General features: G+C 42.5%; 1 protein-coding gene across 13 annotated transcripts; it reads left to right on the plus strand.

Annotated features, from left to right (window-relative positions):
• Nucleotides 1-2,051: 2,051 nt before the first annotated feature.
• On the plus strand, nt 2,052-53,952 carry LOC113167725 (muscleblind-like protein 1). 13 transcript variants are annotated; one of them, XM_026368555.1, is made up of 12 exons: nt 2,054-2,563; nt 17,861-17,923; nt 19,184-20,203; nt 39,209-39,379; nt 44,012-44,227; nt 47,067-47,306; nt 48,662-48,715; nt 49,528-49,678; nt 50,956-50,991; nt 51,826-51,917; nt 52,308-52,381; nt 52,955-53,952. In XM_026368555.1, the coding sequence occupies exons 3-11, from the start codon at nt 20,030-20,032 to the stop codon at nt 52,362-52,364; spliced, it is 1,191 nt and encodes a 396-aa protein (XP_026224340.1). In that variant the 5' UTR covers nt 2,054-2,563; nt 17,861-17,923; nt 19,184-20,029; the 3' UTR covers nt 52,365-52,381; nt 52,955-53,952. The 13 variants fall into 13 exon arrangements, with proteins under 13 accessions (XP_026224421.1, XP_026224387.1, XP_026224340.1 ...); XM_026368579.1 differs by lacking the exon at nt 2,054-2,563 and adding an exon at nt 8,028-8,044; XM_026368570.1 differs by lacking the exon at nt 2,054-2,563 and adding an exon at nt 15,003-15,019.
• Nucleotides 53,953-72,089: the final 18,137 nt, after the last annotated feature.

Raw genomic sequence — 72,089 nt, forward strand, 5'->3', positions numbered from 1 at the left:
ACCTTCTCTTACAAAATAACTACTACTGACTACTGAATACAATAAGCACTTATCTTTCACAGATTAAACTGCACCTGATACTTCAGGGCCCGACTCATATATCTTAAACATCCTCAAACATATGACTTTCACATGATTTGGTTAAGATTCAACTTTGACCCCAAGGTGTCCCGACCTTTGCAAGCTCAGCCACTGACTGAAGGAGACGCTTAGTATAAAGAATAGCATGTTATTGTCACGTTTATCTTCTGCAATGCATCACACTGTAGGATTACTGTTGACAGCTCAAGAGTGCTGTAAAAAATACCCAGGTGAACAAAAGTGTGAGGGCAGTAATAATTACACCAGCAGTTCCACCACCATCATTATGCATAAGCCAAATCAATGGTCATTGCGCTTAAGGGGAGCTGCAATGTTGTTAATGAATAGTTCCAATGAGCAGCGAGCTGGGTGTGTGTGTGTGTATGTGCGCGAATGGTTAGTGTTAATGTCTCTAATAACTAGATGTGGCACACACAGTCTGTGGACACCTGCTGTTGCCATTAGTCCCAAAGAGCAGACTAATCACCCTGGCTTTCAAATCTGAGAAGGGGATTCAGTGTCCCTCAAACTCAAGGACCCTTCATTACACGGTGCACCTGAGTATTCAGTGATAATGCCAACTTGTTCAGATAAATATGTATGCTTCTTCCAGAAGAAGAAATAAGAACCTTTTTTTATGATTTAATGCAGTTTTCTCCACTGCAGAGCAACAAATACCCAGTGGACTCGCTTCAACTTAGCGACACAGTCAACACAGACTGGAAGAATAATGTGGAGCAGCAAGAATGAATTGGCAAAGTGCAAATGAGTGCATGTATCCTGGAATATCCACACTCACCTGTTGCCTCCCACTTTGTCTATGACTTACTCTGCTCCCTTTCCCTTCATTTGCCAAACCCACTTGTGAAATAATGGAGAATTTGAACAATTGATGCTCAGTGAATCCCAGTTTCTATCTGTTCCCATGGCTACTGGAAAGACAGAGAACCAGAATGTGGGAGATGTAGTTTTTTTACTTAACTGATCACCAACTCAGATTAATCTGAGGTCAAGTAGCATCACTCATGTTGATATAAATATGAACTTAATGTAAAATATGTTTCTCGGTGAGGTGTGAGCAGAATGGGCCAGTGCAAGATTATGACACAGAAGAAGAGAGAGAGAGAGTGATGACAGATGCAAGAGGAAATTAAAAAAAAAAGAAACAGGAGCCGCGTATATTGAAAGATCAGGTGTTAGGGGTTACTAGTGCAATGGTTGTGCTGCAAAACTCAGCTGTGAGCAGCTGATTTACAGGGCCTGAAGGACAGCCGTGGCCTTCCACCCACTCTGTCACCATGGGAGACGGCGTAGAGCAGGTCCCCTCTCTTTTGCTTTCTCATCCTCATTCTCTCTCCTCTCTAGCACTTATCCCGTTACTTCTCTTTCTCTCCCTCTGCTTCTGTGCTTTACCTGTCTCACAACCTTTTTTCTTCCTGATAACCCATTGAGCCCCTATTATCATTCTGAATCAGCCCATTAAAGAACAGTTAAAACCAACCTCCAGGAAGGTGAATAGTGACAAAACCTGAAATAATTACACCAGAGGGCACAGTCATTCTTTCTGTGTGGCTTTCTATCTGCATGCATGGATGTGTGCACATGACCCATTCATTTCATTGGTCAGTCCAGCTGTCCTTTCCCTTGTTGGTAATGTGACTGAAATGTGTGTTATCAAAGGGTTGCAGGCCTCTTTGCACTGGCAGTAGCAGTGGAGAAAAAGAAAGAAAACCACAAACAGGAACTATTGCCTGCTTCCAAGAACCACCACATCAACCCACACACACACACACACACACACACACACACTCACACACACACATCCAGTATCTGTGTCTGTCTCTAGTACCTCTTATTACGCACCACCCTCTCTTTATCTCTGAAGGCAGAAGCAACAGTTAGCAATCACATGGCCACAAGAGTCTCCTCACATTTCTGTGTTAGCCAGTGAGCTCAGGCTCAAAGTAAATGTTGAATTTAAGAAGAATGAATGCACTGTGAGAACCGTTTTCTTTTTGTTCCACTTTATTTCACTATTTAAACAGAATACTCTGATAGGTAGTCTGAAGAGCTACAGGAGCTAGAGCGGGGTGGAGGAAGAGAGGGAGGCTGTTGCCAGGGCAACGGGAGCCGCGGCGATCGTCATCATGAAGCTTCTGCATTGTGTATGTGTGTGTGTCTGTGTGGACACAGCGCTCGTGAGTTCACCCTCCTCTCTCCACACAGGAGGCGAGGACATCCCCCTCTAACACTGTGCCAACAGAGAGAGGAAGAAAAAGAGAGAGAGAGGGCGAGAGACCTACGGACGCACAGCAGAGAGAGAGAGGGAGAGAAAGACTGAAACCCCCATAATGCACTGCACGCTGCAGGGCTGAAGTCGTGCAGATTCATCAGTTCCTGTTTGGAGGGACTGTGTGTGAGAGCACACACACACACACACACACTCAGACGCCCAGTGCAAGAGAAACACACAGACAAACAGGTAAGGCAGCTTTTCTTTGACCGGGCGGACGACTAGCGGGTTTACCAGATGATCTGTTTATCTCTCGCTTCCAGCCGCTTGGCATGAGGAGAAGGGAGAGTTGCTCCATACAGACGACAGGGTGTCATTAATTTTTGACATGTTATGATTCCGACAACTTCCCTGCCTGTTGCTAATGATTCCTGCTGTATTTTTTCTGACTCAAAAAATATCAGAGTTTGGGATTTCTTTTTTTGTTCAGAGCAGGTCTGTCTCTCACATTTGAAAAAGCTGATTTGCATGTGGAACATAGGTGTCAGTTATTGTCTGTCACCGAGTTTTGCATATTTGTTGTCTTTCTTTCTAGCCTGCAGATACTGTTTAGCCGTAGCTGATTTGAATGTGCAGGGGACGTTGTGCACACACCTCTGTTATGGCAGTGCTGGTGAGCACAGTGGAACTTTTACGAAAGCAAAACTTGTGTCATTGCTATTGCACAGTATTCACATATAAGTTCATCGTTGAATGATTGATTGCATGAATTACAGTTAAAGCTGTGGGATTTTGTCTGATATGCTTCAATTAACATTATTAAGTGAGATTAATTATGCCTTTTAAAATGGAAAGCTCATGTTCCCAGTCCTAAACCAACTATTGTAAGTTATACTCTGATGACAGTAACTGATGAGCTTCACTGGAGAACTGATTAAGTTTCCGAAGCTCTGTGTAATAAAAAATAAAAAATACAGTAGCTGGTTTCACATTACCACAAACACGTCAACACTTCAATCAGTACTATTTCAGAGGACATGCATGTTGTGCCAAATGACAGTTAGTGCAAGATGATTGGGTAAAAGTGTGGCTCCTCCATTACTGGTCATTTTGTGGTTTAACGGTCATGGAAGCTTGTGACCATATCTGTCGAGCCAGAAACCCAGACAGGCTCGAAAGCACGTCTGCGGCAGCTTACAGGGCAGGGACTCTTCAACTTTATTACCCCAAGACTCAAATGGGAAATTTCAGTCCTCCACCCTGGGACCTTATTGTGAAATCCTGTTTCAACACCGTCATGTGGAGAAATAACAGACTGTCAAAATGAAGACTTGGAGGGAGAAATAAAGTGGATGTTTACTAAATTAAAACTCAATTGTAGACGGGCGTTGTTAAATGTCAGTTATATGTGCCGATATCTGGGGAAAACAGGAGTTATTTAAAGTGGTGTTATCTCAAAATCCAGCTTTTATAGAAAATACAGCTCAAGGTAATTTTATTTATATTACTCGTTATTAAATTAAAGTGTCTAAGGCTCTTTAACATGTTTTATTTGTATTGGTTTTATGCACATGTGGGAAGCTGCTTATGCTGAATGCTATAGCACGCTATGCAAAGAGCTTTTGGCGGTTTGGGAAATAAAATGCAAAAAAAGCCATAATGCAGATCAGACAAAAAAAATCTTTTGAATATTCAGTTTGTCTCCATTTAGCACTGACAGAGCAGCGCTTCTGTCTGTTCTTCCTCTGCAGAAATCCACCTGTCAAAACCCAAAATGGAGAGGCTCCTCTTTTTCATTACTGCTGCTTTCATTAAGAGCCCCCCCTTTTACTATCTGTGTCTGTCACCTGATAGAATTATCCACCAGACACCTATGTGACGGGGGCAACTATATCTCTGCCTCCGCTCCGCTGGTGCAGCGTTGGTGTTTGGGAGACACAAAGCTGCCTGATGAAATTGCCTGCACGTATGTGTATGTGATGATGATGATATATAGTGAGTAAGAAGAAAAAAGCTGTGTGGATATGTCTCTGTCTTTAGTTGCAGGCTCATGAAAGACAGAAAGGAAAAGTTTGTTGGTTTTTGATGTTGGCTCAAACATATCAGTAAAATCCAACAGGGCTCTGAATAACAGTGGCCGTGCCAGAGCTATTTGAGTGGTGAGTTTCAGAGTCAAGGAGGTTTCGGAACAATGGTGATTTATATATTGTACTCCACTGCTCGTCTGTTAGAGACGTGTTGACAGAGTCCCACATTTTCCACTGAGGTCACATCTTGGGTCCCCAGATTACGTCGGTACCAGAACACTGAGCTGTTCATATGGATGAGAAAGATGGAGAATGAGACAGAGAGAGTAGCACAGTGAAACAGCTCCTGTTGTATGAAGATGATCTGTTTGATGATTTGACCTTAGATCCTCAACAATAGAGCAGAGCTCTGCTATGGATGTCGAATTTCTTTCAGACGCACGCTGGGTCGCCCTGCTGGCTTTTCCATTTGGAAGGTGGAGGTTCTTCAGAAGATATTCTTTTGCTCTCAGTCCAGCTCTGGCTTTTCTTAGCAGCATAAATCAAATGTGAGAAAACTCCTCCTCTTTCCTTTGTTTTTTTTTTTCTTTTCTTCTCTCATTCCTGTCTTTAATGATCTGAAACACAAGTCACACATGTTCACAGATGTGTGGCTTTATTTTGAAGGGACACTGCCTCTTGTTAGAAAGCAGTGCATCGACAGCCCGTTTCGTACTCGCCTCTGTACACAGACATTGCTGGTGCAGCGAGTAAGAAACTTAGTGTGGATTAAATTATCTGCAATTGCAGCAATTATCTGCGAGTCTGAAACCTTTCACTATGCTCTGTTTCTTCATCACTGAGTTGCTGCTTTTAGACCACAAGCCTGCCAGCAGAAAGTACATTTACTTAAGTGGGGTATTCAGGTATGATTATGAAGTACATGTACTTGTTATTTACTTGAGTATTTCTATTTATACTGATTTGTCCTTCTCCCTCACTGTGTCTCAGGGGAACAAGTTCTTTGCAGATTCATATTTAATTTTTATTTTATGTTATTGTTTTATATAAATCATTCTTATATAGTAAATTAAACTTACTTACTTTCACCTCGGATTGTTCAGATATATATAAAGACTTTTTATGTCTTTTTGCTCAGAGCAAACACTAATGAAATAAATCTGTCTTTTGAGTGTACCTTCTCATTTCATTAAATAGTTCAAATAGTCAAATTGTGGCCCTAACGGCCGCCGTCAGGTGTCTGCTAATATTGGGATTTAGTGCCCCTATAGCAGCAGGCACCTCTTGAAGTTGCACCAAAGTTGTGGCTAGCATACCAAACCCTCCATCTCATGGAAGCATCCGATTATAACAGTCAAATCACAATAGTTACACTAAGGCACAAATCAACTTGGTTAGGTTTAGGCTCAAAGGATTCGCGGTTACAAAAATGAAGACAGATGGATCATGGATGTATTATAAAAGTTTTACACTGAACATTTAACTCCTGCATTTCGTTATCCATCCATCCACCCAGGCCCCTTTAAATTAGTTTCAGTAGTGCTAGAGGTGCCTAACAACAACATGTTACCGCTCGTCATAATACCCTGAGGGAAAACGAGATATAGACTCATATTTATGACAGGACAGTCTCAGCTTAATTAACATGATTCGAATTAAAAAATTAACAGTAATGTTGCTCAAAGTAAAATTGGCAACTGTTTGCTAACAATCTTATAAAGTGATAACTCTGCGGTATACTGCGGTTACTGCGGTATACAGTTAGGTCCTGCTTCCACCAAGTGGCCAGAATTTGTAAATGCAAATGAAAGTAATTTTTTAGCGGCGTGTTAGTACTACTTTAGTGTATGTTTTAGAGCAGCTGACCTACTGACGTTCCCATGAGCAACACACCAAATGTGTGGCTGATTTCTGTGTTCTAAATAGAGCAACTAAAAATAAATATTTCCTTACAGAGTATAACAGGCAAACTGTGGAGACGAAGCTTTTTCCAGAGTTCTATCATGTCGTATTTTTAGAGTTCGGTGTATACTAGTCAGTCACAATAGAACGTGTACACATCGCATCCAGTTCCCAGTTCAGTATAATCCTCGAAGACAACTGCAGGGCCTTTTTTGGGCAGGGGAGAGTGACTTGCCAGTCTAAAATGAAAATTACATATTACTGGTGTCTGTAGTGTGTTGCTGTGACTCTATGAACAAACTGATAAATATTTATAGGAGCTGGAGCTTAACATTAACAAGAGCCAAGATCCATCATAGGTGCTTTTGGGGCCAGGCTGCAGGCTTCTGTTCAATCAACACCTTTCTCTTAGGCTCTCACACACACACACACACACACACACACACACACAAACCAATACAGTGATAAATTCCAAACACCCTGATGCATTGCAGCCACAAGTCAGTGATGTGGCTCTGAGTCACTTGGTAACACCCACCTGACACATACGCACACACCTCTGCAAACACACACACTCACACACATACATATACAACATCATGCGCTCACACATGCTCACACAGACACACGTGCACCTGATGCAGTGTTTGATGGAGTTAGACACCATGGCAACAGAGCTGTGACTCTTGCTGTCCTGTGAGTGGACTGAAGCTGTGGAGGAGGGAGGAGAAAGCTACCAGCTAGCACTGCTGCTCAAGTGCACCTATTATTATTCCCAGTCTCTCAGTCTCTCGTTTTTGTTTGTATTGCAATATAAAGACTATAAGAGGAAGACACAGAGGAGAGGGCAGCTTGCATGTGTTTCTAAAGCTAAAGCCCGAGACGTTGTAACAGGAAATTGCGCTGATTCTCACAGCTGCTCCCAGAATGCCCTCTGGATGGCATTTGTTGACACACTTTTTTTTTTCCTCCTTTACCCTTCTCGCACCTTCACTAGCTGCATCTCAATGGCTCCACTCCACCTCTCTTTTACTATCACTGTTTTCATTTCATTCACCTGGCAGTTCTTTATTCTTCTCTCGCCGTTGCCGTCTGCCACGTACGTACTAGGATAAAGAGAGCAGAAGGAGGTATCGAGAAGGGGCTCGTGCAGGTGGACAGGTCTCATAAACAGCATCTGTATGAGATTTACTACCAGCAGATACAGATGGCAGAGAGGGAGGAGAGAGGCGAGGGAGTGGGAAGTGTTGGCACAGCACAGGTGAAATGCATTTTTTTGTCTCCGGTTGCATTTTCATGGTCTGATTGTCAGCGTTTGTTAACATACACACACGCACGGCGGCATGCACATGCTCTCACGCAGTGTGAAATTGTGGGAGAGCGGCTGTTGACAGTAGAAGTTTGTCTGAGTTAAGTTCCCCTGCTTTGCCCTCCCTCCCTGCACTCCTATTCCTCCCTCTTTTGCATAAGATCCAAGTGCGAGCTGTGAAAGGTGAACTCGCAGCCTGCTGTGGATAAATTATGTGTGACATGTTTAGCTGTGCTGCCTTATATGGGGACGGGTGGATCCGAATACAGTAGGGCTCTGCCAAGAAGGAAAAGAGAGAGAGAGAGAAGGAGCGAGGGAGGGAAAGGAGGAAGAGGAGGAGGAGAAGGAGGAGGAGGAAGGAAAAAGAGGCAGGGGAGGGAGAAAGCGAAGGAAAAAGGGAGGGAGGAGGGGGCAGTGCTGCGAAGCAAGCATGAGGTTTTCACTTTCCATTCTCCCTTCAGCAGCAGTCAGATGAGTCCTTGCAGAGATACAGTAAGTCTTTGCTGTTTACTCTGTGTGTGTGTGTGTGTGTGTGTGTGTGTGTTTTAGCTTGTGTTTGTATAGACCCAAGACTGAGTTGTCCCTGCTTGCATTTTCTGCTTTGTTCTGCCACATCGCTTTTTGGAATTTTTTTGTTGTAACCGCCATCTGGATGTTGGCTGTGATGTGTTGACGTGTGTTTGAGTGAGTTATGTGTCTGTTTGTAGGTGTGTGTGTGTGTGTGTGTGTACATGCAGATGGACGTCGTGCCTCACAGTTAATGTGTGGTAGTTTGAGGCGGGACAGTTTTAATGTGGAAAAAAAAATAAATAAAAAAGCAGAGCAGACAAAAGAATGGGTACTGTTAGTGTTTAATGTTCCGCAGAGTAGTTAGCGCACACACACACACACACACACACACACACACACACACACACACACACACACACACGCTGACACACATTCACCTCACTGACACACTACATTCTCTTTCTCTCTTTCGCTGTTAAACTTCACTAAAATCCCAGTTGTGTGACACCTGGTGTTAACACTAAAGCTACATATGCACACATGTTCATGGATGAATGAATGAAAATACAAACACACGCTTGCACACGAGCAGCCCTACACTCTACACTGTATAGCGACTGGACTACTGATGTTTACAGTACCACTGCCCCGAGGAAATGATTAAACCCTTCCTTTTAACCAGGCCGTCGGCACCAGTCTGATACATAAACACACAAACTCATCATGAATCACGACATCTGCGTGTTGCAGAAGTGCCAAGATATCTTTAAAGATTTGGTTTAATATATTTTAGTTATAAACTGGGGAAATGTTATAGCTTTGTACATAGATATGATATTTCTCTGAGTGTTTCCCCGAAAATGTCCTAAAGTGAGCGATATTGGCAGCTGATTGGATGGAGAGCAACTACTGTACCATGATGAGATCACAAGGGCTGTGATTAACACATGGAGAAAACACTGTTACAGACAATGCTTCTGCAAACATGGATTTTTGGTGTTAAATTGTGGATAAAATTAGAATTTCACACTGAAAGTGAAATTCATTCACTGTTGTAAATACGTGAGTTAGCACAGGTAACCTACAGTAAATGTAATGACGAGAACTGCATTATGTGAAGCTACATACTCCATAATAAAATCCTTCAGAATAGAGACTTTTACTTTGACAGGGAGTGAACTTTGTGCGCGGACCAATATGTACGATAGAAGTAAGTCTTTCTTTCTTGTAACAAATTGATGATGTGGTGGTTGTCACATGTGATGGTATTATTTGCCATTTATTACCACTGACATTGTAAACCCACTATGTCTCTATATCTATATTTTCCCTGTTGTTTTGAGTGCACACCCTCATCACACTGCCTAACTTCAACTCCTCCGCCTCCTCTGTCATAATTTCACTTCCTCACTCCTCTCTGTCTTCGTCTCTCTGCAGCTTTTTGTGGTATTCTCTGTCTTTCTGCTTTTTTTTATGGTTCACTCCGTGTCTCTAGCTCGCTGTCTGCCTCTCAGCTTCTCTGCAGATCAGAGCAGGCAAATCTACAAGGTCATTAGAGTATGGAACAGCAAGCAGAGAGGTGCTCAGACACATACTGAATTTCATAGCACACACAGGTCTGGCTAAACAATTGGGTGGGTGAGTAGAAAGAGAGAGATGATGCACCATTACCTGCTTTCGACTGTGTTCATTTTTAAAAATGAGGAATGAGGAATTCTTTGAATTTGTTCTCTTTTCTTTTCCTCCCCCATCTTCTTGTTTCATCGCTCAACTAATTTGTCCTTTAGAAGTGATGTCGTCTCCCCGCTGTCCTCAGCGGGCACAGGGCACCCTGTCGAATGCAGATGAGCGGCGTGTTTGTGTGAGAAAATTAGTGCGTATGTGCATAATGACATGAACACGCCCCCCATTCTGATATTCATTATTCAATTATCAAGTAGAAAGAAAAATAGGACGGATGCTCTGATCAAGGTGACAGCTGGAGAATGTGAGTGGAGACGACTTTGAGTCCTGAACCTCGGAAATTTTGTCACAGATCACTTAACTGTGTACTGTGCGTACAGACACAGTCAGTCGCTCAGACGAATGGTCGGGGAAGTCCTACGAGGCCATTTGGTGAGTGGCAAAATCACAGTGAGTCAGTCAATGGTGTATGATTGCTGTTTTCCCTGCAGTCTGCAAAGCTGTCACTGGACTAATGCACACTAGTGGAAGATGTAATCTATAGTAAATACAGTTGGTTCCACAGAGGAGCCCTCTGTGATTTCCACAGATTAAGGTGTCAAACTGAATCACTGGTCATAGACAGCTGAAGAGTACAGATTATCCCCTATTTGGCCCAATGCTGCTCTGATGACAAGTCAGGGCTTCTGCACTTTATGTGTGTGTGTGTGTGTGTGTGTGTGTGTGTGTGTGTGTGTGTGTGTGTGTGTGTGTGTGTGTGTGTGTGTTGTCATTTTTTCTTGTGGTGGGGGAGCATCCTCTCTTCTGGTATTTCCTCACTTGATCCAAAGTACCAGACAGCGGCATGTAAAAAATTCACAGAAGGTCAAATCATTAGTGTTAATCATCTTCATCTCTTGAGCTTCATAATCTTCACAATAATTGTGCTATTTAAGCTTTTTAGCCATTGAGCTTCTAATCAGTGGTCATCTCGCCGTTACTGAACCGGCTCCCGTGACGGATTTTCCACTGTTCGAGTTTATCTTGCTGTACTTGTTGTTTGAAATCTGTCTTTCACTCTGTTTCTGTCTTATTATATTCTATTTCTACCTTGTCATTCTCAGGCCGTGCCACCTGTACCTCCTCTCTGTCTACCTCTCTGTCCATCTGTCTCTCACTCTGCCTTGGTTGTCGTTTCTATCATCTCCTTGTTCACCTGTCTGCCTGCATTGTTTGTCCAGGCTGGCATGTGTCTCTACAGTGAAAGTAAAAAGGAAAGACTGTGCATACAGAACGTGTGTGCATGTGTGTTTAATTCTTTTTTCATGTCTGCTAAAGGTCCCTGTGCTTGAAATGCCACATGCGGAGGTGGTAAATTTACACAAGGGAGCTTTTTTTTTTCTTTTTTTCCAAAGTAGACAGACTTTTTCTCTCACATCTGTCTTCCTCCTTTCCATCCATTACATGTACATCTACATCCACTGGACATATCCTTGTTGTCAATCACTGTCTTTTACCATGTCTGTCCCTCTCCTTGTCACTTTCTTCCCTTTCACACTCAGCCTACCCTCCCTGTCACCCACACACACACACACACACAAACTTCCACACATAAACTCATACACGTACCTCAGCCATTGCTATTCCTGAGAGGAGCAGACTGGTCTGGCAGTGGGTTGGTTTATGTCCATGAACTCAGTGACACCCTCTCTGCCGCTGCATTACACCAAACTGGTAGAACCACAGCCAGGTAGACACACTGCGGTAAAAAGTGATTGTATACGTGCAATTTCCTTCCTCCCTACAACACAAAATGACGTAACTATGTATCTAAATGTATTTTATTTCGCATCCATATTCTTGTAGGTGTCTACCACAACTGCCTCACCCCCCACGTCAGGCTGTTTAAACAATTGCACTGATATCACAGTGCAGACAACAGCTTGCACATGTGCCACTTGACTGCCCTCATTGTCTCCCCTCCCCTCTGTTTGTCTTACATCTGAAGGAGGGGAGTCATAGATTGCGAGTGTGTGTGTGTGTGTGTGTGTGTGAGAGAGAGAGAGAAAGATAGTTGATGTTGCGCATATGCATACATATTACTCAAATGGCTGCGTCCTGAATATCAATACACTGAGTGACCTTCCATTCATCTCTGTAGTTGTGTATCTTGTGTAGAAGAAGCAGATCTGCTGTCTCACGGTTTATGGTCAATACTAATGTGTGTGTTTGTGAGTGTGTGTGTGTGTGTGTGTGTGTGTGTGTGTGTGTGTCACAAGCAATGGAATAAAGTCTAAAATTACCCTGATGGTACAATCTGTGGAAACATCATCATAATGGCCTATCATTTCAGAATGACCTCAGCCCGAGTTGGATCAAATCTCAAGCTTGCATGGGCGGGGAGTGAGCATTTGTTTGACAGGGTTCACATGCATGTGAGTCTTATTAATGCCGCTGTCCCCTCGGCAAGGTGTTTGAGCTCATTACTGTCACCAGGATGTCCGTCACTCAACGTTCCTCAAGCAGTTTGGACGGCAAAAAAAAAAAAAAAAAAAGCAAAGGTTGTATGGTGACTGAGATTTGTGGAGATACATGGAGACCGAATGCAACATTTTGGGCTAAAGCAAAAAGAGGAAATGTGTCCACCATTTTTCACTGTCATGTTTTCCTAATGAGCCGTGCCTCTGCCCTTAACGAGGATATTATGTAAATCTTGTATTTAAAGAAAAATCTCCAAATCTGCTGTGACGTCAGCTCGCTCCATACTATAAACCAAGACAGCACGAGAACAGGGCTGCTACAGCCAATATTTTAATATTTTTTATATTTTACTAGTAACCAAACAGCAGGACTCGTTAACAGGGTCTGTTAATGAGCATGTAGCACAGCACATTAGCTTGGCTGTATATTTGCTGACATTGCACAGCGGTACAATACTGTAGTGGCTCTTAACACGAAACCTCTGCAGCCATAAACTGCTGGTCAGAAACAAATACTGTGTTACTATACGTATTGTAAAGTACTAAAAAGTGGGCTGCTTTGTATTCTGATTGATAAATTAAAGACAAATGTGAAATGCTTTGTTAGCAAATAACATCTGAAGACTAAAGTAGACTGAAAAAAAGTGAATAAATGATGCAAGAAAATCAAAGCAAACTAACTGGTAACTACTGTGATTACGTAGTCGTATGTTAGCTACAGAACCCCTTCTCCTGCTGTTTTTACCTCATTTTCTTTCCATTTGCGGTAACGTGGGACATGATAATGGAAAATGATAATTATGATTTCTACCTGACAGTTTTGCCTGCTGTGACATTTCTGTGTCGTGTTTATTTGTCTGGCTTTTATGTAATCATAGTTCCTTTTTGGCAAAATATGGCTCAAATGTGAGGTGGTACAATATGGCTCAGCGATAGCGTGACAAGGTCGAGGTCTGTAGACAGAATAACGATAAAGGTAATTGTTGTGTCGCGTTCTCTCATCTTCTCATTAGTGCAGCTGGATACAGGATGCGTTGTCATCAAGAAGGCTCCCGGTCTGTCCGCTGCTTTCCAGTGTTATCAGTTTGACTGACTTAATGTATTTACATGTTAACACAAAGCTGCATTTCAACTATTCCTTTCTAATGCAACTTCTATTTGCTACAACATAAAGTAATTTTGGATTGATTAAACATCACTTTTAACCAATTTAGGTGTTAGTAACAAGCAAGTGAAATATTTCACGTGTGACACATGGACATTTCCTAGAAATGTCGTTTGTGTTTGTCTTCAATTGTATGGTGATATACTACTACTGCACCACCTCAGCTAACTGCTCTAGCCTCATTATTAGACAGTGGGCGATAGTTCAGATGTTATATAGGGCATTTGAAACCTTTCATATGACTTCGACCATACCACTGTGACACCAGGCTGGACCTGACACCGTTAACCACTCTACCCTTGCTTTAAGCATGGTTTCTCTATTTGCCGTGGTAGTGATGACCTTGCAGCACGTTGCATTGTGATACTGCAGCATAAGGTGTTGTGTGAACAAGGAACCAGAGGGGAGACAGCGAGAAGGAGAGACAGAGGGGGGCCGAGGAGGTGGGCGAATAAAATGAGGACAGCTACTATTAAAAGACGAGCCACATTCACAAAGTTGTTTATGTCACATGATCCTCGGAGTGCAACTGAGCAGGAGGCGAGCAGATTTCGAAGACGGAGAAAGATTTGGGGAGAGAAAAAGTGGAAAAACACGGGAGCATATGTGTGAATAGAGATAGAAAAGGAGAACAGGTGGGGATCAGAGGAAGATAAATGACGAGAGATGAGAAATGTCAAGATGGTATCACAGTGGAGTCCTGGTAGTGCTTTGAAATGGAACAAAATTCAGCTTTTTCCCCTTCCTACTCTTCCCTTTGATTCCTCCTCTGTCATACCTGCAAGTACTCACCTTGTTTTCCCCTCTCACTACCAGACACCAACCTCTGTCTCTCACCAACGTGTACTAATTGCTCCTGTGTGCCTCCCATCACTCTTCCTCTAGCCTCTCTCCTTCCCCGTCACCACCTCTGATCTTCTTTACTCTATTTATCTTTCACACCCTCCTCCCCTGCCTCCTCCCCTGATGCTCCTATCAGTATAAAGGGCAGCTCAGGGCGTATATAGATGATATCCTGGTGAGACGGTGATGCGGCGTAATACGAAACGTCCAGCATCTGCTTTTTGCTGCTGCAGTCAGCGCCCTTTAACCTCTCCAATTACTAGTTTTCCCTGCTGTCCTTCCATCTTTCCATCTTCCATTTTTTTGGACGGTGCACCACTTACAACCATGACTTCTTACCTGTTTAAAACTTGCTGCGTAATTGCATTTGAACTGAATCGTGATAATCTCTGTGTTCCTAATCAACTATATTTCCCAACAGCCTAAGGGAGAGCGTATAAAAATCGGATTGGAAACTCTACACTGAATTTGTAACGCTTATGGAATGTCTGAACTGTCAACTTTCCGCCTAAACAAACAAGACCTTTTGATGGCCAGACGGTAACTCTAAGGGCTACAGATCAGAGTTTACACTGTGACCCACTTGGGGAATTCTGTTTTGAAGCAAATTGTTTCCCTGCTTTCCAGCTAGTTTTGACCACTGGCCTCTCTGTTTCTCTGTCTACTCTGTTTCAAAGGTCAAAGGAAATCAAGCCTGTTTTTTTTTTCTCCTTCCCTCATTTTCACCTTCTCTGGAAGTCATTCAAGGTGAATAAGCGGCTGCCATATCTGGTCCACTTTCTCTTTCTCCTATTACTACTGAATGAGGTTTGTGATAACAGTGCAGTTCCATGTGGCTTTCGCTAAGCACTGCAGATTAATATCAAGATGCACAGCTACTGTACATCAAGCGAAACTGTTTTGCTTTATCTGCTATCCAAACTATTAATGTGTTCCCAGAAAATTGATTAGTCAGACTTTGTAAAGGCATTGACTTTTCCTGTAGCACCACTTGCAGGTTTCGAGTGAATTGTCTCAACAACTAGGCCTGTTAGATTGATTGCAATGAAAATTGGTACGGGCCATGAAGTCCCGCTCATTGACATAAGTTATAGTAACGTCGTGATCTCTTAACGTTTTATTCTAGCATCATTACAGTATGTGGTTCATTTTGCCCAAATCTTGGGTTTGTGACAAAGTAAGTTATGCATCATCCTGAACTGTAATTCATGATTATTGCTGATCAGCAAATGTTTACATAGTAAAAAACTCAACTAAGTCCCCAGTGAATATTTTATTTGCTTAATGTTATCACATCAGCAAGTTAGCATTTTGGCATTAACATTTAGCTCAAAGCATCGCTGTTCAGCCTCTTCTATCTGCTGGACTGATTAGACTGATTGTCTTGTTCATAACTTATTAATAATGAACAGAATTCTGCTTTTGTTAACAAGTAAATCAATGTAGACAGTGTGAATATTAAAAATGATGACAACCGTGTGTGTGTGTAATTGGGTTTTAACAGTGAGTAAGTCAACAGCAGTAGTCTGACCAGAGACTAAATGGTGTTTTGTTTTCTAGATGGTCGTCATACTGTTCGAGTTCATTCAAACGTCTGGCCCAATTTTAGCGGAGGCATTAACACTGCATCAGGTGGCTTCTCTTTAAATGAGGAGATGAACCCCAGCAACACCACATGTCAGCAGTCTAGATTGGACATAAGTGAGACAAAATGTTTAGCTTGGATTTTATATCCTCTATGTTTTTAATGAAGTGTATGTGTGTTTGTGTGGCTGTACCGTAATTGTGTGCTGGTGGGGTGAGGGGTGGGGGTTGGTTGAGGTGTGTAATATCCCCAGCCTTCTCCACACCCCCCTCTCCTCTCCAAATTATTACCTTGGCTAGTTGATCTGATGGTGTAATAATATCTCCTGCCTCTGGCTACAGGAAATGGCCACATGCATTATTCACACATGCTAAGATGCTTATTGATGACTCTTTTATTTATATATTTCCTCAACACCAGAGTCATTTCTCACAGTTTTCACGCCTTAGTTTCAATCCACTGTTTTGGTATGACTTTCACCAACTGGGCTTCTCTTCTTTTCGACTTTCCAATGTATTGTACTTCTTTGATATTTGCTTAGTTGGAGCTTTTGGCATGAGCTGTGCCGAAAGGGCTAATCATAGACGTAGGAGGAGCCAAATGTATTAAATCTGTCTTATTTGATATGAAAGCTCAGGTCTGCTAATTTAGACTCATCTGGTTCAACATCTGTATTATACTAATGCTGTATAAAAATCAGCAAACAGAACTCCTTTGAGAAAACTACCACTGCTTTGCCTTAGAAGTTAAGGGTTAAAGTTTGTTTAATCTGTGTTGTGTACATTCCCCAGCTATTTGCCTCCTTTTCATTCATGCAGTGAGGTTAAATGGAGCATATTCTGTTTTTTTATGTTGATGCATGTCAGAGTTCAGTGCTACTGGATATGTGATGGGTTTCTGAACTTCCATTTCATCTCTGCTTAGACCTGTAGCCTCTGACACAGCAATGACAGTTTAACCATATGCATGAGCGATATCTCTGTCCAGAAACTGATACTTTAGGTGTGCAACTGCGTGTGTGTGTTAGTGTTTTCTTTCTGATTGAGAACCATTTACTGGCTAGTTTTCTGACAGGTCATTTTTTCCCCCTTTGCCTCAGTTCACTTTCATCTCTCTCTACCTTAGACAAACACACATTCAGAATGCACAACTTGTCATGCTGTTTGGGGGTTATTAAGAAAGATCTAGGAGGTTTGTGCTGCTTTCCCAAAAATATGTAGTTTTGCTCGGGTAGTGTTTCCACACAGGTATGCAGTCTGTTAGTAAAGCAGTAACACCAGTTTGAGTCCTTACAGCTGAAAAACACACATTCTGTGTTCATGAGCCTTTAGCACAATCCACACAAATGGCAATAATTATGAAAAATAAGGGCCCTTTAAGTAGGTAATCTTCACTTTAGTCATTTCCATTTTATATGTAGATCTTTCTGCTTTTATTTGCATGCAGGGAAGGCAACCAACAGCTGACATCTGGGATTTAGCAGTGTAATAGAGAGAAAATGAGAAAGTTACAGGCGAGGTCAGGCAGTGAGTAAGAATAGGCGATGCAGAAGACTAATTTTGCCACTCCATATTTAATGCACGGGTAATAGTAGCCTTCTCTGTATTCTCTTCCTCACCACAGTTCTTCCTTCCAGATACAGTGGGCTGCCCTGGCCTACTGCTCCTATCCACACACACACATACACTCACACACACACAGACACTGCCCAAAAATACCAGCTTTGGGCTGAAGAAGTAGTTTGCCACAGTGACTGGCCTAAATAGGAGAAGAGAGCATGACACATAAGCAACGAGTGTTTGACCGAAGGAGTATTTTTATTTCGTCCTTCCCGTCTCTCACTTTCCTTTTTTCGGAGCTCATTTTGTCTTCAAGCCACCCACTTTTACTGCAGTATCAGTGATTGCAGATCAAGAAAAAAAATCAATAATTTAATGCTCACTGTTACAGTAAATCAGTCTGGGGTGCTCAGTGTGTTCCAGGGCCATTTTGTGATAAATAGCTTTAAATCACTTCTGCAGCATAGCTTACCTTCTTTCAATCTGACTCATCTTCTGTTTCAGTGATTGCATTCGGGGCTGCCAGAGAGAAAAACGCCTGAACTTGTTGCATCCACCACCGTGCATGTAGGTAACAAAACCTGGCTAGTAGACTAGAAATTGCAGGTTTTTCCAGTGGAATACAGGAATTTCTCTTTAGAGAAAAAATAATCAATTAAACAACACCAATGCCTTTGTTTTTGTATGTTTTAGACCACTTGATACACCTTGGAACGCCCTATATCCAAGGCTGGCAAAATGAACCACTTAAATGCAAGATCCTACCAACCAAATAGATTTCAGCCCAACAAACACAGAGCAGGGCATTCTGTTTTTGACTCACATCGAAGTCACGGCAGTGCACATCTGACCTCAGCCATGACGTCGATCAGTCAGCTCAGAAGTAAAGAGGTGTTACATATTCCCAAACCTGCATATTTAGAAACAAGACTACCTGAGTATTGGGGGTTTCTTCAAATAGTTGCCCGCAACCCTCTGTCTGGATCACTGCTTTTTAAAGATACAACATATTTCCGAAAAATCATTACATCTGTTGGAGTGCAGGGGGCCTAGAAGTGATGTAACCACGAGTGGGCTGTAAGTTTCAGGCCACTTACTGCAAGCATAGCAGCTGTAGGTGGTTCGGGGCGCAGTCTGTTCTTTCAACAGTCGGATATAAGCAGAGAGGTCAGAAGTGTTTGGATGACTAGATTTAAGGCGCATACAGGGACCGGGGGGTGGGAAATCACATTTTGCAAGGCTGCAAACTCACTTAGTAATACTTTGATAGTGCCCAATTCTATAATGGCTTTATTTGGTTATTTTTCTTTCCCTGTGTTTTCCTTTTACTAGGGTTTATTAAAGTTTTAAAAGTCTGGTTTTTGCAAATAATATGATATGAAAATGAATTGCTGCTGTATTATAGTACGATTCATATTGTTGCATAAAATATTACTTGTAGATTGGTATTAAAATTTCATCATCCACCACCCCCGTGGGTCTCACACACGCATACACACGCATAAATGCACTTCTTTTTTTTTTTTGTCTCTGTCTCTTGATCTCTCTCCCTCTACTTCACTGTCTTCCTTTGAAATAAATTGTCTGCGCCTGAATGCGTGAGCTTTACTGTTAGCGATATGGTGTTTGATTTGATTTTCCAGCTGAGAGCCTGGCAGTCTCTGTGAGGGCTAACGTGAGAGAGGATGAGCGAGGGAATGAATGGGAAACGTGCTCGGATGAAGCTGTGTGTATAAATCCAAATGTGTGTCCATGTTGTGTGTGTGTGTGTGTGTGTGTGTGTGTTAAGCCCCTACTCCACTGACACTATTCCCTCCTGCTCCACAGAGAGAAGTGCCTTCTTTCGTTGACCCCTGTGGCTGTTTGGCTCCAGTGAAGCCGCCTCTGCCCCCGTGCCTGCTCATGTCTGCTGGAGCTGCCAGCCGCACCAGGAGCCCTAGGACAGCCAGGACTGCCAACCCCATCCACTGAGCCAGTCTCCACACCACGGACACTGCTCTCATCCCCTCCATTTCTTGCTCTGTCTTTCAGCCAGACCTCTCTCCATCCATGCCATTCAGCCCTCCTGTGTGCAAGTCAACCAGTCCACCCTCCCCTGCAGACAGACTCTGATACTGAAGACAGACAGCTTTTATCGGCTCCTGTGAGCGGAAGGAGATTGTCTCTTTGTTGTCCCCACTGCCACATCCTTCTCCTCCTCCTCCTTCTCTTCTTCTTTCTCCTCCTTCCTCCTTTCCTCCAACCCTGCATCTTTTCATCATGGGCACAGTCGATCGATAATGTGTTTGGCCATTCGTCTCATCTGACAGTTCAGCCGAGGAGTGAGGCAATAGAGAGAACTGGTGTGTGTTTGAGAGCAGGAACGAGAGAGAGATTACAAAGCAAACCTCTGTGGCTGTTTCAAGCCCAGGCCCCGGGTGACAGGCGGTGAAGGATTCCTATTAAAGCCACAAACAGGTGGATGGACCGCAGGTGGTAGGCGAGTCCCAGGCCTCACAAGCTTCACTTTTGAATCAGAGCTTTGGGACAAAACCTCTTAGAACTGTCTTTTTCCCATGTCCTTTACCTATTCATTCTCATTTGTCCCAGTGTCATTAGAAACATACAGACACTCTCATAATTGCATTAGCTGGAAATCTATCCTCCTAATCGTCCCCTCCTGCCTGCTTCAAAATGGCGGTGAACGTGACACCAATCCGGGACACAAAGTGGCTGACGCTGGAGGTTTGTCGGGAATTCCAGAGAGGGACGTGTTCCCGACCGGACAGCGAATGCAAGTTCGCCCACCCTGCCAAGAGCTGTCAAGTGGAAAATGGCAGAGTCATTGCCTGTTTTGACTCACTCAAGGTGAGTGTGACAAACACCTGTGATGTTCATTCATCACTGCTCTTCTTCTCTTTTTTTTCTAGCTTGCAGAATTGGCAAGCATTATCTCATGATGCTGTGAGCTTTACATGTACTTGGGATTCAGCTCCTGATGCAGAAAGGTTTAGGAAAAGCTGCGTTATTTGGCTAGACTAATTTCCAAGAACATTTTCTTTAAAGTTGCTGAAAAACAGCAGCAGTTCTGCTGGCAAGTGAGATATACTGTTTCTTAAGAGCACTAAATAGTTAAGCTAAATACAAGCAAAAAACATGTCTGTAATAACACTTTTTAGTGTGTGTATGTGTCTTGGTAAGCTGAGATGTGGCCCTAATCACATAAACATCTGTGAATCATAGTCAGAGTTTCCTTCACTGGCACACCACTTCAGTGCAGGCCTGCTCATTGGCACATTGCAAAAGTTTCTGTGTGATCGTCACATCAACAGGCTGAATGGGAAATATCGAAGTAGGGCAGCATACTCTGTATTTCATGCTTGTATGTGAGTCCGCAAGTGTATGTCTGTGTGTGTTATTTTGAGGTCATGCAGCATAGTGGGGTGTTCTCAGATGGCTCTGTAATTTACTGTCTATTTTTGCCCTGGCACTGAGACAACACACTCCCACGATACAGCTCCTCTCTCTCTCTCAGAGATGGGGTAGAAGAAAAATCTAACAGGAGAGAGAGTAGAAAGAGGGAGGAAAATAGAATGGACTAGGCCAAGAATCTGAAAGGAAAATAACAATATGTATTTAAGGAGTCATTACAAAGTGTGTTTGCAATGTGGCAACATTCTTTACTTGATGCTCATAAGCACAGCTGATTTCAATGCTCATAGTGTCAACCAATTATAACCCAAGTGTCTGAGTTTAGGTCAGATCAAAGCTTTACCTACTAATGTTTCATTCTAAGGGGGCATAACTGTGTATTGCAAAATACATGGCAGTCAGTTGAATAGCTGTAAATAAAGAAATAAATACAGAAATAGAAATAACACTTTTCTTAATTCCGCAAATGTCAACCTGGAGATGCTAGACGCCAGAGGGATTTATTCTCTGAGGACATTGAATGTTTGAATGAAATTTGATAGCAGCCCGTTTGGTAGGTGAGGCGTTGAGCCAAAGTGGTGGACTGGGCACAAAGACATCACCATCCCTAAAACCATAATGTTCCCATGGATGAAAACCAAAATGGTTTCTTATGCTTAAAGTCAGCATCGACCTTTTCCGATATAAACTGTAACCAAGACCCTTTCTCTAACCTTAATCAAGTGTGTGTAATGACCTAAACATAAGCATGACGCCAGTAATGATTTGATATCATAGGTAAAACTAATGAAACATCTCTATTTAATATGATTCATTTCCCGACATGGCCTTATACCATAGAAACATAAGTCTGTCATGGGAATACATAAGACAACAAATAAAAAAATGTAAATACAATATATTGTATGTAATTCTTTATTACTGGATGAATTTATGGATAATGTTATTCAAACGTTATCCATAAATATAACGTCCACAGGACAGAGTTTCTAATAAACTGTGAGTGTACATTCAGTCATGCTAATAATGTACTAATAACAGCAAGAGATCATGTAATGGGTCAACTGTAGCAGCATGTGCCATGACTGAGAGCCAAGCATAAACACTGGCTTTCTGTAATCTAATACATTGTATAGAGTTTGATCCGTTCCGTTCCATTAGTATCTGCAACTTAATGCAATCCCTCATTTAGCATGTCTTTCATCAGTCTTTCATCAACTTGTTTCGTGGGCTCTTGAAATTTTTAGAAAGTTAATCAAGTACTTTGTTTTAGCATCTGAAAAACAACCGCTCACACGGCATGTACTGGTCATAGAATGATTTTGTCCATATCCAATCAATCTAACCAGCATGCTCTCCTAAGTTTGCAATTTTAATGTTCTAGCTGTAATATATATTATATATATAATAATATATAATGTCTAAGAAAGATGTTCAGTACTCTCTGGCCTCCTGGCTACTTCAAAGAAAGACACAGTGACCCATTAGCTCACTCTCTCTCTTTTTATTATATTATATATATATTATTTATGTTTATTTTGTAACAAACAATATTAGATCATATTTGAACTAGAGAGCTTATCTAACCACTCGCACCGCACACTGCTGCGTTCCATGCCTGGATTTTAACTTTTTCAGGATGCTAGAAATCTCACAGTGATTTGTGATCATGCGGCTCGTAGGTTCCATGTGGACACGTGTATGTACACCTGTGAGGGTTTCAGCCTGGTGTTCCATTATTATGCATGCTGTAAATGTGTTGCATTCAGAGATATTGGCTAAGTCAGTCTGGGTATTTTGGCTCAAGAGAGCACAATGATTCGGAATCCTACAGTTCGGTCTACTGTGTTGTGCACATGTCCAGCAATTTGTCTCTTATCTTATTGGCAAGCAGGGTGTTATTCAGTGTAACTGGAGACCAGAGCTGGAACTCAGTCAAGCCAGTCCAGACCACAGCTTACCTTGGTTTAGAACTGGGGGGATTTCATGTAAAGCAAGCCCCTGTTATTACAGTTCTAGGCTGCTGGGTTACCTCCCTGATGGCTTAGGTGGGTTTGGTTGGTACAGTTAAGACAAGAATGGATAAGCAAGGCTGTGGGGGCATTGCTATCAGGAAAACAGACAGGCAGACTGAGCCAGAGAGGGCGAGACCAGGCGCAGCAGGGAATGTGTGAGGAAGCGTAGCACTACGTTTGGAGCCCTTCCCTTCTCTCAGTGCCAGGGCATTCCACAGTCTACCTCCCTTCCCTGCCTCCATGACAGAATGATAGATCTGCTTTATCTGCAGATGAATTCATAACACATAGCTAGGTATGGAGAGAGGGGCAAGGGGATAGGGAAGGACAGCAGGATGTGGAGAGAAAAAAATGACTAAAGGGATGGATGGTGGTACACGTGGCTTCGCACTCCTTGGTAATTTGTCATGCCACACGCCCTTCATTCCTTTCGAATGTAGGCTGGCAAAGGAAAGATCTGTACAAGAAACTTGCTTTTCCTTTTCCATCGTTCTGTTTGTATTCAAATAATGTTTCTCAGATTTAAGGATCTTTCCTATCCTTATCTTTAACTAGCGACCCTGTAAGTTCAGATTTCTTTATTTCTCCCTTTTCTTATCAAATTCATTCAGTCATTCAGTGTTATCTAAAAATAAGTGTTGTTCTATATATTATTGTGGTAAGTCCTATTTGAAGGGCAGCATAACACAGGGTTGAGTAATAGAGATGCCTGATATTAAAGAAACTGACCTTCCCAGCACGGACCCACAATAAACAGCAGGAACAAACCAAAGCAACCTTACAAGGATGTGATGGCACAGTCCACGTGCACAGCCCAAGAATGTTTTCTCAAGACTGAAAGCAGATGTTCTGTTCTGTGCAGTCCGTGGTTATTTGCCGCAAAACAGCCAATTTAGCATCTGTCCTGGCGTTAGCTGTAGCTATGAACACAATGATGCGTGAGAGGGGTGCGCATGTGCCACGGCTAACCGGGAATCATTCCGCTGTGTTAGTCAGATTATAAAATGGGGATTTTTCTGCTGAAGCTGAACATTTTTGGATCTGTCTTTTATTTCGTTCGGTTAGAATTGAAGCTGATGTTTCTGTCACGGCATTGTGTGTAGTTGCGCGGCATCCAAATTCTCTTCACGGACTGACTGAATTCACCTTAAGAATGATGAACGATAATGAATATTTGTTCCCTTTCTCAGTGGCGTACAAGTCAAAAATTCTTTGGGAAGAAGATGAGGTGTATGGTTGGGTGCACAAAGAGCTTAACTGCAATACCAGAGACCACTGCTGTTTCCTTCAAATGCTCAGAACATGAAGAGAACATGTTAGTCTCTGTAATTTAAGCAAACCTTGACGCTGAAGCAGATGAGAAAACACTCCCATGAGTCATTCTGAACAAGGTAATGTGGAAAGCACAGACAAAAAATAAGTGCTTGTCCTTTTGGCTCCTGTTACATGATTCCAACAGGTTGTTGCCATTAGCAGCTGGAGACAAAGCTGGTTTCATTGTAAGTGAATTAAAGGCAAATCTGGGGTTATTTAGGCTGACGGAATACAATAAACTCACCATTTGGCTGTGATGGGAAACAAGTGAGAGTGGATCGAAACACAACATGAGCTCCACCGAGGACTGTGCTGGAATTGTTTGACAGAGGTTGACTGTGTCGAGATTTTAATCTTTTATAGATATTCTGATACTTTTTCATAAATCTTCATTACTGGATTCTGCTACAGCTGTGTGAAGCTACTGTTTGAAAAAAAGACGAGAAAAAGTATTTAGTATCGACAGCAGGAGATTTTATTTTAGTTTTGGGGAGTTTTTGTTCTAATCACAGTTTTCCTACCTAAAAAGCTTCTCCTTTAATTAAGCCAAAGATTGCTGCTCAGTGTTAACATGCAGGCTAACAAGCCTGCTGAGGATTTGCCAATTTACTTGTTTCAAATAAAATAATATGACATGAAAAACCTCAAAGTGGTCATGTGCATAAATTTCTACCAATTACTTGGTCCCCTGGGCAAAAAGCTCTGTGATGAGGATCCCATTTACAGCTACAGTGTATGCATTTTTAAATTTTTTGGTTAAAATTAGACGTTTTTAAAAAAAATTGTTGCGTGGACTTTGGTTTCTTTGGATATATTAAAGTACATGAACGATAAAAGTGGCAAATGTGGCAATATCAGTTTTACAGTTATTAAAAATCAGTGTCATTCATAATCAAGACTGTTTTCTGCAAAAGAAAAATATATAAAATTAGTATAATGTTTGAAAATGCAAATACAAAGTCATAAAGAAAAAAGTTCCCACTACTAAGAGAGCCAATGCTGCCATTATTAGGTACTGTAAAATAAATATAAGAAATACAAAGTGGCAGGTACGTGCTTTTTGTAAAATTAAGCATTTTAAGTTCCTCTAAGATTAAATTAGATAAACTTAACCGAGTTATATTTAACTTTTGTAACTCAGTTACATGCAGTCTTGTTGTATATCGTAATCACCTTAAACAGACTCTTCAGTTGTTTTATAGCTGTCATAAAGTGGCAGCAAATATTTTCTTAAAGTTGCACAAGTTCCTTAGATGCCAAAAAAAAAAAAAAGCTTAGAAACAAGTTTTATGTTTTCCGAAGGTAGTTATCAGTATGAATGAAGTATGACCTTGGAGTAAACCAAGGTCAGGTCTCCTTCAAGTCCCTGTTGTGGAATGTCTCATCACCCACACAATATTTTTTCCACTAGCACTGTGAGGTTTTTATGGTTGTTCTCAATAACAACACGAAATATCAGAATTATTTTTGGGTTATTATTTTAAGCACATCATATTTGTTAACACTTGTTAACACACAAATGAATGCAGAAAACCACGAAACTCCAACTGGTTCACATAGTTTTTCTTGCGACTGTACGCTTCATTGTCCTTGAAAAAATACACAAAAATGTGTGTACGTCAGGGTGAGAGAGAGAGAGAGAGAGAGAGGAAGGCAGAGAACACATCACAGCAGAATTGGCAAGGCAATATGTATTGAGATGAGAGCCTGGTAAAAAACTCTATGTATGTGTGTGTGTGTGTGAGTGAGTGTGTGTGAATGCGCAGTGCACAGAGGGATGCTGTTTATTGGATAAGAACTCTTTGAAAGGGAAACGTACTCCAACAGTGTTAATCTGCTCTGTATCTGTATTCCACTGTCATGCTCCTCGCTCTCATCCTCTCCTCTCATTACCTCTGTTAATCTGGCTCTACTCAACCCATCCTGCACTCCCCTATTCTTCTTCTTTTCTCTCTCTTTCTCTAAGACATCCCAGACACTTTCATTTTCATTTTGCACACTTTGATTTTATATCTTTTTCCTTGCTTTTACTCATATTTTGGGCAGGCAGTTGTTTGTCTTAGCTTTGGTCGGGAAGAAATGAATTCCACGATGAACTCTGCTCGCTTGTCTTCGTCGTCTGCTGTCAGACGTCAGCATGTGCGAGGGAGTCTGTGTTTAAACAATTCTTACACAAAACTGGCTAAATGTGGAAACACCGTTAGCAGTGCTAACTTTATTATTCTTCAAAAGCTCTGTTTCACAGTCAGGGCCGGTGTAGTAAAGATTTACTTACTTACTGATGTAAATGAACAAAGTCAGATTATTAGAGTTTGAATCTATTACTCAGTGTTAATATGTTGTTTTTTAAACTAGAATACACATTCCCTTCACTTTAGTGGATAACAGTTTAAACTACATAGAGCCATTGTGCAACTTGTAAGGATTAAGTTTTTTGAGTGGGAGTTTCCTCTAATGGCGCCACTTGACAAACGCCCAAGGGTCAGAGCTGTTTTGGAAATACCCTGACCTTCATGGTGAACTTCAGACCCATATCATGTAGTATCCCAAAGGTATTAATTGGTGTCAAATGTTCTCGCCTCTCATCCAAAAGACGTCTTTACAACTGAGAGCTTCAAACGAGCCTTTCAAATGAGACATCGAAGAACCCATTTGATTGCAAATGTAGCACAACCTTAATACAAGTCAGTTTGGGAGTGATAGCAGGTTCCTTATTTGTAGGTTACGTTTGCACAAACCTTTCTCCTGCGTTTTAAATCAGACCTTTAAATAAGTGCATGTGAATGAGTGTCCTCTGGGCTGTTTTTGTAAAGTGGTGTAAGAGATGCTCAAAAACATTAGTGTTAGCAAGTGGGTGTGCTCCTTCAAGCTGTACTCATGTAGCGCTCTGCCATTTATAGAATATGTTTTTGGGCCTAACTAAACAGGATATACCATATCTGATTTCTCACATAGCTCAGCCTACACAGGACATTATGAAAAGAAGCTTTTATCAGCACATCGCTATGAAGTTAGCAGTAAACACACAACCAGCAGCTATCAACTTTGTCCGACTCTATCCAGGAGCTGCTCCTCTCTTGAAACGTCTCCTCTAAATGCCTCTCTGTCCTCAGAGAGAGGCCACCGTTTCTACATCCATCTGTGGATACGCTGCCTCAGCACAGGGACACAGACGCACACACACACACACACACACACATCCATCTTTAAACATGCTGCATCAGCATGGAGACATGACACAACAACATCAGAGCCAAAATACATACAAGGGCATTCAGGAATAGCCTCCCACCACATGCAGTCATCTCTCTTTCACCTTTCGGTACCGTTCATTTATCCACTTCAAATGTTTACCTCAAACCAAACCTCACTGCATGTGATTTGCTTTTTGAAACAACCACTGAGACAGTTGTCTGGCGTTGCCTATGTGCACCTCCCCATGTGTTTTCACATGACACTGGAGGGCCCTGGATGTTTAGGCAGTCTGAAGGTAATATCAGCATCTCTCCATGCTGAGGCGTGATGTCCCATCGCTATTGCTGCTCCTGCTGCTCGTGCTGTTGTGAACAGAATGTCTAATCAGTTTTGGCCTGATCCATTCCTGTTAGTCTGTCTCGCCACCCTCCCTAACTCACCAAATTCACTCCACGCCTCCAGGTACACCTGTCAACTAGCCTGCTTCTCCTTTTCTTCCTCCACACGTCTTTTCAGATGTTCTAATTCTTGCTTTTTAAAGCACATGATTTGTAAGCCTTTGAGATTGATGCGGTAAAACTAACATTTAAATTAGACTGCGGACAAGTAAGGTGTGCAGAGCTGGGGGAAGGAGTAGTTGGAGAGTGTGAGCAACGGGACATTAATTCACTTCAGGACAGGGAGTCTGCAAGCTTGTTCTCCTGCTTTTGTGGTTTGCCAGCACCATAACTCTGTCTACACCTGTCTTTCTTTTCCTCCATCTCCTCGCCCCTGAATCTGTCACTGACCCTCCGCTCTTCATCTGATCTCATGGGTTCTGTGACGCTTTGCAGTCACACTTCTGAAGCACAATCCCTCACTTTCAATCCCAAACACATAAACACATTGACTCAAATAACAAACTCTTACTGTCTACTGCAGTCCACCCCAACACACACACACACACACACACACACACACACATACACATCTCAGTAGTCCTGTGAAATCATAAGCATTCACTTCAGGTAGGCGATCATGTCAGAGTGCCTTTGGTGCCTAGCATTGCAGGCTGCAACAGGCAGGATGTTGGAATCTAATAGTAGACTGACGATCTGAGGCACGTCCTCTCTTTAACAGCATGTCTAGGTGTTCAACTTTTCTCCTACAGCCCAAGGTCAGATTGAACTAAACTAAAAGTGCGTAGTAGATGTCGGTGTGTTTGCACGTGAATGATTGTGTCAGAATAATGAGAATGTCTTGTTTGTCTACGTAACTAATGCATCTGGAACATGTGAATACGTTCAGCAGATACATTTGGTATCTTATAACCACAATTTTATTTTAGATTTGTATTTGCTTAAGTGCTGCAGACATTTGTTTCTGCCAAACAACCCCTGCTCCTCAGGGAGTGCAGTAAATAGGGCTCGGCTGAGTAAGATTCCTGTCTCTGCGTCTGTCATTGGCGTCTTTGTTGTTTTATTTTTTCCACCCGCAGTTATAAACATGCATTCATGAATTTACTCATTGCCCTCATCACTCACTCCTTTAATTAGAAAATAATCAGAGTTGGATGAGAGGTTCATTAAATCTCATCCTTGAGAGCCATCAGCCACAAACACGGGAGTAGGATATTTATCACGCTTATGAAAAGAACTCAGATACCTCCTCTTGCTTTGTTTTCTTTGCTGAGAGACGCGACATTGGCTGGGAGGACAGAATCAACACGACTTAGAGGAATGAGCGAGTGATGAAACCAAAGAAAGAGAAGAGTTTTAATGGAAGGGAGCAGTGAAGAGCAAGAGTGGGAGGGAAGCATAGAAAGCAAGGCAGTAGGGAAGGGAGGCGGAGAAAAAGAGAGAGAGATCATTAGAGAAGTGCTAATTAACAGAAACCACACTGCTTAGCAGCACTTTGTCTCCATATAATATTGATCTGTCATGACCATTATGGAGTAGATTCTTTATTTTCTGCTTTCAGAGTCGGTTTTCTCTTTCCTACTTGCTTTCTACCAAAATTAATACATCAACTCGGAATCATGGCCTTAGAGCAACCTGCATAATCAGCCTGTTTTATTTATTTCCTTTTTTTTTCCATGTCATGCACGTCTGCAGAAAAATCAAAAATAGCTGTGAAATCACCCAAGAAGCCAATTAGGTGGCGGAAACGCCTGCATCACTAATTGTATCATCATGACATTTTATATGAGGCGAAGAATATGATGTCTGCAGAGGCCGACAGACAGACAGGAGGGTGGTGTCACCCGAGCAGATTATATCCAGATAGCAAAACAGACTGTGCAGCGGTGGAGTGAAAAGAGGGTGAAAGAGTGATGGATGGGTGCATCAACATCAAATGGTGTAACACGGACAGTGATGGACAGTTGGAGAGGAAGGAACAGCAGCTAGATGGTGTGTGGATAGAGAGAAAGTCATAACAGGAGGAGAGCGTAGAAGTGAACGGGAGTCGTCGGTTTGGCTCGCACAAGATTGAAGAATGTCTGTAATATCCCTTTATTGTTATAGTGCGTGTAGCAGGGCTTGCTGTTGGACATTGTGATTCTTCAGAAGGCTTTAACCGGATTACAGCGGTATCAGACTCAGCCATCAGAGAGTGATACAGCAGCTGTGTTGTTGTCTGTCACCGTGCCGTCTCTCACTGCAGCGTCCCTGCTGATATTTAAAGTCTAGACTGGTCCATGGATCATGAATATGTGATCCAAATGACAGCGAGATCACAGTCAGATCCTCCGTGTTTACGCAAAACAAACAATTCATACTTCACTGTGGCTGCAGTTTAATTCTTATTCCCGATTTCGTTTTTTCCATTTGCTTTTTTTTTTGTTTCCATGATAGATACGACGAGTGAGTGCACCGTGTGCAGGGGGGGTTTAGATAAGGTGATCACCCTGCCCGCTGCTCCCCCTGCTCTTTGCTGAAGTGGTACAAGCTGACTTTGATCAATGTGGATCGATGTGGATGAGTGTGCAGCCGGAAGGCGCTATGTGGAGAAGGAGGGGTTGATGGCCCTCTACTCACTGCACACACACACACACACTGTGTGACAGGACACTGCTATGTCACGCAGTGTCTGTGTGTGTGTGTGTGTGGGAGGGAATTAAGACACTGTGTCATGCTTTTCTACATGATGTCTCACGCTAACAAAATCTATCCTTAACCTAGAAATGACTCTGTCTCGGGCTTTGTTTCTATTCTTTCTGTCGTTCTCTTCTCTTTGCACTTCTGCTATCTTGTGGGTCTTTATGGGAACGGAGCACAGTGCCTGCTGAATAGTCATCTGCAGAGGTGAAGCCAAGGTCTTGAGGGGAAAAAATGTTATTTGAATGTTTTTTTTTTTTTTTTTCAACAAAGCTTGCTTTGTATTCTTGAATAGAAAATGTGAAACTTCAGCATGAAATCATCAATAAATTAAAGGGTCTTACATCAAATACTGAAATATAAATCTTTCTCATTGGGGTCTTTTCTATTGTTGTCATTTTCTTTTTATTTTCTTGTTTTCCAACATTTTTAAAAGAATACTGAAGGTTTCAGTTCACAGATTTTCTGCCCTTCTTAATGATACACAGGCTTACATGCTGTTGCTCTGTATTACTCTTATGCCCTTTTTGCTTGAATTATTACTGTAGTTATTCTTATATAGTGGCTATGGACGAAAAAGTCTGTCCCGTGTGTGTGTGTGTGTGTGTGTGTGTGTGTGTGTGTGTGTGTGTGTGCGGCTTGTGGATGTCTCTGCATCATCGTGTGTGCTTGTGCGCTCGAGGTGGGTATCATCACTTTATAGAGTAATGAATGCTAATCCGCTCTTATCTGCTTTAACCTCGAGGCAATGACACTAGCTGCTGATGCCAGTACAGTGGCACCCTTCATCGGAAGAGAATAGGAGTTTGTGTGTGTGTAGGTGTGTGTGGAGACACGTGCACGTAAGGAGAGATGTCTCCATTTACATCTGACAAGTTGCTCTCAGTTTTTCTCCCTGTACTTGGACGCTTCAGGGCGTGGTCTTGTGATTATCTGCCACGTCCCCCGTGACTCATCAGAAGTAAGATATGATAGAACATTCCAGCTCTCTGACTCTGCTGCATCTGATCCTGACTCGTTTCGTCTGGAGTTCAGAGGAGGAAAAAACAAAAACAAATTGTCACTTGATATTAATCCCTCCTCAGATCATTACACAAAGAGGGCACGTTTTCGTGCACTCATGCGGCTCTGCCTGTGTTTGCTGTGTCCACTCGTGCAGCTTTCCCTGTCTGAGGACAGGCACCGTGCCCGTTGCCAGCAGCGTCTTTTGTTTTCACTTTGGAGCCGCTTTGTGTAGCTGCTAAAGATCACAACACAAACTCAAGGCAGCTGCCAGTTTTGTCACTGAGCATCTTTTGTTCAACGACAGGGACAACTTAATCTTCTCTTTTTCCTTTTTTCACTCTTTGATTTGCTCCGTCTTCAAATAGAGATAGGAGCAAACATTACGATAAAAAAAAAAAGAAAAATACAGATTGTCTTTGTCAAACTCCCGAAGAACACTTAATGACAATAGCTGTGAAGCAATCTGAAGAGAGCATGAAAACAGGTGATGATCAAGATATGAAAAATGTCATTAAAGGAGGAGGTTTAAATGTAAAAAAGGTCTATTCCTAGCAGTGAGCGAAGCCAATATATCTGCAGAATGAGCGTTACAAAGATGGGCAGAAAATAATTAGGCCTAAAAGCTGTTGAATCCTGTGTGCCTGTTCACCAGTCTTCCATTAAGGCTGTTTTAATGGGTCTGCTCTCTGCCTGCCTCCTTGGCACAATGAATGGGAGATAAAACTGAATTAGACTAAAACTTCAGAGATTGTGAATAGAGAACGCTTGAGTGAAGGAGAGATGAAGGCAGAGAGAAAAAGATGAACAGATAGAGGATGGAAGAAGAGGGTTAATTGAAAGAGGAGTAGAGAAGAAGGGCCAGATCTCAGGGGCTGTGGGGTGGCCTCTCTCTCCTCTCTCTACATCACCATCTCTGTATGTGTGTGTGTGTGTGTGTCTGTCTGAGGGGAGATAGTGTTGTAGACCTAATGAGAGCAAAGCTAATTAGAGACTCTGCCTTGCGCAATTCTACAATGACGTTCCCGCAGGAGCCAGGACAACACTTGCCACCTATCCTGCACCCGGCAAAGCGAGAGAGACACCACAGAGACGTTTTCATCCACCGTTCCAAGCGGATTTTTACAAGCAGGCGGAAAATGAAAAAGGTCTCTGCTATATGTCTGAAGCTGGGTCAGTGAAAGGAGCATAGTGAGCAAAGATGAAAAGGAAGCTCTACTGGAGACTTGGTGACTTTGACATTATATTTAATCCCTTTTTTTTCCTTTACCACCAACTTCTTTTCCTCAAATGCCAGTGGTGGGGTTTTTGACCACGTGGATATTAATATCTTCATTCTCAAAGCGCTCAGCAACAGATACATATATAGTATCAAGCCCAAATCGGGTCTCGTGATCACATGATATACAGACCCACATTTTGCGGCCCAGTTGCAATGTCTGCCAAAGGCTCAGGGATGTCCTGCTGTGAAACTGGCAACCGTGTGACAGCTCCCCATTTGACTTTTGAGCCTTTCATGCACACTTTGTCAGTTCGCAATGCTGCATCAAAATGGAGCTAAAATTAAGCAGCGACTAAGTTGCTTTGGTTAATTATTAATAAGGTTTGCTACTTATGCTGTTTTATATATGTGGATATGTGGGTTTGTTAACAAGTGAAACCACAACCACTGAGTTAAGTGTATTTGTACTAATATTGTAGTTTATTTCATTGTAACTCCTTCTTTTACATATTATGTAGTATATCCACCTCAGACATGCAGGAGCAGGTCTTTTCCAATGTTTTTTTTCTACTCTGCCGCTCGTACATACTGTGATACAAACTGTAATATCACACAAACACCTTCTTACTCACTAACATCCATGCACTTGTACTTACAGGTCTAGAGTAAGAAATCACCTCAGGTTCTGCTAAACCACACGCGTTAGATTGGAGTTTGAATCTAGGCTACGAAAAACCAGTGTAATAAAACCAGATTAACATCCCAAGAATTTACCAATAATCATTGATTAGTTGGTTGGAAATTAATGTGGAGCAATTCACTTAAGTCATCTATCAGACAAGACGTATTTGACCTTTTAGGTTCTGCATTGTGGCGACTTGTTGTACTTGTTGTACTTGTTGTACTTGTTGTACTTGTTGCTTGTTGCTGATTAAGTAACGACACCATTGAGGCAAATTCTAAAAGCAACTTAAATGTATGTGCTTTATTTACAGTATGATACTATTATTAAAATATCACAAAAATGTACTACTGTCAGTCATGAAGAACACTGGAAATGATTTATATTTGACATGGAGTGCTTGAGCCAGACATTTGAGACAGGTATAATAGTATAACTGCAAACAAGGAAGAGCTCAGCCCGGCAGTGGCAGTCATTAGCCACGACAGCTAATGATTTTGCCCTATCATTAGCTTCCGGTGCTAACGATTTTGTTCCCGCACCCACCCTAAACATGCTAACGCGCTGCCAGACTAAGTGGTACTTCTGGGGGCTGTAATTGGTGTTTTTTGCTAATTGAGCTCTGCGGCTAAAAGCTTTCAGCGGACTCTGCGTCATGTGTGACGTGCAGGAGCTCCACTCTTTGGAGCAGCGTTTTATTCCGAGAACTCATCAGCAGTTATAGCTCCTACCAGCGACGTTGTGTCATCTCCATCGATCATTGCCAGCGATTCTTCTGTCCACATATCTGTCTTTGTCGTTGTCGCAAAGGCTTTTCCCTCTGCTGAGTTAAATGAGATTTTTAAGGTCATTAACTGATCAAGGCTCGTATGTTAATGCATCAGGGCTTTGCCACATTTGATAAATGATTGGGAAAAGATAATGAGACTTATATAGACATCTAGCATGAGAGAGGGTGAAGATTAGGAACACATGAGCTTTTTCTCCTTTGTTTCAAAGAGATGTCATGTTTGTCGTCTGGATTACTTTCTGCCATGCATCATAAGAAACCAGTGGTTTGCAGCTGGAGCGTATTGCTTAATAAATGTGTCCATTTTAATGAGTGCGTGCGTGTTATTGCCCAGTCTGGCAGTACTTTCAGTCTTCAGACAGGCTGTTCTTTGTGCTGTGTCTGATGTCATAATTTGTCTGACGTACGCTTGCCAACAGGAACCTTTGGTCAAGGAAATACATGTACGCCTGTGTGTGTGTGTGAGGACATGCTTGTGTATTCTCAACACGACCCTCATCCAGACGGCGCTTTTCTTGATTGATGGTTGTCTTTCAGCGCAGGAGGGAGAGGCGGCGCCATTCATAGAGAATTAATAATGCACATGGGTTCGGGACGGTGCCTCTCCAGACTTGAGCTCGACAGTTATCACACCGGTCATGGTTCTCAGTGTGCAGCAGCAGCAGCAGCAGCAGCAGCAGCAGCAGCCACCATCTAATGGGAGAGAGGGAATGCGGAAAAGATCAGAGGCTGTTGGATTATGTGTGGTTAAGTTGGAATGAGTCATTCTGGATGGGTAGATTAAAAGATCCTTTAAAATCAAGGGGTGATTACAGGAGTTGACATTGAGAAGGGCCCGATGGAACGTAGGCACTATTCAACCCTTTGGAGGATGTAGATATCTGGCAGCAAAGACACTCTCTGATGACTGTCTACCTCCCTCTTCTTCTGTTCTTGTTTTTGTCTCTGTTGCTAGTCCGTGAGAGGAATTCTGCCGTGGCTTTTATTCTCTGGGATTCCACACATCCTTCAGAGAGCTGCCAAAGTACCACAGACAACAAATGTGACTGACACTGTGAAGTTTTGATCATACTGTTCCACAGCAGACACACACACACAGAGAATAGTAGGTCATGCCCCCTGACCTCTTTTTTGGCAGATTATAACCATCTCATATTTGAATGGCTCTTACTAAGACGTCCGGTGGGATATCTTTGTGGTTAGTTCAATGAAGTAATGCTGGATAACATGCTAATATGTAACAGTTTGGAAAGTATTTCATAGCTTTCTTGTGAACATGGTGGACAGAAGAAACACAAAGAGGACGACTGAAAGGGTGAAAAGCTTGTTGTACTACAGGCACTGTGATTGATCTGCATATTAGCTTCTTTAGCAAGGAGCAAGTTAAGGTTTTTGTTATTAGAATTGTCAAAATTTTAGAAAACTTAAAAATCTAGTAGTCTCTTTGCAAAAAGACGGCTCTTTGTCTTGTAAGGCATTATTAATGTGCATTTGCAAATCCCTCTAATCCCTCTTATCCTTTTTACCACACACTGTTCAGTCTCTGATGCACTACCATTGTGCAGAACTTTCATGCCCTGAAGTGAAAGTATAGTGTACAGCAATTGGCGGGTAATTGAGTAATCAAGAGAAACCTGCATCTACTGTGGCAAGAAGAAGTATGTGAACCTCTGGAATAATGACCTCAGAAAAGATAACTGAAGTCAAGTGTTCACAGAAAAATGCACAAATCCAGTTCCCACTGTCTTAACTTACTGCTGTTTTTATGGATTGCATTATTAAATGTAACCTAACCTAACCATATGATGCTGATTGAAAACATGCTGTCGCTGAGGTCAGAACCAGCCACATGTATGACACCTGAAACTGCTGTAAAAATGCTGCAATGGTTAATTGAAGAAAGTCAGGTTTAGGACAAGAACCTAACAGTGACTCTTTGTGTGTACTTGTCTATACACGTATGATTGCAGGGGTGTATATCCCCTGAGTTAAAATGTGGCTGAAAGATACCTAGTGTAATGAGGCCAAGGTGAGTTATAAGAGCAGAACGCCCAACTCCCTTGCAAATGAACATGAACACACATATGCTTTATAGTGGGACTGTGACAGCTGCTGCACTTTCTTTAATTGCTTGCCAATTTTAAGTATGTGAAACTGTGGTTTGCTCAAGCCAAAACCTGGTTGAAGTTGCAGTACGAATATTTAGTAATGAGACAACTGTGTGAGGAGGATGAAAAAAAAAAACTTCACACTGAGATATTAAAAGGTGTTTTGTAGCTTTGAAAAATAAATAATCAAATTTCTTGGTTGCACAGGCTTGCTGGGAGAACAGACTAGTCCAGGCAACCATCTGACATTTAAGGAGGGAGACAAACAGGCAGAGAGGAGACAAGGAGGAAGACAGAGCGACCGAGAGTGCATGAGAGACAGATGCAGGTAGTCTGTTAGCATATTAGCATCTCAGTGGACGACAGGCAGACAGGTAAAGGCGGTCCAGAGTCGAGCTGACTGGAGTCTGGTAGTCACACACTCTAGCCAGAGGGAGCACTGCTTTAGATCAGATAGGTTCGCCATTAACCTGTACTGACACTTTTTAGACATTAGGGACAATAGCAGAGGAAAGAGGCAGTGGGGTGGGGTGTGCAAAGGTTGGTTGGAACACGGCAACAGATGATGGGCCCGCTGGTGAAAACACAGAGGTAGGAGTACGTCAAGGTGCTGACCTTTCTGAAAGCTGCTGATAGAACAGTAATGCATAGCTAACCTTTATGATATCGATATAATGTGTTTATAGTGGCGTCCGTCTCCAAGGAACAGAAGAATCCATACCGCTCATCTCAAAAACATTATATTGATGATGTACATGAGATTGCACTGTTTTATAAGTGATTCTGCAGCAACAATTCACAATGTTATTTCAGAGCAGCCCGATAATCACAATAAAGCTGCTGACCTTGGCCTTCAGTAAACGAGAGGAACGCAACCATCACAAGAAGACACACTCCACAACAGAGCTTTTCTGATCCCTCACACTGTTGTGCTTTCTTTTCTTCAAGTTACTTTTATTTCACTCCAGCTTGGCTGAAAGTAAACTGAGGATAAAAAAGGAACGTTTTTCTTTTTTTCAATCTGACGTTTTGTTCTTGGCTTTAATACTGACTGTGATTTCATAAGAGGTGGAGTAAGGTGTGCTAGAGGTGACATCTGTTATTTTCTGATTGCATGTGAACCTTTTCTTATCATTATGCAGAACATGCAAAGTTTTCTGTCTGGTACAATATATATAAAAGTGTTACAGGCCACCGTGTGCAGGTGAGTTGTTAAAATCCCTGCTTTAACCTGCAGAGGCAGAGCTAATCTTTACACCCAAAGGTCTCCCTTGACTAAAATAAATAAATAGAACTACGATTTAGGGCATGACCTCTAAGATGTGGCTCACTGATCTTTTGTTGGTAAGTTGGTTGAGTAAGGAAGGCAAGGTCCGCTGTTGGGCAGGTACACACACACACACACACACACACACACACACACACACACACACATGGCTGGAGCTGACGCTCGAGTCTAGTTGCCCAGAGGGAATGTGCCCTGAAAATCAAAAGACATTAACCAATTAGTGCTGATCAATAGTCAGAGCCACACAGGGATGAGCCAGACAGGAGCATTGTTAATGTGTGCCCCTAGGCCAATCAGCAGGCTGGGAATACTATTCCTCTCAGCTCTCAGCCAATGAAAACGCTAAAGGAACTCTTGACATTCTGCCGCTCTCCAATGCAAAGTACCTTTCCTTGCTGTAGCTAGGCAGAACAGGCTGCACAAGGGAATGAAAGGGAGAGATGGAGCGATAGAGCGAGACAAGGAGCTGAAAGGAAGAGAAAGAAGAGAGGTGGGAGGAATAGAGGAGTGGGAGAGTGTATGTGTTAGGCTGTGAAAGCAGGTGTTATAGTGGGCTGCAGGTAATCTCACCGAGATAAGTAGTAGCATGACAGTCAACCTTTAATTCCCCATGGGAGCTGGTGCTGTGGAGTTGTCGCAGGGCTGGGTTGCCGGTCCCCTGGAAATAGATTTCTATGAAGGAGGAATGGTGAAGTGGGACACGAAGGATGCGTTTTGATGGCAAAAGAGTAGAAGCAACAACATCGAAGAGGCAGAACCAGCTCTCTTGTGAACATTCTGCAAACATACATGTTCACATACCCAGATCGTCCGTTATGACGAGAGCAAATATGAGCAGAGGGCTCGGGATGTACGGGGGATTGAGACACAGGGAAGGGAATAAAGGAGAAAAGGGGGAGTGAAAGAGAGGAGGAGATAGCTAAGATATTACACTTATCCAGGGGAGTGTTCAGTGGAGCAGGCATTATGAGAGTGTAAATTACATTCCCTCCTTCTCCCCCCCGAGCTGCCAGATGAATATAATCACCCACAGCTCTGAGCGCCCAGACACACATCACACCGTCTATCGACACCAGCGGAATATTAGATAGAGCTCCGTGACGTGCGTGTGTTTATTGTCACAGACATTTCCAGACATGTATCAATCCTGCATCAGTTCTCCGGCCCGGTCTTTTCTGAAATGATGTCAAATATTGACACATAACTCACTTGTTATGTGTCAATATCGCCTGTGATTCACAGAGCTTTGGAAAACACAGAGTGGGGCAGCATTTAAGGTGGCCGGGCCGAGGAGAGCGCAGGGCTCTGCTGACTGAAATTGCCAAAGCATCTTTCTCAGTGTCTGTCTTTCTTTCACTAGCTGAAGCAGATAGACAACAACAATCCCCTTTATCTCTACCTTTATGCTCGCTCGTCTCTCTATGGGACCTCGAGAAAAGAGGGAAAGTAACGAGCGCAAGGTTTAGGCCACAAAGGGGGAGAAGAGAAAGCAGGACCGATCGCTCTTCTTTACTACAAACCCAGTGGTGGGCCCAGATGTCAGGGATGTTAGGTCAGCGCCTGCTAAATGAGAGGGCAGAGACTTGAGTCAAGGCTCATTACTTCCTTACATTAGGCAACAGTTAAGGGAAGCACTATTCTAATTCAGCTCCTATCGTGTCTCTGTCCTCCCTATCCCACCCTCTTCTTTTCTTTTTGCCCTCCCTCTTCTCCTCCCACTTCCTCCTCCTCCTCTCTCTCCCCATCAGGGCCGCTGTTCCAGGGAGAACTGTAAGTACCTGCATCCTCCTCCTCACCTAAAGACCCAGCTGGAGATCAACGGAAGGAACAATCTCATCCAGCAGAAAAACATGGCCATGCTAGCCCAGCAGATGCAGCTCGCCAACGCCATGATGCCCGGCACACAGCTACAGCCAGTGGTGAGAAGACAAACGCATGCTCAGAAAAACAAACTACTGATAATGTTACCCTGTTAGAGTTAGCCTGACTTGTAAGTTGATTGACGACGCTCTGAAAATGTCTTAAAATTCTTCTCTAGGTTCAGATAACAGGCAACGACTTCCCCAGTGAATTTCCTTAGCCCTGCTGCTGCTACGTTCCAGATCTGATCAATTACTTTTGCTTCATTAGTGCTGGTGATTTTATACTGTTTGTGATTACACTCATGGCCGCAGCTAAGAAAATCCAACTAACTAATAAACCGTAGTTTTACTTTCAGATGAAACCTGCTACACCAACTTGCAGGCTCACATACAGCAGATGAATTGAGGTTAAGAATAGTGCGTGTAATTTAATTTCCACAAGAAAGAGTAAAATAGCTATTTATGATAAATAAGGTGAATCAAATCAAATATGTAATACAAAGGATTCCGATAAAACGTGTAAAACACCTGAACCAATAACACCAACACCAACCAACCAAAACAACTGCACATAATACAACCTGTTTTTTGTTTTTTTTATTTAAAGTCTGACTAATATCTGAGCTCTTAAACTCAGAAAGCTAGATAGAAATTCATTACGCAGTTTAATGTCTGGTTAAAATCTGCTTCATGAGAGAATTTGGGAGGAAGAAGATTCCTCTGCTGTAAATGAACTAAAAACAGGACATGGGTAGCAGCTGCTGATGGTTAGAAATTTTTACCCGTTTCCTCTTTTTCAAATTATCTTTAGACGAGGTGAACAAATACGTCCTCTAACTGTGTGCACTGAAAACAGCTGATTCATGAGCACATTTTAAACTGACAGAACACTTTCTAGCTGCTCACTGAGCACATCTGTAAAAGGGGTCAGACACTAAGACCCGGTACTGGTGTGAGAGTTGTATTTTATACGGGATTATGTCATTATCGTGCAATCGTTAACACATCCACAAACCTGCGCGTGCACACCCGCAGTGAATTACTTGAGAAATTGCTGTGAGACTGTGCTGCGTGCTCCATGGCTCTTTAAGGTGATGGCCAGAGCCCCAGTCGCCCACTTTAAATGAATCCTTCCCTGTCTGGTCCATGAGACCTTACAGAGTCAATGAGACCTGCCAGTCAGGCTTGAAATAATTCCTCTGTCTTCCTCTCTGTCTCTTTATGTTTAAGTAAGAGCAGTGGACTGAGTTGGCTTCACACTATTCAAAGGAGCTTCCGATAGTGCATGCTTGGTCACACACACACACACATACACACTGGTGTGCACACTTAGCCGACGGCTTATCACCCTTATCTGGCTCAGTTGAGAGGCCCATTGAGAGAGAATAGAGGAAACCGTGAACAGGTTTAGAGAACCAATACATCTCCCAGGGACCGCAAAATCTTCCCTTTCTGTTTATGTCACGAAGAGGGAGAAAAGTAAGGCAGGGAGAGGAGGAAGGCTGACAGAGAAGGACACAGCCGAAGAAGAAAGAGGGGACCGCAGAAGGAGGCAGGAAGAGATAAATTGACAGAGTAGAGACAGGTAGGTAAAGTAAAAGAGATAGGACGACAGCAGTGAGGGGGGGTGGCTTTAGACCCGCACTACAAAAAACAGGCAAGAAAACAGAGCCAAGCTGTGTTCAAAGGCAACAAAGGGTAAAAGCGGGCACTCTTCTTTCTAGGAATCAGACTTTTTTCCTCCATTCCTCCCTTGTGAGTTTTGTTTCCTACACTTTATCCGCTGCCATCCTGTTTTTTTTTTTTTCCTGTATATAGCTCTTCCCCCTCCATGTGTGTGTAGGAGACCGTTTTTATTTCACGCATGGAACCGTGCAGAGGGTTAAGTAATTAGTGTCCAATACAGCTGACTGTGAGTGATGCTTTTTATTACAGTCAGCAGACTGCGCACATTACAATTCTATCTATCTACAGTTTAGTATCACTCACTCACTCACTCACTCACGTTACACAAACAAAGTTCTGTGGACATGTTTGGTGCAGACAGTGTATAAAAATAAGTGACATAAAAACCATCAAAGCCACAAGGGAAGGGCGTTGCTCCTGTAATTAGATGTATCTCCATGTTTGGGTGGGGGGTAAGCAGGGAGGTAGTCTGCTGTTGAAAAGTGGTTGCACCAGAATAAACAAAGCCCACGGTGTTCTCAGAGGAGCCTATGTAGCAATCCAACAACTCTCAAAACAGCTCAAAGGGATGGATATAAAGTTTTTTTTTATGTTTTTACGTTAACATGAAGACAAATGTTAAATAGAATTTTATATGATGCTGACAGAAGTTAAATGCAATAAAACACTAAACAGCACACAGTGCAGAGTTTGTTGCTAAAGCTGTTCAGTAAAAGCCACTCACAGTCCCCCTAAAAGCTTCATTTCTCATCTTCTATATTGAATTTGTTTATATTACTATTATCATTATTATTATCACACCATATCTATCATGTTATATCTTATATATCTTATTGGTTAGCCCTATAGTTCTTATTTTGTGTTGAATCCACATAATGCAGATATATTGTAAAATGTTTTTTTATGCACCACAATTTAGAGTTGCTGCCAACAAGCTTAAGCTCAGCTTAATTGCTGGGAGATGTTGAAAAGCTGGAATTAAACTGCACTTCTATGATAACTTGCATCATTGAAGTAGTTCGCCTCAGGAGGTGAGAGTTAAACATGTTAAAATGGTCCTGTGTCACTATCGTGTGGTGTGAGGCGTCAGTTTGACAGGTTCAGCTGATAATCCCAAATCAGCTGAGGTTTAATCTGTAAGAGAACCAGTGGGAAACAGAACGTATTAGAAAAGCCTGCTTTAAAATTTCCATAGTAATATAACTATGTTTCCATAGTTACATCTGACAGAGCAACATCGTTCTACGTTTTAAAGGAAAATTGTGCATGAAGAGCAGCAGCAGTAGAGGAGTTGAACAGCTTGTGATTTTCTGGGTGTGATGTCACCCACTCTGGCTGCAAATATTCAGGTCCACAAAAACCAGTGTGCTTTTTCATTGTCTGCTTTTAAGACTAAGATTCCAACTATGTTAAATGGTTTGAAAAGTATGAATGGCGATTCAAAAAGCTGGATACAAATAATAACGCAGAGAGACGTCTTAATCGGTTAAACTTGAGCGAGCAGTTGGAGTTCAAAGACGCCAGAAAGTTTGAGGAAAGTGAATCAGAAAACTGAAAATGTGGAATTCAGAAAGTTTGAATGCTTTTCATATGCTGAACTGTGAGTTATGAATAAAAATAAATACCAGGGAAAAAAAAAAAGTTGTACTTGTGCAGCAAGTCTGAAAAGTTTTGCAGTTAAACCCGAGCTTGGTACAATACAGATGAGTAGCGGAGCAGAGAAATTGTTCGCTACTTTAAAGAGCACCATTTGTTTGCTCTGTTGTCAGATATGTCCATGCTGAATCTTTTAAGTATTGATTGCATGTGGCTTTTAAATTACACAGGATCGCGTAACAGCAGGTGGTCAAAATCATTCCATGGCACAACAAAACCCAGCTTCACTTCGACTCTTTCTACCTAATATCTCTGCAGTGATACAAGCTGCAGACGGGAGCCATGCACTGAATTCAATTCAGAGTCGCAATTCTGACTTATGCCACAGACTGTGTGTGTGTGTGTGTGTGAAGGGACATTTCAGAAAAGGCCATTAGCAAGGTCAAAACCTTTCTTTGCAGTATGACATCACTGCATACTTAAAACCTCATGACTTTCAGTCTTTTTCTCTTACTTCATACCTTTCGCACCACAACCATGAATATCTCAGACTGATATCTGAGCACATCGACTTTTCTAGAGCACATTGAGACGAGGACTCATTCTTCAGACATTACACTAGAAGAGTTAGCAATCCCATGACCTTATTCCTGATTTTATGAGTCATTACAGAGCAGCGAGGAGGTTTGTAGAGAGGAGTGCGGCCGTCCAGGCCTGGCTGCTGCTTCACTATTACTCACAGAGTTGGCTCGGGCTCAAGAGACGATCCTCAGACTGGGGCTGGGGTCAGAAACTTGCTCTGCACCACGTCACATAGCTTACTTTTTAGTCTCTTCAGAGAATGTCAGACGGAGCTGTAGGATTGTTGTCTCTGTTAAACTCCTGTATAACATATACATTGTTGACCAGCGCAGCCTCTGACATCCACACACAGTTCAGCATCCCTCATCCTCATTACTCCTCTCTGGTGTATGAAGCGTGTGATTTCATCTGATCCATGTAGGGAGTACAGTAGATGACACCACATAAAGAGCATGGGCCTCCTCTGTGTCTTAGAGAAATGAAACACAAGCAGCCACCCAAGAAGACATATTTGTATGTTCTCTTCCTCCGATGTAAGTCCATTAATTGCCTACAGTACTGTTGTCATCTTCTTTCTCGCCACAGTTCCAATCCTCAGCTTAGCTTTGGATAATTGCAGACATATCTTATTTCACCATCCACTGTCATATATCTTCAAGCAGTAATTTGAGAAGGAGTAAGGAAGAATGACATTATACTTATTGCGAGATGTAATTAAATATTCAACATTTCTATATATAGAGTTTCTGAGAAGTCTTAGTGGGATGATTTTGCTCAATTTGTGCTCAATTGTAACCAACTCTCTCAATTTTTATGTGCCCACAGCCCATGTTTTCAGTCACACCCAGCCTTGCAACCAATGCCAATGCTGCTGCGGCAGCGGCCGCTGCATTTAACCCTTACCTTGGCCCTGTGTCGCCCGGCCTGATGCCTGCTGACATCTTGCCCAGCGCCCCTGTACTGGTCACCAGCAACGCCAGTGTCCCCGTACCTGCCGCTGCTGCTGCTGCACAGAAACTGATGAGGACAGACAGACTGGAGGTGAGAAACACATATTGCAGATTTACACACCTAGGTGCTGGCATAGGAGGGGGAAAAATATGGACACATAAGAACATACACACAGATTCCACAGATGAGAGGATTTACGTAATTATCATATCAGTCACAGATCAAAAGACAGATTAATAAACCTCTAGTAAACACTGTAACCAGTGAGAATCTTTTTCCCAGCTATGCAAACAGATTGGTCTTTGAAATGTAGCCTGTGCCTATTTGAATATTAAAAGAACGGGCTGGGAAGTCTTTGCCTCAACACTATCTGTTTGTAGACTTTAATTATGTATCTGCTACACAGTTTCTGTTACAGTAACTACATCCCATTACCATAATACAGTCATTACGCAGATTTAAGCAAAGAGAAAGCATCGTTAATGAGAGTATCGCTCTACAAACATTACAGTTGTCAGTGCTGCATCCCATCAACAGGCAGGAGACATGATTGTTTGGCACGAGCTCAAGTTAAACTCTGTGTAGTGTATAATTTTCACAGAAATCTCTAATTCTATGAAAGCAATCAGTCATTTGAATCAGTCATCCTCTGGCTGTGTTCAGATAATCTTTAATTGGACAGTAAGTCAATCTCATCTATTATGTAGCCCCATCCGGGAAACACTTGCAGCGGAATAATGGGGAAATCGTTGGAGGCAGGCAGGAGGCGTTAGGAAGGTTGCATTTAGAATATAATGTTGGGTAGCCGTGTAATTAATGGGGGAGAGGCTGAGGAAGTCTCCCGGCCCGATGAACGAGTGGACAATATGCCGAGCGAGGGAACAGGTCAATGACAGGAAAAAGAGATGGACGGAGAGATGGGAAATCAATCAGCAGACCTGTTGTCGTCATCAACGCAGGGGTTGGGGCAAGCGGAGACAAAGACAACAGAAGCAAAGGAGAGAGTTGGGATTGAATCGACTGGGGAGAGGAAGCAATGTTGAAGCAAGTTCCTAATAGAAGCAGACATATGCAGGTTTTGTCCGGCAAAGGATTAAAAGCAGAAACTGTGTTTTCCTATATTTAAATCCAGCGGTCAACACTGCCCCGTCCTCGTGAAGCTGTTTGATTAGGAGAATTTGTACCCTAGCCTAATTTAACAGGAACTAGGTTTGCTAAAAATATCTCAGAGAAAAGGGCCAGCCATATTTTAGTTTCTAGTGTGTGTCATTCAAAGTAAACATAGCTGGAATTCTGCGGACCGACTCACATACCAGTCCGTAGACATGTTACAGGCTATTTCCTTGAGGCTGAGAGAAATTCCTATTTTAGAAGACAGCCGTCCAGACTGTTTTCCTGAGAAATGTTTTCCAGCATTCTCTCCGTCTCTGTCTCGTTTGGAGCTATACGGCTGCATAAAGTCATATGTCTCTTACCTGCAACCATGATGATGCGAGTGGCCCAGAGGAACAGTTACCATGGGGATTCAAATATGACTAACAGGCCCTTTATTTGTTTGTCCGACTAAGCACTTTCACTGGGTTAGCTCTCTCTGGTGCGTGATTAGCCACTGTTAAAATAAGCACCCCTGCTGCAGAGAACATCACACTGTTGTCATTCAGTCTTCTTTTTCAGTTTTAATTTTTTTTTATACGGCAGCCACACGCGCTCGATCACCAAAGAGTCACTCTGTCTCCTTGATCCCCATTTCTCTGTCCTCATCAACCACTCTTACGTTTGCCTTTCTCTCCCATGTTACCTCCCTCCCTCCTTCACCCGCCTCTCCCAACATCTGCCTGACAACAAGGCAGTCTTTTTTTTTTTTTTTTTTTAAATAAAGCCAGTGGTGATGGTGGCAGCGGTGAGGAATTAACGTGTGTGAGTGCATGTGTGTGCGAATGTGTGAGAGCATAAGAAAAGCACATAAGAGAAGGAAGAGACAGAGAAAGGGAGAGAGCATCCTTCACCATCATCACTCACACAGATCAGCGGACTGTAGATGATGAGCTGTCATGACAGCAGACAGAGCAGGGTTCATTTGTAGATAACAGTGCGGGTGGCCTTTTGTTCTGGGGGCCAGGTCCACCACAAATCAAATCCTCTATGCATGCAGACAGTGAGGCTGGTAAACAGACATTTGGTAAATGGCTTGTTCTATCACAGTAGCTGATAGATCGATACAACGTAGCATGAAATTACATTTCATATGGAGCAGGATTGGACAGAGGCAGCGGTGGCTGATCGTGCACAAACGGAGGTGTTAAGTTATTGCACAGCTCTTTAAGTGTCAAAATTAATCTGGCAAAAAATGCTGCCTCATAATTTATATATGCATCTACCTTGTGTGTGTGTGTGTGTGGGTGTGTGTGTGTTATTATGTGTGGGCCAGTGATTACGTCAGCTGCAGCCTCCCTTGAGGGGAGGCAGCTTCATATTTCCCATGAGCCTCATTTGAACCTCTACATGGCTACAGGCTGAGCCAGCCACTTCCTCAACTGATCGCGCAGCTGCTGCCCCCTTCTGGGCCTCGCTGGAAGAAGAAGAAGAACAACAGCTGATTTGAATAATAAATAAATGCTGTGTGATTGATGAGGCTGTAAACCCTGGATACGGTCTGTTCTGCTTATCAATCAACAGTAATGGCCGAGCCTGTCGCTGGGATTGGTTAGTTCTGTCTGATAAAGTGATTGTCAAGTTCAGAAATGACTGAACAGATTGATTACTTCATCAAATGTGAAGTAAAGTGAACATTAACTTCATAATGCTCGCGTGGGTCCGGTGTTTGTGTGCTTTTATGTGTGCGCAAGTGTGCATGTTTTTTTACATTATGATCGAATTCTTCATTTAGGTTCAAGTTTGAAGAAGTACACTGTGATTTTGTGTGCTCCAGGTGTGTCGGGAATACCAGCGGGGTAACTGCACTCGTGGAGAGAACGACTGCCGCTTTGCCCACCCTGCAGACAGCACTATGATCGACACAAACGACAACACAGTCACTGTGTGTATGGACTACATTAAGGGCCGCTGCTCGAGGGAGAAGTGCAAGTACTTCCACCCTCCAGCTCACCTGCAGGCCAAGATCAAAGCCGCCCAACACCAAGTCAACCAGGCTGCGGCTGCTGCAGCCATGGTAGGTATCTGTCCACAGATTACACCACTAACAAGGACTTGAGCTAATGAACATGTAAAGTATCAGAGCGAAGTCAGTGTACACCCAGAGGACGCTAATAGACAAATAAATGTAACCTAGAGTGGAATTGATGTAATCACTTAAAAACTTGCCGACAAGCTAGATGGGATTTCTCATTAAGCTCCTCCAAAGCCGATGTTGACTCGGTAAACATGACCTGGGTTTGGAGCTCATACAGTTCAGCTTACTACAAACACTGTTTGAGTCAACATCTTATAGCCTCTGCTGTGACTCAGGCTCCTCAGCACACAATCCTGTCTCCACTGTTCCAGCTCTGGCTTAATACGCGCTGAGGAGATCCAGAGTTGAAGCGTGCTTTATTAGCAGCAGGCTGTACCGAACGATGCTAGTGTGTGACTGAGCCTACTGCTGCCTCCTGCTCCTCCTTGTTTTTGCTGCTTTATTAGCTGTACATCTTGCTGCTGTCACAGGCAAGCACGCAGTAGGTAGTTTACATTGTTAAATGTACGCTGAAAAACACACCGTGAAGAAGTCTTGTTTCTGCAATGCAGTAAAAGTTTTGTATAAAGGGACACAGAGTGGTTTTTAATGGCATTATGCAGCAGGTAGTCCAGGAAGGAGGGGAACTTTGAGTTCAGTTAACCTTTTGCATTGAAGTTATTTCATAAAACCAAATCATGGCTAATACGATTAGGCCTGCGTCTGCTATTGAACCCTATCAGTACAATCTGTCCTCTTTAACCTCTGTTTAAAATGTTAAAAGTGGAAACCGGAGCAGTTCCTTTGGTCTTGTAGCTTGTCGGATGTTTAAAATAAACCACACAAGTTACAGAAAGTGAAAAGATTTTAAAAAATTCAGCATCATAGCTGATATCTAAAAGACAATGTAAAAAGCTCACTCCAGTTTAATGCAGCTTTTTTAGACTATGGTAGCAACAATCTGCTTCTATACTGTGATCTAGGTTTGCCTTTAATTTAAATGTAACAATTAATGGTAAACTGGCCAATCCTCCTTTCTGGACCACAGCATCGTGCAGTTAGAAGGCAGCTCTCTGCTGTGGTGATAAATGACGCCAGTGGCCATAACTCTTTTCAGTAACCCTACAGCCATTAATGTGCATGCCCTGGTCTTGTTAATGTTGTATATTGCATTCCAATGATTTGTTTTTTTTTATTTGTTTGTTTGTTTTTTGTTTTTGTTTGTTTGTTTGTTTTTTTCACCAACCCACACTGCACTGCTGCCCCCATGATGCACCTCCGCTTGCTGGTTTATGTTAATGCGCTTGAACCCCATTGGCCCATTGCCATCATGTGCTCTCTGCCTGCTAATTAAGACTCAGTCGACTGTCAAATCGCTGAAGCGACCCCTCGACGCACCTTTTGACCTGGTACTATGACCTTTCACCTTTTAGCTTGGCATGTAGCTGTGGTGTGGTAGTTATTCATTTGTAGTTCTGAAATACCTTTAAAAAAAAAAAAGTAGATCTGAGGAAACACTGAGCGGTGATGAACTGATTGAAGCTGTTCCTAAACATTTTGATTCATTCGCCATTGAAATTTATATTAATTAATCCATCAGTCATTAAAAGAGTAAAGCTTTTATATGGGAAACAAACTATCGAAGGTCAGTTCATCATCTTAAGTGAATCCCAGAGCAATTAACTAGTGGCATGAATATGAAATACTTACTGTCTAATGATGTTTTGTAGAATTTGCATGATCCTGTCACTTCCCATAGCGCATGTGTAACTGTTGTCCAGAGGTGTCACGACAGTCTTAACATGGCTTCTAGTTTACTATTATCATGGAGCTGGCAGTGCAGCTTTCTCTAACTACATAAGTTCTGTTGAAGGTTCAACAATCAATACAATAACTGATATACTATAACTTTTTCTCTTTACACAAAGATCTAGTTAATTATCTGCAGATTCATTTTTTTAAACAATCATATCACAGCTCAGGTTGTTTTTTTTTGTCACTAGCAAGATAGAAGTCACAGTTTGTCAGCTAGTGGCTGTCTTGCTCTGACAGAGGTAGTGCAGTCCACTGCTTGCTTGGAAGTGTTTGTAATAGCTGTTTGAAAAGGCAACTTTATCTCCTAATGAAATTCTTTCTCTCTCTCTTTCCTGAATGTCACTGCTACCATCCTTTGATTTCCCTCACTTCCCATTCCTTTATTTTTGTGTTGTCCCCTCATCAGGGGCTCCCTTCTGTCTTGCCTCCTTTACCAAAGAGACCTGCACTTGAAAAAGCCAACGGTGCCACCACTATGTTCAATGCTGGCGTATTCCAGTACCAACAGGCCCTGGCCAACATGCAGTTTCAGCAGCAGGCTGCCTTCATACCATCAGGTAAGGCCCGAGCCCTCTTGAGCCCATGTTTGTGGCAGTTATCTCATCACTAGTGGCTGTCAAATCACATCTAGTTGCTCACAAACGTCCCTGATTTTGATGTTTTGGCATTAGCAGCAAATGGCTGAATGACTGTGTGATTTCATTGTTGGTGGCAAGGTGGAAAAACGTGCATGAACGTAAATATACAGCATGGGTTTGATCAGGATCAGGATGTTTGTTATTATTATTACTATTACTATTATTATTAATTCATGATTCCACATAATAAACTGTAAATCAAAACCTCTCAAAAACATTCCAGATAGGTCAGATCTTCTCTTCTACGTGTCTGCTGCTCCATTCAGTCCCAAACACCAAGCAGATACTGGTGGCAGCCTGACAGTCAAAACAGTAAAAGGGCAGTAAAAGCCTTTCGTGAAACGTATTATTGTGAGTAACAAGTTAAACCAGATGATCCATCAACATTTTTATGAACTTTTATCGCATCTGGATTTTGGCAGCTGGACAGTAAGATGGCAACATTTAGAAAAAAACAGTTTTTGAGTAAATCAAACTGACTAAAAGGGATGTTGAAAGGTGAGAGATGTGTTTTCTCTCCATTCCCAGTGCAAATTACAGCTTCACTTTATAGTGTACACACACACACACACACACACACGAGCAGCTATTTGAACCGCACTTCTCTGGCCGCTACATAGTCATCCTACACTGTGTCCCATATTCTCATCTGACAGCCTAAGAATAGCCTGCCATCGATTCCTTTCTCTGAGAGATTCGAATACTGAGATCCTCATATGTCCCACACAACTGGACTGTCAGGTCACTGCAACACACTTTGAGGAGTTTAAAAGTAGGTCAATATAAAAGTACCACTTCGCAAACGGCGCTGACAGGAAAATGGGACTACTGGCAGTGTTTAATTTGCCCTCTTATTTAATGGAGCAGTTGAGCAGTAAACTGGGGCTGGACGGGCACACTATCAAGTATTCTCCCCAGTCAGAGCTCTCATGAATAGGCCTCCTTCACCGTGCTGTACAGTATGTGTGGTTGCGGCAACACTGTGTGTGCAAGTAAATGATTACTTTGTGTAATTATCAATCATTATTATATTTTTCTATTGCACTAGAGCCAACGGATTAACTCTTAGGTCACAGTTTGTTTGTATATGCAGGTTTAATCCAGTGTTGTCTGACTCTGTAACACTTGTAATGGGTTTTCTTGATTTCTTCTCCTCCCTATTCACTCCACTCCCTGTTGCAATGCATGATGGGCAGGCTCGATATTGTGCATGACACCTGCAACAAGTGTTGGTAGGTGCCAGCTTTCCTTACTGATTATGTTTGAGCCCATTTTGGTCACTCACGTTTCATTTAACTCACCACATAATGTGAGCACATTCTCCCCCTTTTGTGAATTTACACTTTGACGCTAACACCAAACGGCACACGGAAGCTCTTTTAAATGCAGTCGACAGCGTGGCTGATAAAAAACGGGAATTGTAACTGTGCAATTTCAATTGCAGCACATCTTAATGATTATGGAATGAACTTGTTTTTGCTCTGCCACAGATCTGTCACCTAATGCTTGTTGCAGTTTAATGTCCCCCCAACCCCTGCTTCATTATACTTCCATCCCAAGCTCTCTAACCTGTAGAGCACCTCATTGTACTGTCTGGTTATACATGCCTTGTAAACATGAGGAGGTATTGTTGCTAGTGGCAGTAAAAAGAGTTGTTGTAGCTTTATGCATAGTGGAAGTGTAATTTTCCTTTATATGGAGATCAATTAACTATCCCATTGGGTAAGAATGTAATAGAATATAAAAAGAGACAGCTATCGGAACTAATTACTGGATTTTCAAATTTACCAATTAGCTACCTTACACTCGTGTTTCTTTTTCTGTTTCTCCACAGAACATCTGTCGCTATCGTTTAACTCAAATTGGTGAAGTAATTGTGAGAACGAACAGTAAAAACCAAGACGAAAAAGAAAAAAAAAAAAAGATTTAAAGCCGTATTTGAAGCAAGCAACCAGTGTTTCTCATGTTTATTAGCACTGTATGGACAGATGTGAGAATGAAGTGTTAACACAAACAAGCTCTAAATCTGCTCTGGTTCAACTGCCTGTGTGATCTTTCCCTCCAAGTACCCATGATGCACGGTGCTACTCCAGCCACTGTGTCTGCAGCCACCACATCTGCCACAAGTGTTCCCTTTGCAACCGCAACAGCCAATCAGGTTTGCTCCTCTCCTGCCTCCTCTCACTCGCTCTCACTTCTGGTATCAGCTCTGACTTTTCAGTATCTGTTAGATTTATTCTTTTTTCTTTCTTTTTTTTTTTTTTAATCTTATGATTCCAATGTGCCTCTTAATGAAATACGCATGAACGCACGAGGCTCATCTCTGACCTTTGCAAGCCATTCAGAGCATCTGATACTGTGATTATTTGGATAATTACAATTCTTATCTTTATTATCAGTTCAGTTTGAAGTGCCGTTTGTCCTCATTTCAACTGATCTCTGTCTCCGTCTCCCTCCTCTTTTACCCTCTGTTTGTTTCTGTTTGCCTTTCTCCCTCTTCCTTTCTCTCTCTCTATCTCTCTCTCTCTCTTTTCCCTCCCTCAATCAGATTCCAATAATATCTGCAGACCATTTGACTAGTCACAAGTATGTGACCCAGATGTAGGACTCTCAATCAGAACAGTATGTACTGCAACTCTTTCCATCATCTCAAACACACCGCATTTGGACCAATACTGTCTGTTACAGGACACAGGGAGTCAGTGTTTCCTTGTAAAACCTGTCCACCATTAATTGGAAATCTCACTTGCATGGTGGAAGACTGAGCCTGCACATTGAAAGAGCCTAAGGAAAAGTTTATTCAGAAATAAATGAGATTGGAATCAAACATCTGTGATTTGTTGGACCCCACAAAATCAGCAAAGTAACACCAACAAGAACGGGTTCTTCAATTCTGCACGTCCCAGTATCTACATGTTCAGGAAGTGCTGTAGTCGGGCAAAAGCCCAAGGAAGGCTGTGCATTTTGACCCCCATTACCTACATTAGGGTCAGGTTCAGGAGTTTGTTAGATGGTCGATACAAACAGAAGGAGCAAGAACGTCAAGGAAAAACTGTGTCAGTGTTCATCTCCACTTCAGCCTGTTCATTTTAAGACACATTTGAAAAATTGTGAACTTGTCCTTTAAGTTTTTTTGCACTTGTCCTCGTCCTCGTGATTCACACCTAACCTGCCGTTTTCGGAACTTGTTTCCAGGTGGAACTGGAGCGTGCTGGTGTCGAGTCCAAGATTAATGGTCACCCTTCATGCCTGTAACATCGAGAACAAAGCGGAGAACCGAATCTTAAGTGGTTTGGGACTAATCTGAATGTTACCATAGGAGGCACAGTTTGTTAGGATGGTTTTCATGTGTACTTCATGCACACTATTAACACGACAACAGAAACGAACATCACTTGCATTACAGACTGCCTTTCGCTCTGTGGAGGCAACCTACCTTTATTCACCGGACACACTTTGAATGTTAACATGAGGTAAAAGCGTCGACTGGATTGGTACGTCCATTGACCAAGAATCATGACTTGTAGTTGTTTGTTCATTCATTGGTCGTCGGTCTAAATGTGTTCATTTGTTTACACCGAGGTGCAGCGTGTATTTCAGCTGGCGTGAGAGAAACGAATAATGGGACTGAATCACATATGCATGCACAGTGATATTCTTTGATTTTTCTTTTTCGTTGAACCAGTCAAAGGGGGAAAACAACACAAGTGCACTCAGAGGCGATAGAGCAACTGAATGTCTGTGAGGTGTCTTTCAAACCTTTGTAGCCTACCTTTCTATCTCTTAAGCACATGTCTTTAACCTTGCAGGCATCCCTGTAAAGTGCCATACATCTCAAAATACATTAAGCAGTGTTACAAAGTGTTAAACTCAATAATTCCCTTTAATACGTCTCTAGTTTCTCTCTCTTGGACAGCATGTAGTGTCCAGTGTCGTGACCTGTCATTACCTGTGGTTCCCAACAGCGCCACTTTTGATCCGATTACCTTCCCCAGATCGTCTGCTTTACTCGGAATGAATATTTATCATTTTTATCCTACACCTTCTAGTTGATGTCAGCTCTTCAGACAGGAAGTGAATGGAGCTGTGCTGACACACATCTCTCCTTGATCATTAAGCCTCAGATAACTTGTACATAAGGTCTTGGTCTGCGTTAGAGGCCAAAGACTCCCCAGCAGTGAAAATGATTTTATGATGAACAGCATTAAAAAAACAGGGCGATGAGTTGAAATCCAAACTGCTGTGAGACGAGATGTCAGCATCTACAATGGATACGTGGTTTGTATGATTAGATTTGTTTTCCGTTTGTGTGGTTGTGCATATTTTAAGGCAGGTTGAGTAGTAGTGTACATATGGTCTGACATATTTAAAGAATATTTGTTTAAAAACGTCTACCTGAGAACTGTTTTCAGATAGTCAGCCAAAGTTTTTTTCGTTTTTGTGTGTGTGTGTGTGTGTGTGTGTGTGTGTGTGTGTGTCATTGTTACTAGGTATTGTCGATAGACTAGTGGGGCTAAATAAAATTAAAAGATTGTGGGCCGCTGAAACGAGCCCAGCGAAGTATGTCGCGCGTTTAGAGTGGATCTCTACAACAGTTTGTTTCAGTCGTGTATTCTGGGTGTTCTTCAGGCATATTTAATTGGTGGATAGAACAGGGAACGTGGCGAGAAAATAAACGATTGTATTACTCATCCAAAGCCTTAGAATGTACCATCGGGTCAGCACAATGCAACACACCATTTTGAACCATCCAGTTGCCTAATCCACGCCATATTAACACGCACGCACGCGCTCTCACACGCACACACTCACACGGAGCACTATGTAACTGTCACTTTGTTTGTCAGTGTTTTCTGAACTTCCGTGTAGTTTTTCTTTTTAGACGAGGAGTGTTTCGCTTTCTTCTTCGGTTTGGATGACATTTGGATTTTTGGTTTTCGCTTATTCTATTTATCTTTCTTATAATGAATATAAAAGTGTGTATTTGTGTGTTCCTCATGCACAGTTCCCTGAAATTCCATGTAATGTTCATTTTAGTATGATTATGATTGTAAACTCAATATTTTCTACGTTATGCATATTGTTGAACTGTATGCATATTGTTCATTTCTCTAGTCTGTTTGTGTTCTTTGAACAAAGATGTTTTATATGAGTATCTAACAGTGATGAAATAATAGAACAGAGGCTGAGTTGTCAATGTGGCAACCGTCGCCGATAACCGAGTAATATTTTAATGATTGTAAGGTTTGTAACTAGTCATATAAGAAAAAAAAAAGACTATTATAAAAATCTAGTTCTTAGATGTTTAGAGTAAAGATGTTATTTTCTACTGTATCCATTTCAAATAGTAACTATTGTTTGAAGATTTTTACTCTCCCTGGAAATTGGGCCATGTTGGAAAACAAGCTGCATATTTGATCACTTTTACGGGGACGTTGCTGGCAGGGTGAGGTGAACGTGGCGCGTAGGGACCGAGTCCGCACACTCGTCTCTTACTGAGCCGACTGCAAACAACTGCAAGGGTGGGGCGGGGAATCTCGAGACGTCAAAGGTGACAATGGTTGACTTTTTTGCACTTCTGTACATAGTCAAAAAAGAGAGAATCATGTATATTAAGATCTTATTTTGAATAAAAAAAATACTAATGTCTATAATGACAAGGAATTTTGCTAGGATAACAAAAAAAAAATCTTATGAAAGGCTGAACAAAATTGCTTGCATCAAAAGGGCACTGAGTTCTCACTCTCCTACCCCTTTCAGAAAAGGCCAAGTGTTGCTTTTCTTTTTTGTCAGCAGCTTGTAGTTTGCCAGGTAACCTTCTGGAGGAGGCGTCCACTACCCTCCAGCATAAGGGCCTGACTGGGTTTGTCTGGTCCCCTAAACCTGCCTGTATCCACAGGTCTGTGTGTCATGGCCACGCCCTCCCAGGCCCAACCAATCACAACACGTCCTGTCTCCTTACTTTACTCAGAGAGGAATGCATGTTAAAGGAAATACATATACTGTTTAAAAAAAAAAATCACCACGCAGTAATCCAGAATAAGAAAACATGTTACACAGAAAGATGTATTTACAGTATACAATATTCTATCAATGTAATGGAATAAAATATATATATAAATATATATATTAAAAAATACAAAAATAGAATAGTGGTTTATTTAAAAAAAAAAAAAAAAGATTCCTGAGAATATACTCACTAAAAGTTTCACCACTTGGAGAGTTAAAATACATGCAACACAAACACCATAGCTATAAGTCTGTTCTTTCCGTTGATGTAAGCTGTGCTTCTAGTAGATGAGGCCGCGGTTCAACATCAGGCAGAGCTGCAGATTGACAGTGTGAGCGGTGGGATGGTTTACTTCCAGTCATCTCGGAGCACGCATGCTTGCCTTTATGATAGAATGTAAACTGAACTCTTTTCTTTTTTTTTCCGTTTGTCATTTGGTTTCTCTGCTCGTAGTGCTAATATGATGTACTCTGTCTCCTTGCTGCAGTTTGTTTCTGCTTGTTTTACTGTTTCCAGGCCCCCGTGAAAGCATGTGTCACGTTTGCTTGCTCGTAAGGCACCGATAGAGGGAAAACCACAGAGCGCCACAGTCTAAAGCCATAAAATATAATCTCATCAGAATGAAGCGTGTGAGGAGGAAAGCAGCATGGAAACGAAGCAGGGAAAGGCACCTTCTGAACCTTCACTTGGGTTTTATTAATTACAACATATAATAATTCAAAGTCATGATTGTAATCAATAAAACCTGTGCTGTGCCAACTGTGATGGATCCAGAGTAAGGAAATACGTGCGTGACACATTATTTCACTGGGCCTGCATTGCTATATTTGATTCTTGCTGTTATGACTTTAAAAAAAAACAAAAACAACAACAACAACAACAAAAAAAAACGTAATAAAAATTTACAAATGAACTGAAGTGAACAAAAGTTTGCTTTAAGCTGTGTTCTCTCGTTTCTAAGGGGATTAAAGAAAGGAAGGGAGAATTCAACACTCATGAAGGAACAGGTGCCACTCTCAAGCCTGGACCCTTCAATCAATCACAAGTTCTCTAATATGCACACGTTTTTAAAGGAAACACACGCCTCTCCTAAAGCTGCATCACGTCAGATAAAACAGTGATTAATACTTTACTATTGCCCATTAATCTGTGTCGTTTGCACAGCCAGTCCAATTGAGATAACTGGATATTTCTCCAAACACGTCGTCGGTGCTGCATAATGAGTCATTTCAGTTTGGGAAATACGTCCACGATTCCAGCTTCTTATTACTATTCTGTTGTGTTTGTAGCCGTTTAGCAGCTAAGTTGAAAGTCAAATGAATACATGAAGTTGAAGGTCAGTTCTTGACCTTCGGGAGCCTGAGTAAATAATTGGATCTGGAAACTTGACACTTGATTTTTCTTTTGTTTCAGTAACTTGATTGTTAAATCATGCCCGTACTTGTTAGACATATTTTTCGTGTTTCCAGTGCACTTCCTGACTATACATCACTTCTGGTGTTCATTAAAACCCTCTTTTAGTTATCTCTATGCATGATGCATTCATTTAATTTGTCCTGCCCACTGAAGCTTCTAATTAGGAGCAAAGATTTTTAATTGAGATAGAGACGTGGGCCTCGTTTCCTTGAAAAAATGCACTGATACACTGATAAAATCCTGAAAGTGGCTTCACTTAAACCTAAGGTGCTGTTTTTTGATTGGAGTGAGGAATTAATTCAGTCAGTGACTATCCCAGTGGCCACTACACTACTAAATCATGTTAATAATAAATTCTAATAATAATGGAAAATAAAGACTTTTACACTGTGACCATGTGTCGGCCAGTAAGAGTCATGGTCAATTCATAGAAATCAGTTTATTGAGTACTGTGTGCTGGTGAAGCTGGAGCCTCTTACGTGTCAGCTACTGGTGCTGCACTGACACAGGTGTTTCACCTAATGTGGCCTAACGGCTCCAGAGACGCCTCATTAGGCGAAATGAATGAAAACACTTTGCAGTGTGATGAGTTTTTCAGGATGCGATGCGCAGCGCGGCCACCAGATGGTACCAGCTCTTTGTAAACTGAGCCTCACAGTTCAGCCGTGACAGCACAGCGTAGCCAACACAGCTCTTCACACACAGAATCTGTGTGTTTGAAGCATTTAAGCGTTTCAACCGGCTGATCTTGTTCCTGACGCAGTGTCCTCCTCTGATCATTTTGATGGAGCGGTGAGCTGCTGTTGGGTTTTGCCAACACACTGATTGACCTGTTGTGGAAACGTGGACTGATGTGGCACTAACAGCAAACTGCAGGCCATTATCTCCAGTGCACTGCTTCTTTACTTTCCTAGTTCCAAGTCAAATAATGTGCCTGAAGAAATTCTAGAAATTACCCTGAATTAGAGAAAATTGCGGGTTGTCCCATTGTGTCGTTTCCTATTTAATGTCCTTTCTATCTCCTTCCTTATCTCCTTCACTATTATTTTTGGCTCTCTCTCCCTCTTCATGCCATCATCAGCTTCCTTTGTCTTGTCTCTTTGCCTCCCTCTCAGCTTTAGTCCTTTTATTTCCCCCCCCTCTTCTCTGATCTCTCTTTCGTCCCCCTCCATCTCTTTGTCCGTGGGCATTAGCAGCAGACTGTTTCGTGTGGAGACCTAATGAAGCAGAGCTGATCCAATAACAGGCAGCTTCTTTCTCCCGCCTCACAAAGTATGATGTACGACCTCATGTCTGCGACGCGTCATGAATCTCACTTACCACTGCCCCCTCAACATGCCTGGTTTTTCAATTAGGCTCCCTTTAAAAAAAAAAATGCTGAATAATGTGCGAACATGTGGGTGATTCGCAGTGTGTGTGTGTGTGTGTGTGTGTGTGTGTGTGTGTGTGTGTGTGTGTGTGTGTGTGAGTGTGTGTATAGATTTCACCCCGAGCCGAGTTGTTGCCATGTGAAATAAAAAGGGTTGTGCACTGTGAGCACTCAGCCATGAGCGTTCATTAATACATAATAAGTCATTTAATGAATTAGCTCTCAGGGGAGAGAAAATACTGAGAAATACAATTCAGATGTTTTAATTGTGTTTTCTACAACGAGACAAAACAAGGACGTGAGATTGACTTGGTCAATTAATAACATAGAGTAGTAGATAGTTAGTAGATATCTCACTGTTGCAGTTTGACCCCATTGACAGTGCTCTGACCTTATTATGGAGGCAATAATGAGGGAAAGATCGAGAGGGGAAGAAAAGTTTAGCCAAGCGGAAGAAACAGGGGCGAAAAAATGGAAGAAGCTACATGAAGAATGATAAGATGCTGACGATGGAAGCGAGTCTTCATATCACTCAGAGCCACACGATGTGTTTCCTTTGAGATCAGCAGTGAACAACAGATCAGACAGAACAGAGATCATGAGGGCAGCTATGTGAAAACAGAAAGAGACAGACGGGTAACTCATGATGAGATACGTGATGATCCAAAAGATGCGCAGCCTCTTCGCCCTCTCACACGGTTACTTGAGAGTAATGAGTGGATGGTTCTTAGGAGAGCTCTGGACTTAAACCCTGTTGCTGCCTCTCCCTCTCTGCTATCTGTCTCTCTGCTGAGTCACCACTTGACTTTCACTGAGTGCTACTTGGAGCATAGCTCACATTTTCTCCATAGTGTGCTGCGCATGTGCATGTGTGTGTGTGTGTGTGTGTGTGTGCGCATACGTCCAGGTGCATACTATTACACTAAGTGTGATTGTGTGTGTACAGTAAGTGTCTCTGAGTGTTTTCCTGTGCTGATGGAAACGGAGAGTGGCCGAGCTGCAGCAGGTTGGTTTAATCACAGCTCCTCCTGGAAAGGGAGTGCTATCGATCTGGCTGTGTGAAGTCCATTGCAGGCTTCCTGCCATGGTGCCAATAACAGGCCTGTGATTTGATTGTACTTTGAGAGGGTCATGTAACTGAATTTCATTCAGCGACACTTGGGACAGAATCGGCTATTTAGGCTGAATTGTACGATGGTCCTGAGAACATGCTGCAGCTTAACAAAACACATGCACATAGAGAAAACAGCTTCACCGACCTGATAACGTGGACGCAGCAACAGTAGAGCCATATTTCTATATGTGACTCTTATTTCTGAGATACTGTGTAAGACAAAGGCCCCACTGTTACACATAATAAATGAGTTGAACAACGTACATACTACTGTTCCAGTGAAGCCATCAGTTGACCGAATGCTATTTTTGGCACTGGGCTTGACAAAAACATATTGTTAAACCCGGGTTTTCAAGTGGACTGGACGTCTACTGTATCTCTGCAGCTTATCGAGACATCATCCGATACCACAGTAGCTGTTCAGACTGACGCTGTTCTGCACAATCTGAACAAACAACAACAACAGGTGGAGTGGAAGAGAAGAAATCGTGCTTAAATCTGATCATAAACTTCATGGAACTTGTTAAATTGTCTGCAAAACACAAACAATCCCTGCTTGTCTGACAGTTTCTCTAACTAAACTGAGACAGAGACATGGTTATGTGGTCTCATTGCTATTTTAATAAATAAATAACAATAATTGCCTAATAGGCTGCAGACTAACTGCTTGATTCATGAAACCTTCAGGTGCTGGAGCAGCATCGTCTCTGTTTATGCTAAATAGCACAGCTGTAGATTGAGTCTTATGCATTGCGTGTGGATTAAAATGATCGTACACAATTTGAATTTAAAGGTTTTAGCTCTGGGGCAGTGGAAGAGGAACAAGTCTGGGGGCACATGACTGGCAGGGCCTGTGGCGGACAGAATATGGGTCACACAAAGAGGGCAGTGAGGGCACAGCTGTCCCCAGAGATGAACAGCCACTATTCACTCGGTGACAGGATGTCCCTCGGCGTTACACGTAGCTCACAAAGACGGGAAAGAGAAAGGGGGTCTGTGGAGGCACCATGCAGGTCCTGTTAGCGCACTTTAAGATTTTCCTGACTGGGAGCTAATTATCCAGTCGTTTGTCTTTACTGGCCTGTGATGCTATTTGAGGACGAGCAAAACAGCAGCGGAGGGAGCTCGACAGAGGATGAGAGCCCGAAGAAAGATCCCACTGTGACACCAGAGCCCACAGGAAAGAAGGAGAGAGAAAGAAGAAATCAGTGGGAACAGCTGGGGTGTTGGCTGAACTTCATCTTTGTGACAGGACTGTGGACCGCTAGGAGGATGAAGTGAAGACTCACATGAGTGAGGAGCCAAAAAGGATCCAATTCAATCCTGTCACAGCGTCACCCTGCAGCTTGTGAAGGAGGGGAGGGGAGATGGGAATCGCCCTTTAAGTTGGAAGACAGGCTGTTTGAAGCTTTAATACAAATCTGCACTTCAGGGTAGACTGTAAATCAGTATGCTGCTCGTGTTGTGTGTGTGTGTGTGTGATACCCTTAATCCACCCCTCTCATTAATGGCTTTCCTCATCACTTCTTTCTCCTTTTCTCCATCGCTCGTCCTTATCTCATCCATCTCTGCCACCCGCGTTTAGCTCATAAAGCAGCCCGTTCGCCGGGGCTATCACCGAGCTATCGGAACGGAGGCGGCTGCCACCTAAATCAGCAGCAGTGTAATTAATTCCCAGTGATTTAGGAAGAGTGAGAAGAGCCTATTGCTGAGACAGGCGGGGTAGCGTACAGGATCTGTAGAGCTCACCGGGTTCCTTAGAATCTTGGATTTTAACTATGTTTCTTAAAAGAGATTGAAATGTGTCATGATGCTTCTGTAGCTGCTGCTTCCTTGAAAACGGCCATGGAAAAACTCTCATCAGTGACTTAGTGACTCTTCAGTTTATAGATTCACATGCATGAACTTATTTGAACATGAGTCTTGATGGACACGCATGTAAACTACAACTCATCCTGTTTATATGTCTGTGTGGCTGCGTGCAGCGACCAGGGTGTAGGTCGGAACGTAACTTGCACTTTGTCCTAAGCAGCATTTTGGACACAGCTTAGCCCTACAAATGAATGTAGCTACAGTACCAGTGACACCTCCTGCCCATGTCAGTGCTCTATATTAAACAGATTTCACTCGTAGGCTAATTGAGCTCCCTCAGTTCTATCCTGCTTCAGCAGCACTGAGCAAACAGATCAATGGAGCGACCAATAGCTGAACGTTTCATCGTCTGCCTCTGCATCGATAAACTATTTTTATGATAACAGGAGAACCAGCCGTAGTAATCGAGTCGTGTTCACGCTGTAGCACTTCCCTCTTCCTGCATCGCTTCCAGCCGAGCAGGTGGGCAAATTGTTGAGTGTCGGAGTGTTTCAGTGTGGGGAGTTATGTGGTGTCACCAGGCAGCTCCTTTACACTGAACGGTCACGCGTGAGAGTGGTAATGATCATCGAACACGGCAAGAGTTAGAAGAGAAGGTCGTGCTTTAACACGAGAAGCATGAAATGTTTGTGCCACTTATTCAGAAGATAGCGATCGCGGCACAGAAGCTGTTTCACGGCCACGGGCTCCTCGAACACGTCTCCTGCCTTCGGATGTTGCACAGAGTAGGCCTCAACTGACTTGTTGTTTCAGTTGGGGTCAGTCACTGTAATTTCTCTGCTATTTCCTGCTCCTGCGCTCAACCCACCGCCATGCCGCTCTACGTGACCTCCGGCCCGGAGTGTATCCGTGTAGGCAGTGAAGACCTGAGGCGCTTTCTCACGTACCCGTGTGTGAATAATTCTCAGCAGCATCGTGACTCAGACAGACGCTTTATCATACGAGAACAAGCGGCTGCTCAGATGCTTTTATTTTTAGTGGAGTCCTGTTGAGTCACTGTTGGATCGAGCATCCAGTTTAACTCATTTATCTGTATATGTATGTTGCACTAATTAGCCATAATAACAGGCCAGCGGATACGACTGCAGGAGCAAAGTGAAGCGGCCTCCTCCTGTAATCCTTTCTGTCACCTTATTAGGCTTGGAAAAATTGTGCTCACCAGACCATGTGGCTATCTAAAATGAAGCAGTATATCTGTGTATCTGTTCTTTGGTTTAATAGGTCTGAGGAAGTAGGAGGGGAGAAGAATGAAGAATGTGGGAACGAGGAGGAAACAGAGATAAGCTAAAAGTTAAGGGCGGACAAGAAGTACTTCAAGACTAGTTTAACCAGGGTTGTTTAAGAACAGAAAAGTCACTAACGGACGTTCACTAGTTATGTATGTGACTGTCACGACGTCACCTCCAGATTAGCTGACGTGACACCAGCTTCTGTAACTCAACAAACATTTCTGTCCTCTGAATAAAAGAAAAACCCATTCCAAAACACATCTCTCAGTTACATTACAACCACAAAAGGACAAGAACAAAACTGGCTGCATTGCATTGTGGTGTCATTCATCCACTGCGTCTGTTTTGTTTTTCTGCTCCTCTCGACTCTTATGGATCCGTGCAGAAATCAAACAAACAAAGCAAACAAATAACCTGCGGTGCTTCTAGCTAAATGTTAAACTCCCCTGTGACGCGCAGCGAGTACAATGTCTAACTGCTTCGAAATTAAAATCCCGCCTTGACGATGGCCTTAAACCTGAAGGGTTGACACGAAGGTGTGAGGTCAGCTTGATGCTGATTGGTACAGGAAGTTGCGTGCGGTATGACTTGAGTGAGGCTGTGTTTCAGAGCTGGATCTTTGGATCAGTGTGATATTGAACATGGTTTTCTGAACGTCTGGAGCAGAACTTGAGCGTTCTCGTTCTCGGCATCAAATCGTTTTCATTGGGTGCTGCTCGGTCTGGACCTGGCTCTAAGCCTCCCGCTCTGCATCTTCAATTAAATGCCTCTGAACTCCCATGGTGCACTGATGCCTTGTGGTCCTCTTGTTTCCCTTCAGTGATAAGAAAGGATGACTTGTTTCATTCTTGGCTCTCCCCTCTCTCCCAGATGTAAAAAACAAAAAGCTGTTGCTTCCTTTCTCTCTTCATATGGGTCATTTTTGCCTCACTTGTGAGGACTGTATTCAGCCCGCTGCCCTCTGTCTCCCTCTGCTCCTCCTTTATTCATTCACGCTCGGCTGCCCCTTCCTGTCACTAATTCCCGTTGTCACATTTCTCTTCTCTCTACGTGCTGTCGCTTCATCTGCCTTTTAAGTCTTTCCTCCTTCCTGTGCTTCATCCATTGCTCCCCCTCTCCTGTCGCAGCGGTTTGATAACCAGCAGTCTGACGAGGAGGAACTCTTTAACTGCAGCGCCTGAAAAAAACAAACCCTCCACATAATATCCCATGTTTTCCTTTTTCTTTCCCCTCATGCATCAGCCCGAGACTTGTTGGACTTGGCAAGCTGCCTCGTGGCTTCATGTTAGGATGTTAGGATGTCACTGTAGAATGAATACTTGATCGGTTTTTCTTGTGCGCAGCAGCGACCACTGATTCTCTTTCTCCTCATCAGCTGTGACTTGCAATAAAACACTGGTGTTAATTAGAAAATCAAAGTAAAACAAAAGTCAAAGCTCCAGAATGTGCATTTGTTAAATGAACGCCACTGTGTGTGTGTGTGTGTGTGTGTGTGTGTGTGTGAGACAACGAGAGACGGAGCAAGCCTGTGAACTTGTTGCATCATGCCCATTTCCACTTTGACCTGTCACGTCTCATGTTTCTTTTCTTTTTTTTTTCTTCCTTTATCTTTTCCTCTTTTGTTTGACTGCGTTGCCCAACGTGCAGTAACAGTAGCATGTTTTGACTCGCTTTACGCACTCTGAGAAAGGCTTTGTCTCAAACAGGCGGCCGTGTCTGTGTCATGAGGTCTGTGGTCCCTATGAGGGGGCAATACAACCTTCTGTATCTTTCCTTATGACAGTGTGATGATAACATTTCATATCAGATTCTACCACACTGGACACTTCTTCTCCCATTTAAACACACACACAGACGCACCCCTGGTTTCAAATCTACCAAACAAACAGCTCCTAAAACTCACACCCTCGTTCTCTTTCCACTCTGAATGCTCAGCAATTTTACAGCGACTTAGTCGCTTAATGGGAAAAGTTTGACAAAGTCATTTTGCTCTTTTCTTTTCTCCCTCCTTCCATTTGTCAGCACCGTCTTTCATCCGCAGGTTTTATTCCATTAAGGATTTAGTGAATCAGAGCCATTCTGATTAGAGTTCACAGACAGGAGGAGAACGTTAATGCTGTAGGGTACTATACATTCAGGTGGCGCCATTTATTGACTCATTTATCTTTTTCCATGCAAAACAGGATATCTCGCCCAAGCACTTATAGGTTCATGCAAAAGCACGCACAGAAATCCAAATGGGATTGCAGCTCCTCTCTGCTCAGCACTAGCACAGTAATGCTGGGTTAAAATGGAAGGATCATCTAGGAAATATTTGATTAAAATCTTATTTGGTTCTGTTTGGATACTTGGCAAAGTGTCGATCAATGTGGGGCTGTCCCAGAAACATGGTAATGTACATCCTGTATGTCTCACCAACCTCTAGTCAGCATTAGCTCTGCTGTTTGGCCACAGAAGAGCTCTGCACTAATGTGTACCATTAGTCCTACTCTTTCACCCCCACTTTGCTCAAAGCCTCTCAGCATCTCGCCTTTCCCGTTTCTGTTGTCCAGTGCTGGGGCAACAAATTATTAAGTAACAAAGAACCTCCTCCATTAGACAACCTCTCCATCCAACGCTCCACACTCCTCACATCCGACACACCCACCTCTTTGGAAACGTTTTGTCATTTGACCTGACTCTTCTCATGAATCAGGTGAAGTGCTTAAGGTTTGTGTTTGTGCTTACAGCTTCAGCGTTTGCAATTTTAATTTGCAGCTTGTCCAGTCTCCTTCTTCAAGGTGTAAAACTAGACAAAAAAACAGAAGAAAATAAAAGTGTTTGAAATAAACTATATCTATATTCTGTAAGTTTAGCTTTGAAAAAAAGATGGACGTCATGGACGTTCTTCCAAACACTGACATAATTCCAATGATCTCCTTTGGCTGGATGGCTACAATACACATTTCTCTTCCTGTATACTTGAATCATCTTCCTGGTGAATCAGCGCATCATCATCACACTCATCAATGCATCACCAACAGTGTACTGAACATAGCTGTGACTTTCAATGCTAGGGGCCAGGACAGCTGTGAGGGGAAGAGAGCAAGATGGAACCCGGTCAAACATACAGGGGTGTTGCAAACTTTTTCTTGCATAAATATAGTCTGTTTTGATTTTTTGTTAAGTTGTAAAAATAGGTGAAGGGGACCCACATAAGCTGGGACAGTAGAGGAAGTGTGCCGTACACTGACTTCTCACGCACAGGTTCTTCCATTAGCGTCCTTCATGTTTCCCAACAGCTGGAGAGCTTTGTGGTCTCCAGGGTGAATTCTGGAGGTATTTCAGTCAGTCCAGAGTCCACTTAAAGGAGAGTGCTTCCTTTTCCACTGTAAAAAAGCTGGACTCTCTGGTAAACAGCTCCCAAGTGATGTGAGCCACAGGATGCCATCACCTGCAGGAGTCCAGCCCCCACACCTTCCATACACATCAGTTAACAGTAGCAGCATTTCGATGATGAGAAGAGGAATCATCTGCCTCCATTTAACCAGTGTCCCTCCATGTTTAGGTTTCCATGTTTATCTGATCCCTAGAAGACGTTCGCAGACTTTTACAATGGGGATCTCTTGTGGATCTGTTGGAGGATAGCTGAGGGAATAGTGTAGGTGGCATGGGAACGTAACTTATGTCAATATGAAGTATAAGGACCTTGTGCACATGTACTTGTTACTGAGCTTGTGTTCACTGTGATGAATGCGTGTTGATGTAGTGGCATAAACAGAATCTTTATTGTTTGACGTCCAAAATGATGTTGTTTGGCCTTATATGGCCGGGGTGGTGGAAGAAGAATGAAATGAGCAAATAAACAAGCAAAGACAAAATGCACTGAACCTTTGAAGGGGAATGAAGGTCAGTCGTGGTGTTATTAGCATTTCTCACTGGAAAATAAGGTTAATCAGATCAAGATTTACAAACAACTGAGGTGTCAATGTCCTCCAAGCAGCATGTGAAAAGTGAAAATTAGTGACAGCAAATAAATCTACTGACTTTAATGCACCGGATTATCTACCAAGTGTTAGAGCATTTCCGGAGCCCTAGGCGACTCTTCCACTGGGTGTCCCCAGTCCAAAGGGCATGGGATGGTATTTGCAGAATGAATAAATATTGTACTATCATCTGGTGAGGTCGGGGGGGTTGGGAATGGGTGGGATGGTTTTTCACCGACCAGACTGTCAACAGTTTTCACAGGGGCTGTGAGACTGAAGCAAATCCAGTGACTGTGGATGTAGATTGTTCCCAGTTAAACCACACAGTGTGTTAAACTACTTTCATGTCCTTTATATTAGAGTTACTGTCACTTTTTCTGAAGCCTTTGCCTCATCTGTCAGTCAACTCAGACATCAACCTATTTCCCTTCCTGGGCAGACTGTACTTCCATCACTGTCACCTTGCAAATAGCAGCCACACTTGGACTCAGTCCACTGCTGAAGGCCTGGCAGAATGGTGGTCCGTGAACCACGGTACTGTGGTATTTCCACAGAACAGACACACACTGACCTTCTCTCTGCTTGACAGAAAGCATCAGTGACATTCAGCTGCATTGACCACATTACAGAAAAGTCAGTCACTTAATGTGGACCAGGAAAAGTAAATGATACCTTGACATTTAATGGACAGACAGATCTCACATATTAGAAATGCAGATAGAGTGATAGGTGGAGAGAAGGAAGGTGGGAAAAATAAGAGAAGGCGGAGGAGAGGCTGCGTGCGGGGGGTCGGCCAGAAGGTTTAGCCCGTTGATCACAGTTGCATTCAGAGGAGCCCTGGGGAGCAGCTGACCTTTGGGTGCACATCTGTGTGTGTGTGTGTGTGTGTGTGTGTGTGTGTTTGTGTGGGAACACACCCAAGCTGTTTACTGAAAACTAAAACGTGCACCTGACTTAACTGACCTTTCTTTTAAAGTCCATCCAGTGTGAATTCTCTCTGGCAACCGTTTCAAGAGTGGAGGAGTGCATGATCTCTTAGACCAGCTACGAATATCATTGAAAACATTTCAAGGTTACGGGGTTGATTTGTTTTAAGAATCAAAACTGTCCATAATCATTTTAATGTATTTGTTTGTTGATTGATTTATTTATTTGGCTAGTTGGGGGGAGCAAGGTGAAAAACCACTATTGACATATTATGACTTTTACGTCAATACACAGTCAGCAAAGCATTGTCTATTTACTCATCCAACAGAAATGTAAGCACTGTTTCAGGACAAACATCCGACATTTACTTTTCTCTGCTAATTTTGTTTGCTGTTTGCTGCTGGGCAGGATCTTATCTGTATTTTTTTTTTTTTTTTTTGAAGAATCCTTCACAAAGCTGAGGGGAACTACACTGGGTTTGTCACCAGTGACCCCTTGCACATGCAAACAGTCATTTGATTGATTGATATCCATTGTTTGATCAATGTCATCCATTGTTAGTGGTAGAATATTGTACTTTAAGTAAACTTTTCTCTCCATGGTTACAAAAAATTTCGATGGAAACTAATGGCGAGAGGGTTATCAGATCTCCAGTAGAATAAACACACTGTGCCCTACAAGAAATAAGAATCCCCATCTTCAGTCTACACTAACAACACTAACATGTTGAGAGATGTTAGTCAGCGACCAGATTCAAGAGTCCTCGCCTCGGCAGGAGTTTGTTCAGGGAGCTCACGTATGGATGTTCATCTGGAACACACGAGGAGGAATGGAGGGGGGAGCAAGAGGAACATGAAAAAGGAAGTAGGATGGTGGAGTGATGCAGAGTGACAGGAAAGGAGAGGCAATGGAGGAATTCATTATTTCCCAGCCCAGTCTGTGGGATAGATGATAAGAGCGATCCCATCAGAATCCCGCCTGTGCTGCGTGGCGGTGGTCTTCTTATGAGCTTAGAATTGGATGAAAATAGAGAAGCCATTGAATTTAATATATAAAAAAAAACTATATAGAAATTAAGAACAAAGGGAGACAAGAAAAACAAAAAGATGAATGAGAGGACAGAAACACAGGAGATAAAACAGGATTGTAACAACAAAGAAGAACAAGGATTTTCTCACAAATCCTCTAATTTGACAAATTAGATTTCCATCATGAAGCCGATGTACCAGTCAAAAGTTTGCACACAACTACTCCTTCTGTGTTTTTTAATTTCTTGTCAACAAAAACATGTTAAACAAAGCAGATTATTTTGGATATTTCAGGGGCAGTTCTAGGATTTCGTCCTCAGTGGGCCCTCGCTGCTGTATACATCACCACTGATGTTGAGTATTAGCGTTGAGCTAATAGGCCAGTTTTTAGCACACCATGGCACGCTTTGACTACGTCATTTGATGAGGATGGGAAACATGTCATAATGTTGTAGATATTTAAATGTGCTCTCTAATAATAAAAAAAGTTGAACCACCCCTGCTATATTCTATCATTTAATTATTTTTCAGGTTGTACAGTAGCTACATTGATCTATGGCCCACTCATGACCTCAGATTCATGAAGTAGTCACCTTGAATGGTTTTCGGTTCACACACTGCTTTGTGTTCATTTGGGACCTTTCTTACCTTCTTAATGTGTTTTAGATAAAGGTGCCTTGTGCAGAGGAAGGGTGGGTACAAAGTCAATCTCTATTAGTGCTACTACAGCTACTGTACAAAAGCATATTATGGCAAGAAACAGCCAGGTAAGAAGGAGGAAAGACAGACTATCATCACCTCAGTCGATCCAGACGAACAGTCATTTGATCTGATGAGTGAGATTTTAGGTTGTTACCACTCTGTCTTTGTTAGACATATAGAGAGTGAATGGATGGTTCCTGAATGTGTGGTTCCCACCGCCGTGTACTTAGTGGGACCACCAAACACACCCCTATGTTGTGTAAGAGCTATGTGTATATTTATAAGAATGTTAATGCAGCCTGGTGTCCCCCCTCAAGTGTTTTTCTGCTGAGACCCCTGTTGCACCACAGGTAATGAGAATGACACGAGCAGGAAACACAGTTAGCCTTCCCGACTCTGATGGTGATTGGGTTGTCAGGGGAATCAGTGAAGCGAGATGTAAAGAAATACAGGTCAGAGCCTGAGACAAATAGATTCCCCCCCCCCCCCGCGCAGTTGTCTTCATGATTACATCTGGGAGGCAAGGAGAAGCGTTATTACATCTGATCAATTTAAAGACTTTTGGGACTAGATCCACTGATGCAGCGGGGAAACAGAACCCAATGGGCTTGTTAATGTTAGGAAGGCGCTCTGAAGTGTTTCAGCCGTAGCTGTCAAGTAATGACCTGTTTTCAAGTGTCTGTGAGAGCGACAGTCGAGTTTTCACAGCACTCTGTTTTTTTACACAATTGAGACCAAATGATGCAGTGGTTAGGATGTTTTGGACTAAAAGGTAGTGATCCATGAGGCACACAGAGTGAGAGGAGGGGAGGACTGCAGAAGGTAATTTCAACTTTGTCCTTATCTAGCTTCACACCTGGAAGCATGTTGCAGGGTAACGCTGCTCCCTCAGACACGGATTGGTTCTGACCGGGAACACCTGACTCACTGAAATCTGTGACAGTGTGTGCAGAGAAAATCCAAGTCAGGCCAGGTTTAACCATAAATAATGTTCAGCTCGTAGAGCAGTGACAACACCGTAACGTTTGCTGAATAGAAGTCACTGTAGCCCCACAATTATGAGAAAATGACTGTACAACTATAGAAACCAGTCAGCAACCTCACTCAGTAGAGAGTTGTATCTGTTGAAAGATGAAGTGAGATGGTATCATCCAGCTTGATCCAGGTAAGCAGCAGTGGGTTTGGCAGGGATAGATGGAGAACGAGTGGGGATAAAACCCACGAGGAACATTGCAAAGTCCATCAGCACCAGCTCGGATCCTTAGTTTTTTTTGATGGTCCAGAACATTGTTAAATATTTCCAAGTCTCTGTTTCTTTGTCTTGATCCATGACACACATTTACAGTAACAACAACTTCCCTTGTGCAACAGTCAAATCACATAGTGTACCCCAGAACTGCTTGGTTACATAACCTCCCTCATAGTTTGCACTGTGATTTTTTATTATATTTTATTCTTTTAGTGATTTATCATCAATTTCTTGTTTTAGTCATTTTGTGCCACAACTGAAAAATGTCATTCTTTGTCATTTCTGGCTCTTCAGACAAGGACAGAACCCCAACAAAATGTCTGGAAAGCATTTTCAAAAAGTGGTGAAAACATCACATTACAACTCCTCTGACAGGTTCGGGTCCACCGACTTTGCCAAAGTTGGCGCCTAATGCATTCAAATTAATCCCATAGTGTCCATCCACCCGTGCCCAGCATGTCTTTGTCTCTGTCTGCCTGTAGTCCAGAAAATGGAGGTCAAAGACAAATAGGAAGAGGTCCTAGGCAGGAAGTGTAACGGCAGGTACAGAGGGCATTCCTGAACTTTTCTTAGCCGTGAGATGTTGAATATTCTATTCAGTATGTTCACTTTTCATTTAACCCCTTTCTTATAAAACAGCACACAAGGCAGAATGTGATAGGACAGAATACGCAGATGCAAACTGAATGTCTCCTGTCAAACAAGGAATGAGCTTGCTCAATCGAAATGCCTGCAGAAATCTGTTTTGACTGAAGTCTGCCTCTGTGCCAACAGCTGTACTGCACAGAGAGGATAAACCGCAAGGGGCATACTCCATCACGCTCTGTGTTCTGACAGATACGCACTGTTAGATATCTTAAACTGACTATGTACCTACAATCAGTTCAAGTTTCCGAGAGAGAGAGAGAGACACTCATATAAGCTGGTACGACCACTTAAACTTCCCTCAATAGCGCAGAAGGAGCAGTACTGTGGCTGAACGTTCATTCATTTTTACTGTTTGCTCACAAAAACATGGGGCCTCTTGGTTCTTCTTTTCACTTAATAGTTTCTTATGACAGTGATACTGTACTGTGACTATATCCCATAAGTAATCGTGAATTAAAGAGTCAGATTCATAAAGAGAGATGGACAGTATTGCTGCTAAGATGTGTTGATGTAGCATGGCTCTGGAACACAACACTGCACCTTAGCTGAATACCAGTGAATTGATTTGAACTTCTGCATCGATTTTTGACTGGATCTTTCCTCTTATAATAACCAGTCAAGGCCTGCCGCGAGGAACGTCCGCCCCTCAGCGTGTCTCTTGGTTTGAGAACACATATTTGCTTCCTAATTCCTCAGGTGCTTGAAACTGATCATGTCTATTATGGAAATCTAATTCATACTTTAGTCATACTAGAATTTGGTAACCGGGCACATTGTCTATGCAAAGGATGTTTCTTTTTT

This window comes from Anabas testudineus, chromosome 13 (genome assembly GCF_900324465.2).
Source record: "Anabas testudineus chromosome 13, fAnaTes1.2, whole genome shotgun sequence".
NCBI classification, from domain to species: Eukaryota; Metazoa; Chordata; class Actinopteri; order Anabantiformes; family Anabantidae; genus Anabas; species Anabas testudineus.

What these genes read in the sequence shown, in the direction of transcription:
- LOC113167725 (XM_026368555.1), top strand. Translation starts at nt 20,030, where the DNA reads ATGGCGGTGAACGTGACACCAATCCGGGACACAAAGTGGCTGACGCTG. An exon ending in GGCTGCCTTCATACCATCAG is followed by an intron (nt 49,679 to 50,955) that starts GTAAGGCCCGAG and finishes CATGATGGGCAG; the next exon opens with GCTCGATATTGTGCATGACA. An exon ending in GACACCTGCAACAAGTGTTG is followed by an intron (nt 50,992 to 51,825) that starts GTAGGTGCCAGC and finishes TTTCCCTCCAAG; the next exon opens with TACCCATGATGCACGGTGCT.